General features: G+C 46.9%; 3 protein-coding genes and 1 long non-coding RNA gene across 6 annotated transcripts; 2 read left to right on the top strand and 2 right to left on the bottom strand.

Annotated features, from left to right (window-relative positions):
• The first annotated feature begins 9,587 nt into the window (after window positions 1-9,587).
• Window positions 9,588-11,497, top strand: LOC120683838 (coniferyl alcohol acyltransferase-like). Its single transcript, XM_039965933.1, has 3 exons — window positions 9,588-10,064; window positions 10,216-11,183; window positions 11,316-11,497. Exons 1-2 carry the CDS (start codon window positions 9,663-9,665, stop codon window positions 11,146-11,148), a joined length of 1,335 nt encoding a protein of 444 aa, XP_039821867.1. The 5' UTR covers window positions 9,588-9,662; the 3' UTR covers window positions 11,149-11,183; window positions 11,316-11,497.
• A 15,372-nt stretch (window positions 11,498-26,869) lies between these two features.
• Window positions 26,870-27,433, top strand: LOC120681314. Its single transcript, XM_039962822.1, has one exon. It carries the CDS (start codon window positions 26,870-26,872, stop codon window positions 27,431-27,433), a length of 564 nt encoding a protein of 187 aa, XP_039818756.1.
• An 11,660-nt stretch (window positions 27,434-39,093) lies between these two features.
• On the bottom strand, window positions 39,094-44,915 carry LOC120682587. Of its 3 annotated transcripts, XR_005678496.1 has the most exons (7): window positions 44,857-44,915; window positions 43,702-43,780; window positions 40,666-43,608; window positions 40,496-40,559; window positions 39,632-39,743; window positions 39,308-39,455; window positions 39,094-39,242 (listed from the first exon to the last, which is right to left on the bottom strand). It is a non-coding gene; the product is annotated as an uncharacterized LOC120682587 (long non-coding RNA). The 3 variants fall into 3 exon arrangements; XR_005678494.1 differs by lacking the exon at window positions 44,857-44,915 and having other exon boundaries at window positions 43,702-44,562; XR_005678495.1 differs by lacking the exons at window positions 39,094-39,242; window positions 39,308-39,455; window positions 44,857-44,915 and having other exon boundaries at window positions 39,516-39,743; window positions 43,702-44,562.
• Window positions 44,916-53,188: 8,273 nt separating this feature from the next.
• Window positions 53,189-54,753, bottom strand: LOC120682668 (basic proline-rich protein-like). Its single transcript, XM_039964646.1, has 3 exons — window positions 54,519-54,753; window positions 54,351-54,409; window positions 53,189-53,371 (listed from the first exon to the last, which is right to left on the bottom strand). The coding sequence occupies exons 1-3, from the start codon at window positions 54,742-54,744 to the stop codon at window positions 53,363-53,365; spliced, it is 294 nt and encodes a 97-aa protein (XP_039820580.1). The 5' UTR covers window positions 54,745-54,753; the 3' UTR covers window positions 53,189-53,362.
• Between the last annotated feature and the right edge of the window lie 355 nt (window positions 54,754-55,108).

Raw genomic sequence — 55,108 nt, forward strand, 5'->3', positions numbered from 1 at the left:
AGTGTCTAAACCACTACAAACCCGGAGTATCCGGACAAATGGCTGGACTGTCCGGACCCCCACCGGTCAGACCGGTTACCCGACCGATCGGACCGGCCGGCCAAAAATTAAACTCCCGTTAAGTCCTAAAACACTGGTATAGTTTTCTAATTTAATTAAACATGACTCTTCTTAATTGTAAACTATCCCTTAACTTCTAAATATACTAACACATGAAGAATTCACTAGCACCTCAACTATGTTTTCTAGGCTGGAAACTTGTATAGTGGAGTACACCTGCCTAAACTAAACCACTGCCTCGGTTTCATAGTTTTTGGACTAATCGATTTGCCGAAACTAATTAAATGAGTCTAAACACCATCTAATTCTTAACGGAGGCAAAAAGGGTCATTTCACAAGAATTAATATTTTTCCCATGGAGATTTAGATCCAAACATTCAAACAAAACTAATTTTGTATTTCTAGGATTTTTTCTTGAATTATTATGCAACCTATAAGTTTCGTCAAATGAATAAAAGGGAAACCACCGGTCGGAGACGGCGCAGGGCCATGGCCGGTGGCTCGGCGAGGGGCTCTCGTCGGCGGCGAGGTTGGCCAGTAGCATGGTAGGGCGGCGCGACGGCCGGGGCAGCAGGGCGAAGCTGGCGAGCACAGCACCGCGGTGCAAGGACGCGCGCATGCAGCTCACAACGAGCAACAGCATGACGACAGCGGCGACACCATGAATCAAGCGCGGAAACTCGCGGAACGCGCAAGAATGAGGAGAGCACGAGCATTAGGGCCTCACCTAGCTTCGATTTGAGCCGCTGGACGAAGAAAACAGTGGCCGGACGATGGAGTTCGACGTCGAGGTGGAGCTCGATGGCCATGGATGACCGGTGGCTAGAGGATCCGCGATTCCCGGCTATACGGCGGTCGGAGCTCAGTTCCAAGGGGCTGGGGAGGGAGCTAGGCAGGTGAGGGAGCTTCGGGTGCGAGTGATTTGAAGATGGTGGAGCGGAGGCCAGGAATTTGGCCGGCGGGACGCTAGTTGCTCGAGCTCGTTCGAGCTCTGCTCGAGGAAGAAGAAAGGGAGAGGAAGGAGAGGGCGCTGGGCAGGATAAGGCCGTGGGAGGTACATGACGAGGAGACGATGGCGTTGACGTCGGGGATGGCCGACGCGTGGCCACGACACTCACTCGTCGGCGGCGACGCCCGACGCGTGGCCGAGCCGAGCTACCGGTCTGACCGGCCGGTAATGCCGGTCAGACCGGTTCAGACCTGGGTGTTACAGTATCCTCCATCTAACATTTAGAGGATCTAATTTAGAGGCTATTGACTAGAAACTGGGGCGCGCCGTTGGTGCGCCAGCTTGAGCTGACCCAGTAGATGCCGTGTGATAGTATTAGTGCAAGCTATGTTTGGAGATGGACACGGTATACAATGGACGTGGAGAGGGGGATTAATTAATCGAGGTTGCGGTTTGTGAATTTTATAAATAGAATTTAGTTTGTAACTATTGAGAGTACAAGAGGTAGAAAGACTTTGCAAGATGTGGAGATCTTAGTTGTAGGTTTGCGATTTTTGTAAATTGTATTTTAAATGGAATTGAGGTTGCAACTGTAGAGAGGGAATATGTTGTATTGAATGAGGAGGTGGTATTTAAAGCAATGGTGAATATATCGCGTATGGTATATTGCTTTTGATTCAATTGGTATTGGTAACTGTTGTACATTTTATTTTTAGAAATAACTAAGGTAAACAAATTATAATAATTGATTGTTCATTTTTATTAAGGAATGAAGGTAGTGCAATTGTCAGGTTTTTAGGGTAATCTGTTTTTTCTATTATTTTATCTTAGATCTGTATAGAAGCGTCGCGAATTTAAAATTTTGATCAATAGAAATTTTGTATTTTTTTAAAAAATCTGAAGAACTCTTGTGTAGGACGGCTTTTGATTTGAACACGTTTTGGTCCTTGAATTATAGATGGAAAGAATATAAGTAACCCTTGTAATGGGCTGCATTGCGGTGGCTTGGATTTCGTTAAAATCTGAGGGTTATTTTAAAAGATTGCTTGAGAGGTGGGATGGACGGTGGGTTATATTTGGCTGAAATCTAAGGGGTTTTTTGCAAGTTCTCCGGCCTGAGAGGAGGGAGGGACGGCGGGCACGATTTCTACAAATTCGGAGGGGCTCTTTGCATATTTGCTGGCCACCAGCCCAATTTGGGTCGTTCGTCGCACGATCAATAGCTGAGAATTGCTGTCGGCGTGGCTCAATCTGGAGGCGAAAATTGCCCCCAATTAGGTCTTTTAATGATAAGTTACTCACGTGTTTTAGGCGCGCGCGACTAGCATGGATCAAAATAGCAGCTGGCTAGCAATGCAACTTCGCGACAAGGAGGGTGCCGTCGCGGCGTGCCGCCCGCGATCAAACGGTGGCCGAGCATGCCAGCTCGGCGGCAGATAGAGGACCCAGCGTCGGATCGTGCTCCGGACGGTCAGGGGCTACGGTGTGGGCGTGCGCGCGGTTCGCGGCGCACCATTTCTGGCTTCTGCAAGTTTGACACCAGGAGCAGCTCTCGCATCTGATCGTGGCCGTGATTTGATGTAGCGCGTGCGAACTTGGGAAGACCACACCCACTCCATCCCCCCCACCCCCCCCCCCCACCACCCACACATAAAAAAAAGAAAAAGGCGCAGTTCCTTTACTAACTCTCCAGGTCCTGTTTGGTTTCTTCTAGCGCAACGAGAGAATTTTGCGTGCATGAAGTATTATACGAAGTTTATTTGCAAAACCTCTTCACGAATGGGTGTAATTTTTCACGACGAATCTAATGTTGGTAATTAATTGATGATTGACTACATTAATGCTACAGTAACCAACCTCTAATCATGCGGTTAAAGGCAACATTAAATTCGTATCGCGAATTAGCGCAGAGTTGTGGAGTTAGTTTTGTAAATTAACTTTATTTAGTACCCCTAATTATTGATCAAAATTTGTACTATGATGTGCTAGGGAGACAACCAAACAGGGCCCCAATTTTCATGTGAAGCCAGGGGCAGATAGATATTATTTACTCTGGCTGGCTACCTCAGCTTGCTTGTCTGGACTCGAGACACTCGCGGCCTTGCAGGCCTCAACAAAAATTTCGAGGTCACATTGTCACATCCAAAACCATCCATTCCGTGTCATGGTCACTCGCGCAGCTACCTCTTACCTACTTGCTGTGGGCGCGCGCGCGCGCGACGGGCAACCAGCAGACGCGAGCGTGTCAGCACCGTACGTGTTCAGTTGGAGTGGTTGCTCGGTTCTGTTCAGCGGCCTCTCAACTCGGACTTTATCTGATGAGCATCGAACACTTGAGTTAATTTTAATTCCTCCCGTGCAATCCATTGGAGAGGTCGACGACTGGCGGATCATCGTATCCGTCGTCGCGACTAACTCCCTCTCCGAGATTCCCTCTCGGCTCTCGCATCTCTCCCTTTCTCACCCAACCGTTTTGACCATTACAGCGAACTTTGGACTTTGGAGTGCTAGGCTACGGACTTCGCAACTAAAGTATAACTAGTTTATATTACAGTCTTTTCGGTTGGAGCGGAGCTGGTAGCTAATTTGGTATCAAAAAAAAAAGAAATTTGCCCAAATGCTTGGGCGATCGTGAGTCTGTTTGTCAACTAGTTGGAATATAAATAAATCAATAAAATTCGGTGGATGCTATTGGAATTAGAACTAATGTTAAATGAAGTCCTGAATTTCAAAGTTGACCATTTCGACTAGTATGTCATGTATGCCAACCTGGTGGCAGCCTAAATTTCCGAAGACAGTAGTATGTCTTTAATTTGTAGTAGTAGGTGAACTGATGCATGAAATTCGATAGGAAAAAAATCCTCCCGTCTCCAAATTTTGCATTGGGTTACAGTTTGGGCGAGTGAGGTACATCTCCAACCCTTTTTAGTTCAAAGTTTTGTACTATTTTTCCAAAATAAAATCTTATTTTGAAGAAATAGTACAAAATTTTGAACTAAAGAGGGTTAAATATGCATCTGGGTGTATCTCCTACAGATTACTCATCCCTCTCCCCAATACTAAAAAAATTAATATTTTTGTGATAGAGGTGCTTTAGCAGATTACCAATCCAATCTCCATTACCTATACTATTTTTTGGTAGGTAATCACCAAAACACACCTCCCTCTCCCCTAAATGTAGAGGGTTTTCCCTCTACCCTATTCTTAGTGATTACATTTTAGTAGTATATTGTAGCAACTATTACCTAAAATACAAAATTAGTTATTAATTGAGAGAGAATATGTTTTGGATATGAGATATGAGTAATCTTACTAATCCCTCTCCCCAATACTAAAAGATTCTATGTTTTGGTGATGGAGGGGCTCCAGCAGATTACCAATCAAATCCCCATTACCTATAAGTTTTTGGTAATTACTAAAATACACCTCCCTCTCCCTTAGGGGGTTTTTCCTCTACCATATTCTTAGAGATTGTGTTTTGGTAGTCTGCTAGAGCAACTATTATCTAAAACACAAAAGTAATAATTGGCATTTGAGAGAGAATATGTTTTGAATATGGAATATGAGTAATATGTTGGAGATGCTCACCAATTAACACCCCTAGTTACAGTGTCCCTTTTATATTATCACCTTTGATTTAATCATGGAAGCTGATTCCTACCAAATTAATTATTCGCTCTCATAAAGAATGGCATCCATGTCCAAAACCCACAAGCCCAAAGTCAGGCCAACAGGCACAAAACCGAATCAATAGTGTATGCGTCGTCTTCAGGGTTTTTTTTCCCGACCAGCCCAGTGAAACCGCCGCCCTCCGGTAGCGGTTTATCGGACCGGTTTGACCGGTTACCGGTTGAATTCAAAACCAAATTCAAAATCGCATGTGTTACTGGTTCCGATCGGTTTACCGACCGGTTTGACCGATTTACCGGTCCGGTTTGACCGGTAACTGGTGTTTTAACCAAAAATTCCGACGGTTTAAAAATGGTTCCCTGGTGTGAAATAAAAGAAAATTTTGGCACGAGCTATGCACATATTAATATAAAAGACCACACCAAAGCAATAATTTATAATCATACATACAAATACAATTATAATAAGCATGCATACAAATACCGTAGTCATAAACGTGCATACACTTATACACATCAATAAAAGTTTAACGTAGGAATGGGAAGATCCCCATTTGGGACGCGGTTTGATATTCGGCGGTGGACATCACAGCGATACCTCGCACTCTAAGCAGCTCAGCCTTGTAGTGTTGCCAAGTTTGGCCCATCCACGCCGATGTTGTCTCCCATTCCTGAACTAACATAGTGTAAAAATGGGGGTCTTCCCATTCGTACACCCATCTCGTCGGTGGCTGCATGCTGATGTCAAGTATGGGGTAGTGGAAAGACTGCGAGGAATCACTGTAGGAGGAAGAAGAATACTGAGGAGTGTCGTAGTCCGTCGGTCCAACCATTCTCCTTTGTGATTGCGGTGCTCCATGGTCAGTGTCCTGAGTAGCATGTGTGAACTGAGTCTCCCCTGCAATCAACCATATATCATAATTAGTACTCAGAGTCAGAAACATGTGTGCATATGTAGGTGCAATATATACATGTGAAACGAACACGAGCACCACCATTACCACCAGCATCACCACCACCACCACTACTACCACCACCACCACCATCAGCAGCATCAGCACCGTCACTATCATCACCATCATCGGCCGAGCTGCTATCCTTGGACTCCTGATATGGTGGACTACGCTCACCTTCGCCATCATCAGTCTCGGTGTCGCTGCTCACTGGATTTGCTGTTGCTTTGCCTTTTCCTTTTTGACGCTTCGGGTCACCTTTCGTAGACCCTTTCTGGAGCTTCCTCTTCCCTAGGTGAGTGTCACCCACATTTTTACATGCCCAATCGCTGATGAAATCATCCCCCGTAGCCTCACGTAGATCTGAGAGGTTTATTTGATCTCTGACAATATGGGACGGGAGAGGGATGTCGCCGTCATCATCATCCTCGTCCAGAACTGCTGATGAAATCATCCCCCGTAGCCTCACGTAGATCTGAGAGGTTTATTTGATCTCTGACAATATGGGACGGGAGAGGGATGTCGCCGTCATCATCATCCTCGTCCAGAACTGGAGCCCAGTTAGATCACCATATTTCATCCATTCCCGCACCGGATTATTCTCATCATAGAAAGAAAGATGGGCTAGCTGGTCAATGAAATCACCTTCTTCACACATCGGTGGGCCGGAGACCTCCTCAAGTCGGAGATGAAGGTTGTAGTTGACATAGACAAGCTTGTTAAGTTTCTTGTGCGACAATCGATTGCGAACCTTTGTATGCAGCAAGGCAAAAGTACTCCAGTTCCGCTCGCATCCACTGGACGGACAACATTGTGAAACAAGCCGCATGGCAAGGTACTGCAGCTTTGGAGTACTTGATCCGAACATCATCCACCAGGACACTACATGTGCAATCGAGTATGTAAGCAATATTTTCGAAAAGAGCAAAAAACAATGTCGTACGGAATAACTCTTACATGGGGATGTCCTTGGGTCCATCGCCATTTTCATTGCCATTTCACCACCAAACTCGCCAACCTTCTGCCGAAACAGGTCAAGCATGAAATGTATCCTTGAGTCCACGAAACATTTCTTGAGTTGGATCCATCATATATGCATACCTCGGATTTAGGACAGCAGCTGCAAAATATAAATCACTTCAAATAAGCATAAGGTCAATAGAGATTACAAATAGATGACTCGTATAGTCTTACCTGGACCGATATACGTGGCTATGAACACGTCACCCAACCTCTCATCCACCACCTCAAGATATTCCTTCAGAGTGGAAACATTTGTTCCAAAGAAAGACCGCAGCTCCCGTTTCATAGTCTGGTAGGCCATCACGATTTCGCACATGTTGGGCCTCTTGTCCTGATCAGCAAAGCGAAGGAACTTGTATATTGGTTGAACTGTGTCGATGATATATTTCAATCCATCCCACCACTCCATACTTGATAACCTGCCATGAGTAAATCTACCATCTTCGGTATCTGCCCATTTGCTATGTAAAAATTCAGTAGATGCCATCCACTGCATGAAACGATCACGTTTCCGATAGATGCTGTCTAGGAACATGTAGTTGGTTCCAAATCGAGTGGCATTCCACTTGACTAACTCACCACCGATTGTGTTCCTCATCATTGTATTCAACTGACCATGATTGTGTAACCAATTTGAAATTCGCTTGTACTGCTTGATCGTAATAGCATGTTCAGGGCTTCGAGCTATATCCTTCAACATCAAATTGACGGTGTGTGCTAGACAAGGTGTCCAAGCAATGTGTTCATACACCTCTCTTAGTTCCTTGCATGGTTTCTTGTAGTTGGAGCCGTTGTCGGTGAGTACGTGCATGACATTCTCCGGTCCAATCTCCTCGACCACCTTTCGAATCTCCTGCAAACAAAGACAGATTCTTTAGTAACATGTCAAAACATACTCAATGTGAATGGAACATGTTTAGGGGCTACCTTGAGCAAATATGCGGCATCTTGAGTTCTTCCACTCGCATCAATAGACTTGTGGAATCACATGACCCCATTGCAATATATCAAAAAGTTGATGACACTCATCCTCGTCGGGCCAGTCCATGAATCACACATCAACGTGACGCCAAATAAGGGCCAGTCTTTTTGAAACTTTACGTACCTCATCTTCAAGTCTTGCTCATTCTGATCAAGGTACTTGCCATCAATATCCCGTCCAGTGGGTGATGCAATACCTTCACCTGCAACCATATGAAAATCATGATATACAGAAATGTAAGCTCATAGGTGTCATTCCAATGAAAGAAAATATACCCCACTTCTGTGTCTCCCTGACCGTGCTGGCAAAGTATGGACTGTCAGCCTGTCTTCCAGGTACTCCCGCAATATGGAAAAACTTTGACCAAGCTTTACCAATAGCTTCTTTTGCATTCCTACCCTTCTGCGTCCAGGAGCTTGTATCAATCCTTAGTTGCGTCATTCCTCTTCTCCCACCGGCTGCCAAGTTATAGTCCTCCACCGCAGAACTCTTCCTCTGCGAAGTTGCCCTTCAAAACATCCTCTGCATAGTATTTTCCCTCGTCGAACCACTACCCGCTTCATGCTTGTATGCACCTCCTCTCTGTTCCACCCCCCGTTGGTACTCTGCTTCCGCTCTCGATAGGTCCATGGCACGCTGCAGCTGAGACTCCTCATCTTCTTCATCACCGGGATAGTTTCCCTCCACTGCAGACTTCTCCCGTCTCAACCTCTCTCGAGCCCGGTCAGCAGTTGCCTTTTTGCCCTCTCAATGCCACGCTGAAAGAACTCCCGCACATCTGGTGGCACATTCCAGCAATGGACCACCTTCGCCTCGCGCCCAGCCAAATGTTGTTTGAATCTAGTCGCACCACCTCCTCCTTTCTGCGTACGACAATAGTCGCATCGCCATCCGGGATAAAGATTTTCACCATGTTCCCATCCAACATCTCTATCTCTGCCTACCATTATCTATCTGGATAAATGGACAACAAAAATATATCAATCACATAAATAAAATCATAAATCCTACACATAAATCTTACCTAAATCCTAAAATATATCAGTCATACATCTAAATATTATCTAAATCCTAAAACAAATCATCTAATATTCTAAATCATACACCTAACAAATCATTCTAATAAAAAATTGGAGTTCATACCTTGTTCTCCCGGTAGGACCGGCTTACCGGCGCTACCGGCCGGCTAGCCGCGCGTACCGGCCGGCTGGCCGGCTCTGCGCGCTGGTCGCGTGGAGGGGGGCACCAGATCCGCGACCGGTTATCCGCGCGCGGCGGGCGGCTTACCAGCGGCGAGAGCCGGTTGCTGCCTGGGGGCGGCAGACAGGTCGCGCGGAGGGGGGTTAGAGTTATGAGGTCGCGCCGGGGGGGGGGCTGCAATCTGGAGTGTCGCCGGCGCGGTGGGCCTTAATGGGCCGGCTAATTTTTTTCTTTTTTTATTTAACTTCAAATGCCCACAAACTATACTAAATAAACGATTTTTTGAGAAAATTTGACACCATTAGATTCGTCGCACCTTGAAGTATTTTTAGGAATTTTTTGGGAATTTTTTATTTTTTAAATTTAAATTTGAATTTTGAATTGGAGCTGATTTGATACCGGCCGAAACCAGAACCGGCCCGAACCGGTATGACCGGTTACCGGTCAAACCGGACTGGTTTCGGTTGGTTTTTTTTAACCCTGGTCGTCTTACGACCAACAAATGCAGATGCAGCTAGACAAGCTGCACGCGATTCCCTGATTCTTGCCTGTAGCAGAAGAATATAATGACCCACACAATATAATGACCCACCAAACCTGCAGTTTCAGATCAGCAGTAGCATTCAGCAAAATCTGGACGCACTGACTAAAACAAGACATTAAAAAAAGGTAATAAATTAGGGAATTAACTAGAGATTGGATACACAGTGCCCTGCTGCAGTGGTCTACTTACTTTACCTAACCCCGTCCCTTTAAATACTTGCATCATGGCACCTTAGGAACCTGAAGACTTGAGTCCTAAATGCCCTTCTTCCTCGACCCCTCAACCTCCAGGCGTCAGTAGGCAACACGCAGACGCAGGCAGCATGGTGAACGAAGCCAGCAAAGAGCACGGCGGCCACGAGGTGACCGTCACGGTGGCGCCGGCGCTGCCGATGCAGGGGTACCGCCTGGCGCTGTCCAACCTGGACCTCCTCCTGCCGCCGCTCGACGTCAGCCTCTTCTTCTGCTACCTCCACCCGGCGCCCGCCGCGGCCGCGCTCAAGGAGGCGCTGGCCAAGACGCTGGTGGCGTACTACCCGCTGGCCGGGGAGGTGGTGGCCAACGCCGACGGCGAGCCGGAGCTGCTGTGCAACGGCCGCGGCGTCGACTTCACGGTGGCGACCGCGGCCGGCGCCGAGCTGCGGGAGGTCCGGCTCGGCGCCGTGGACGAGGGCGTTGAGAAGCTGGTGCCCGCCAAGAAGGCCGGCAGCGTTGTGGCAGTTAAGGTATGATGCATGGGCGACGTACGTACGATGACGTACGAAGACTTCATTTAAAACGTAAAAGTAAAAGTAAAAACCTACTCTATTTAAAACGTAACGATGACCATCGATTAACGGCCGCCGTGCCACTGCCTTGCATGACACATGCACGCAGGTGACCAAGTTCGGGTGCGGCGGCGCCGTCGTCGGCTGCACCTTCGACCACCGCGTCTGCGACGCCTACTCCTTCAACATGTTCCTCGTCGCGTGGGCCGCGGCCGCCCGGGGCAGCCCCGCGCCACCGGCCCCGTCCTTCCGCCGCTCCCTCGTCGCCCCGCGCGACCCGCCGCCGCGCGCGCCGTCCACCGACGCCATCATCGACCGCCTGTTCTGCCCCCGCAGCGCCGCGCCGCCCCCACCTGCCGTCGTCGCGAGCTCCGTCAACCGGATCTACCGCGTGTCCGCCGCGGACATCGCCGCGCTGAAGGCGTCGGCGGGGCCGGGGCGCACGAAGCTGGAGGCGTTCACGGCGCACCTGTGGGGGCTCTGCTCCAGGGCGGCCTCCCCGCGCCAGAGCCAGTGCTGCATGGGCGTGGTCGTGGACGGGCGCGCCCGCATGTCCCCCGACGGCGCCATGAGGGGGTACTTCGGCAACGTGCTCACCATCCCCTACGGCGTCATCGGCTCGGAGGACCTCCGCCGCATGGCCCTCGCCGACGTGGCGGACGACGTGCACCGGTGGGTGGCGGAGGCCGCCACCGGCGAGCACTTCCGGGGCCTCGTGGACTGGGTGGAGGCGCTGCGGCCTAAGCCGGCGGCGGCGAGGGCGTACCTGGGAGGCACCGGCGGGAGCGAGGCGATGGCGTGCGTCGTGTCGTCCGGGATGAGCTTCCCGGTGGGCAAGGCGGACTTCGGGACGGGGCTCCCCGTGTTCGCGTCGTACCACTTCCCGTGGCCCGCCGGCGCGGGGTACGTGATGCCGATGCCGAGCGCGCGCGGGGACGGCGACTGGGTGGTGTACGTGCACGTGGCGCCGGAGCTGGCCAAGGTGATGGAGGAGGAGCCCACCGTGTTCCAGGCCCTGGAGAACAGCTACGTGTTCCAGTGACGTGGGTAAACGACCTGTGATGCTAATGTGTGCCATGGATACCTGGAAAGGGATCCGCTGCAGTTCGGCAGCCTGCAGTTGGGCCACTGACAGGTGGGCCTGCATGTGTGGGGCCCACGTGTCAGGGACACCACTGCAGGGCACTCAACTGCAGCGGATCTCGTTCCTGGATACCTGCCTCCATCAGAGTAATCTGTAGACTGCAGTGCGGTGCCGCGAATTTGTGCCGGTGGTAAGCAAGTATGCTTTTGAAAAATAATATTTGCTAAATTATGTCGGGAAATGAATGTAGAATACGTAATGGTGACAAACAGTATTATTAATATTCACATAAATTTTTGATTTGGTATGTCTCGTATCATCGACAGACGTGGATCTTAGTCCATCCTCTGTGAGTCGGACTAGCATTCTCCATCCATGACTCGATTACGTGGGTTTCCTACAAATTAACATACGAGCATGCATCTTTATGTATTCAATACTTCTACTAATTTTATCTATAGCAACACAAACAGACATAATTTCCTAGTATTAATATAATGGATTTGACTGTACCATTAAATGTGAGGTTTTCATGGGGTGGTCGTTGTTTCAGATACGGACCACGCCCCTGTTCCTAGTGCTCCCGGTCGGAATCGACGATCCAAATGCTCACCAAAATTTGCAACCGTGCTGCAAAGTCTCAACATGTGGATTCTGCAGAGCGAGCAAGCGAACGAGGGCCGAGGAGAAGTGTTTCACGGGGCTGTCGCCTGTCGGCGGTCGGCCTCACGCTGTACGGGCACAGCAGCCATGCGGAGCGGCCATGCTATTTCACGCAGGAACCACGACGGCGAGTACCTTCTTCCTTCTCTGTGCTCAAATCACCTCAGAAAAGTCAACGACGGCGAGCTCCTGGGCTTGGGCATCTCGCTGTTTTTTTTTTCGCGAATGTGACTGAGCACGTATTTCATTAAGAGGAAGAGAGTTATAATCGACGCAACTATGAGAGAACCCTCATAGCGCAAGGTTACACACCACAAGCAAGTGGCAAACGACCCAAAGCAAACTAAGCAAACAAGAGAGAAAAGAAAGGGCACCCACCCAGCCTAACAAACCTAGAACTTAGATAAACGACCAAGAACATCTATTCCTGTTGAAGAGAGACATCGTGACCACAATTGTCTAAACAAAGTGCTGACCGACCAAGGTGCAACCGTGGTGGCAAAGCATCAACCCAATATCAGCGACAATATGACGGCAAAGCATCCATCCTAGCTTGGCAGTCGGCAGCCAAGCATCTGCTGAAGAGGAGGCGACGGCGGCAAAAGCTTCCGCCCAGATGACAATGGCGGCAAAACTTCCGCCCAGACGACAACCGACAACACAACCGACAACGGCGGCAAAGCATCCGCCAGAGAAGCAGATAGCAGCGGCAAAGCATCCGCTTGGAGACAATACGCGCGTGTTTAACTCTGAAGCTGCTGCGGACGACGAGGGCTCGCCAGCGTCGTCGTGCCATGCGAGACCAGACGCCAACGCACGATCGGATCATGTGGCGTGGGCGTCCGCCCGTAGCGGTAAAGCCCCGCGGTGTGCGATAGGCCGACGGTTTGGATCGACCGGAAGGCAACGAGGATTAGACCCTGCCGCTTTCCCTCTCTGCAGACTCTCACGCTCAGCCACTTGCCGCTCCGCCTGGCTCCACGCTGGGCTGCGCTGCGCGACGCCGGTGTCGCGACGCAGGCGTGGGATCCTATCCTTGCCGATATGCACGAGTCTAATGCAGACCGCGGTCGGGTTGGGCAGGGGCACCACGACCGCTGCATCTATTCATCGCGTGCGTGGTGGCAGCCGAGGGGTCGGAGAAGCGCCCCTCGTCCCTATTCATCTCCTTCCCCAAGCCAGGAGAGGGGGCAGCGGCCGCCGACGAGCCATAGAAGGGGGAGGGGTGGTAGTTGGGCGGAGCGATCGCCGGCGATGTCATCGGCGGTCGGGATGGTGGTGGAGGTGGCGGAGCCTTAGGGTTCTGGGGTTTCATGACCAGCAATCCTAGAGAAGGGGGGTCGGGGGGGCCTGCAATGGTGGTGGGTCGTTGGCTGGCGGAAGGCGAGGCGGCATGGGGGCGCCACCGGCCGGGGCCGAATATCCAGTGGGCGATGGCCGGCGGTGGTGGATGGGCGACGCAATAGCGAGCTTGGTTAGCATTGGCAGTGGTGGACGGGCGGCGGTGGAGGTACCGGGGGCGACGCTGGAGCTGAGAAGCCTAGGGAATGTGGGGGAGCTGGGGAAGGTGGCGGTGGATGGGCTTTTACGAAAGCGACGGCGAAAATCGATGAAAGCGATGAATAGACGCCCTCCACCATGACGGGTCCCAGCTCCTACCATCCTACCTGGTGGGCACACCCCGTTCACTTTGGAGAAAAATCAGTGCGCCCCGAGCGTACACCGGTGTTGGTGCGCCCTGAAAGTGCATCTAGGCCCCTAATTAATTTTGGTGATTTTTGACAATCACAATTTGGGGATATGATGCTTTGAAGAAAGTGTGTGCAGGAAAAATATGAGAAATTCAAGAAGAAGATGAAAGGAAGATCCCTAATTTCAAAATTAGTATGGTGGATTCAATCGGGATTTAATTTTAATTTTTGGTTTGAATTTGAGTATAGGATTCACTGTACTATCAAGGGGGACGCATTCAGATAAATTTTTTGGTTATTTAAATGCTTCATTTGAGATGACATCCTTGAGAGAAAACACCCACGAAAATCAGCCCCAGCACAAAGTTTCTGCACTGGGTCGGATGATCCGGCCCAACAGTGGCAAATGTTTCGGAGTAAGTCCGGATGATCCGGCTCTGGGCCGGATGATCCGGACCTGGTGACTTGTGAGTGTCCAGAGCAGCCCAGGTCGGATGATCCGGCCCTGTACCGGATGATCCGGACCTGTGAATTTCAGTGTGTGTTTAGTTCATTTTGTCAACACCCCGGATGATCCGAGGGTACCCCGGATGATCCGGGTACCATCAGAAAACACACAACGGTCACTTTCGGAGGTGGGAGTATATATACCCCTTCACCCCCTTTCTTCTTTTCTCTCTCTCTCTCTCTTCTCGACCAACCTCGATTCCAAAGTACTAAATCCTCCACTTCTCTCCATCCTAGAGCTTGATTCTTGTAAGGAAACACCTAGGGATTGAGTGGAAGTGAGATTCGAGGTGTGTTTCGAGAGCACTCCGTGAGCTAGCACTTGTTCATCTCAAGAAGCATTTGAAGCAATCTCAATTCGTCGATTCGCATTTGTTACTCTTGAAGCTTTGCTCGTAGACGGTTAGAGGTGCCTGTGAGCTTCCATTTCTTTGTGGTTGAGCTGTCGGAAGTTTGTATTACCCGTCCTTTGTGGACTCTTGCTAGTGAGCACCTCAATCCTCCTAAGTGGTTGATTGAGTGAGGGAAAGGGTTAAAGAGCAACCCTGCTCTTTGTGAGCACCTCAACGGAGACGTAGCTCCTTTGTGGAGTGAACTTCGGGATAAATCTTGTGTCAATTTCATTTTTATTGTATTTATTATTCTTGAGCTAATCTTAACTTGATCTACTTGTTAGTTGCTTTCCGCTTGTGCTAAACTGTTTCACAGGCCTAGTTACTTCATTTGTCAACTTTGCATTTAAAGGGAATCGTCAAAAGCTAAGTAAATTTCAAATCTCATGTTAGATTCTCTCCTGCTGTCGGATCATCCGACCCATAGCCGGATCATCCGGACCTGAGAAGGACCGGATCATCAGACCAGGGGCCGGATCATCCGGACAAGATAGTTTTCTGCAAAGTTTTTCAGAGAATTTTTAAACAGGACTATTCAAACCCCCCTCTAGGCCTAGTGTCGATCCTTTCAATTGGTATCAGAGTCTAATCTCTTGATTAAAGCTTAACCGCTAAGGGAAAAGAGCTATGGCCGAAGAGACTTCCGCAAGTGGTGGTGGTGCTTCATCCGCATATGAAGTCAATGACAGTGAATTCGAAGTCAGCGATGTTGAAGGTGACATGATCGAGGAAAAAAGGGCAATCAAGCGAAAAGAAAAGATCAAGAAGAAGATGAGTGAAAGGGTTGAAAAAAGGGCTCTAGCTCTTTTCAATGAAAAGATGAGGAAGGAAAATGAGAAGAAGGATCAACAAGGTTATCACACTACATCTCATACATATGATAGCTCAAATTTTCAATCCAACAATCTTTCATTCTCCACCGTTCCAATGGGCAAACCTCCTCACTTTGATGGAACAGATTATGCACGTTGGAGTGATGACATGCAAGTGCATTTGTATGGACTCAACCCACACCTTTGGACCATTGTGTGTGTGGGTGTGCCTCAACTAAGAGAAGGAGAAGAGGTCACTCCGGAACATGAGAATGATTTATTTTGCAATGCCCAAGCCGTGAGAGTAATCAAGAGTTCTCTTTGCACAATGGAATACAATAAGGTTAGAGGAATGATTAGTGCTAAAGAGATTTGGGAAACTCTCAAAATGTCACATGAAGGCAATGATGAAGTCAAAGAAAGAAAGATGGATCTTCTTCAAGTAGAGTTGGAATCATTTGTCATGAAAAAGGATGAAACCCTACAACAAATGCATGATAGGCTCACTCTCCTAGTTATCGAGATTAGAACTCTTGATAGCAAAGATTGGGATGATTTCAAAGTCACTAAGAAGATGCTTAGAGCATATGCACCCAAGAATCCAATGTTGGCAACCATCATTAGAGGCAAAGAATCATATAGAAAGATGAAGCCAATCAATTTGTTGAATGATTTGCAATTCCATGAGATGAATGATCTAGATGTTGCCAAGTCAATTAGTAAAGACGAAGTCAAGACTATTGCTCTCAAGGCCGAGCCTAGCAAGACGGTTGAGGCAAGTGAGAAGCCGTCAAAGCAAAAGAAGAAAGTTGAGTCAAGTGATGGATATAGCACCGATGAAGAAACGACCATGATGGTGAGAAACTTCAAGAGAGGGACAAAGCAAAGAACATGCTACAAGTGTGGTGCAAAAGATCACTTCATAGCGGATTGTCCTCAAAATGACAATGATGAAAGTGAAGACAAGAAGCACAAGGGTAAGAACAAGGACAAGAGTTATGACAAGGAGAAGAGGTACAAAGAGAAGAGCCAAGAGTACAAAAAGAAGCATGGCAAGACTCATGTTGGTGAAGAATGGGAGTCTAGTGACGACTCCGACAATGAGGGCACGACATCTCTTGCCTTGCTCTCTACATCATCAACTCCAAAGCTCTTCAACAACCTCTCCGATGATGAAGATGAAGGTCCTATGTGCCTTATGGCCAAAGGCACCAAGGTTACAAACTATGCCAATCCTACATCCTCTCCTACCTCCACATCTAGTGAAGTAGAAAATGACTTAGAGGAAGAGGAAGTCCAACTCAAAGAAAACATGATAAAGGAGTTTGGCAAACTAGGTTATAAACAAATTAAGAAACTTATGGAGAAATTAGAGAAAAAGAAAGAGATTCTTAGAGAGCAAGAAGAATTGCTAATCCTTGAGAATGAGAGAAACCTTGCTCTAGAAGAATCTTTAGCCAAGGAAAAGGATAAGGTTGAGAAATTGGCAATGGACTTGTCTCTTGCCAATGACTCAAATTTGAGGATGTCAAAGGATCAAGCTTTGGCAAATGATTCACTAGCTGGCCTAAAGAATTCCAATAGTGAACTTCAAGAGAGGCATTCATGCCTTGAAGATATTTACAAAAATCTTGAAGTGAACTATAGTAATCTTTGGGAGAAAACCAAGTCTAATTCCAAAGCTACTCTTGACTCTTATGCCTCCACAAGTAAAGGGTGCTTGAAATGTCATAACCATAATATAAATGCTTGTGTTACTAACCTTGCAAAGCTAGAAGAAGCAATCAAGGCCAAAAATGCTCAAATTCACAAGTGGAACATGCTAGTTGGAAAGGGAAACCTTAAGCCAAAGAGTGATTTTGAATCACACCCGGCGTATAGCATGGCTCAAAGGTTTCCAAGCATTCATGATGGACTTGGCTACACAAGAGGAAACAATGCAAATGGTTCTAAGATTGTGAATGGCAAGTCCATCCCTCTTTGAAAGAAAGGAGCAAATCTTGGTGACTTGATGAACATAGCTCATCGTGGCTCAAAGATGAGTGTTGATCAAAGCAAGAACAAGGTTGAGAACACAACGAAGGTCAACCCAAGCAACAAGAATGTGTCATCTCCCATATCACGCAACTACTCCATTGACTACACCGTGGTGATTCAAAATGGAAAGATGGTGGTCAAGTACATTGGGGCTCACACTAGGAAGTTGAGGAGTGTGTGGGTGTCCAAGATGGCTTATGCTAACTTTCAAGGACCCAAACAAGTTTGGGTACCTAAAACTTGAGCCTTAATTTGTTTTGTAGGCATACTCCTCCGGTGGAAGCGCATGGTTGATTGATAGTGGTTGTTCAAATCATATGACCGGGCAGAAGGACTTGTTCACTTCCTTGGAAACGGATGACATACCCAAAGAAACTATTGTCTTTGGAGATAATAGCAAAGGAGAAGTGATCGGTTTAGGTAAAATCGCTCTTGGTCATAATAATTCAATTAATGATGTTTATTGGGTTGAAAAGTTAGGGTACAATTTGTTGACCGTCTCACAACTTTGTTTGATGGGCTATAATTGTCTCTTTACTAACGAGGGTGTGACCGTCACAAGAAGGGAGGATTCCTCTATTGCTTTTACGGGTCTTCTAAAGGGTAAAGTTTATCTTGTTGATTTCTCCAAGGAGAAAATTGAGCCCAAGACTTGTTTAGTGGCAAAATCCGACTTGGGTTGGCTTTGGCATCGCCGTCTAGCCCATGTTGGCATGAGGAACTTGGCCAAACTTCAAAAGGGCGAGCACATCTTAGGACTAACCAATGTTGTGTTTGAGAAAAATAAATTGCGTAGTGCATGTCAAGCCGGAAAACAAGTTGGTGCTCCACATCCTCCCAAGAACATCTTGACGTCATCAAGACCATTGAAGCTTCTACACATGGATCTCTTCGGGCCAATCACCTACATTAGCATTGGCGGTAACAAATATGGTCTTGTTATTGTTGATGATTTTTCTCGTTTCACTTGGGTATTCTTTGTGCATGACAAAAGCAAAGTACAAGGAATTGTCAAGAAATTCATTAGAAGAGCTCAAAATGAATTTGAATTGAAGATCAAGAATGTTAGAAGTGACAATGGGTCGGAATTCCGTAACACAAATGTTGAGGAATATCTTGATGAAGAGGGAATCAAGCATCAATTCTCCGCTCCATATACACCTCAACAAAATGAAATTGTGGAAAGGAAGAATAGGACATTGATTGAAGCCGCAAGAACCATGCTTGATGAGTACAAGACCCCGGATATCTTTTGGGCCGAAGCAATCAACACGGCGTGTCATGCCATCAATCGTCTCTACATCCACAAGTATTTGGGCAAGGCACCCTACGAAATAATTACCGGTAACAAGCCTAAGGTGCACTACTTTAGAGTTTTTGGTTGGAAATATTACATTCTTAACAAGAAAGTCAAAAGCTCAAAGTTTGCACCAAAGATTGATGAAGGTTTTCTACTTAGTTATGGTACTAATGAACACGCCTATCGTGTTTTCAACAAAACCACTGGTGTTGTTGAAACCACGGTAGATGTGAAGTTTGATGAATCCAACGGCTCTCAAGTAGAGCAAGTTGATATGAACCTTGTAGATGATGAAGAACCTCCAAATCTAGCAATCACGAGAATGGGCTTTGGTGAAATAAAGCCACAAGAAGAAAAGAACAATGCTACGGTTGAAGCAAGAAATGATGACACATCATCATCCACTAGAGTTGAGCCGTCAAGTTCTCAAGTCCCTCAAGATCAAAGTCATGACCATGGTGACGATCATGATCATGGCATGGATCAAGGGGGAGCACAAGGTGAAGAAACTCAAGTGGAAGCACCTCAAGTTGAAAATGATGATGATGGTGAACCTATTCAACCATAACGTCAAATGTCTCATCCAAGAGTGAATCAAAGCATTCAACGGGATCATCCCGTTGACAACATCCTTGGGAGTATCCGAAGAGGGGTAACTACTCGCTCTTGTTTAGCAAGTTTTTGTGAACATTACTTGCTTGTTTCCTTTTTGGAACCTCTTAAGGTAGATGATGCACTTGGTGATTCGGATTGGGTAATGGTTATGCAAGAAGAGTTGAACAACTTCACAAAAAATGAAGTTTGGGAATTAGTGCCAAGACCCAAGCAAAATATCATTGGAATCAAGTGGGTTTTCCGAAACAAGAAAGATGAATATGGGATTGTGACAAGAAACAAGGCTAGAATGGTTGCTCAAGGTTTCACTCAAATTGAAGGCTTAGATTTTGGTGAAACATATGCTCCGATGGCTAGGCTTGAATCAATTCGGATATTGCTAGCCTATGCCGCTCATCATGATTTCAAGTTATATCAAATAGATGTCAAGAGTGCATTCTTGAATGGACCACTCTCCAAGCTAGTCTATGTAGAGCAACCCCCGGACTTTGAAGACCCCAAGCATCCTGACTATGTGTTCAAGCTCCATAAGACGCTCTATGGGCTTAAGCAAGCTCCTAGAGCATGGTATGAATGCCTTAGGGAATTTCTTCTCAAGAACAGTTTTGTAATGGGCAAAGCCGATTCTACTCTCTTTACTCAAAAAAATAGATAAAGATCTCTTTGTGTGTCAAATTTATGTTGATGATATTATCTTTGGTTCTACTAATGAAAAATTTTATGAAGAATTTAGTAGGATCATGAACAACAGATTCGAGATGTCCATGATGGGTGAATTGAAGTTCTTCCTTGGTTTTCAAATCAAGCAAATGAAGGAAAGGACTTTCATATGTCAAACCAAATATACACATGATATACTCAAGAAGTTTGACATGGCCGATGCTAAACCTATCAAGACTCCCATGGCCGTGAATGGACATTTTGATCTAAATAAAGATGGAAAATCCGTGGATCAAAAGGTATATCGCTCCATGATTGGTTCCTTACTTTATCTTTGTGCATCTAGGCCGAATATTATGCTTAGTATGTGCATGTGTGCAAGATTTCAAGCTAATCCTAAGGAATACCATTTTGTAGCTGTTAAAAGAATCTTAAGATATTTAGTTTTAACTCCAAACCTTGGCTTGTGGTATCCTAAGGACTCCACTTTCGATTTACTTGGCTATTCCGATTCGGATTATGCCGGTTGCAAAGTTGATCGAAAGAGTACAACGGGGACTTGCCAATTTCTTGGTCGGTCCTTGGTGTCTTGGAGCTCTAAGAAACAAAATTCCGTTGCGCTATCCACCACCGAGGCCGAGTATGTTGCAGTCGGTGCTTGTTGTGCTCAACTACTTTGGATGAGGCAAACCTTGAGTTACTTTGGCTGTGAGTACAAAAAGATACCTCTCTTGTGTGACAATGAGAGTGTCATCAAACTAGCCAACAACCCTATCCAACACTCAAGAACCAAGCACATTGACATAAGACATCACTTCCTAAAAGACCACGAAACCAAAGGAGATATCGCTTTAAGTCATGTGAGTACCGATAAACAACTAGCCGATATCTTCACAAAGCCCCTCGATGGGCAAAAGTTTTGTTTTCTTAGGAGTGAGCTAAATATCTTGGATTCTCGTAACTTGGCTTGACTTGTTGCACATATCTTGTATTGATGCCTAGACTAGAGAAAAACATGTTATTTGTGTGAGTTTTTCTAAAAAAATTGACGTTGTGATCGTTGGATCACTCCTTGACTCAAATGATCATTGTTATGTATTGTTGATTGTGCCTGATCATTTTGAGTTAAGGCTCTTATATGTCCATACATTATTCTCTAAATCATCGGATCAAAAAACTATAATCAAATCTATCTTTTTGGGCAAAACTTTCTGGGAAAATCCGGATGATCCGGACCTGTGTCGGATCATCCGGTCCAAACCTTCTACGCAAGTCCGGATGATCCGGCCCTGTCCCGGATCATCCGGCCAAGACGCCCGGACCCCTCTGGTCATCTCTGGATGATCCGGACCCTGCCCGGATCATCCGGCCCTGGCAGTTTCAGTATAAATAGGGGCACCCGCGGGGTAACCCTAACTTCTCTTTCTTTTCCTCCGCCGCCCCCACTTTGCTCCTCAAAACTTCGAGGAGCGATCTCAAAATTGGACCAAGGATTTGTCGAGCTACATTGTGCCTTTGATTCTCCATGTCTCGGAAGATTCGGACTCCTCCGGAACTCTTCGATTCACACAGGAACTTCAAAGGTATTTTCATTCAAAATCCTCTCGCCCCGATCTTTTAATGTAGGAAGTTCTAGGGGATTTCCTTTGGTGAATCATCTTATTTATCTATCTAGAGGTCATGCCTAGAGTTTCATTAGATTTCATTGGTCAAATCCTCGGATTCATGGTAGTGGTGTTCATCCCGAGCGCAGCCCGGATGATCCGGCCTATGCCCGGATCATCCGGACCTGATGATCCGGTGCATACCCGGATGGTCCGTCTATGCTCAGGGATGACCTATTACTTCCTTGAATCTTTCAATTCCTTTTCATCATATCTTTATTCTTGGCTACTATTCTTGTATTCTAGATGGTGAAAACCAAGATAAGCAAGAAGAAGGGCCGTTCCCCCACCGACTCCGACAGTGATGATTCTTATAGGGGGGAGCTCTGAAGAGGATGTTCAAGCTAGGCCACAAAGCACCAAGAAGGGTGCTTCCAAGAGAAATGTCCGATGCCGTGGCTCAGGTAATCCACCAAGCCGAGGCAGAGGTACTTCCAGAGGGCAATCTAGCTCTGCTCTTGCTGATCCCTTGCCAGACATTGATATTTCACATCTTGAGAATATTTTGGCTACTGTTCAATGCCCCAATCATCACCGTCTTGATCCTCCAATGGTCAATTACAAGAAGGGTGGCAATTCTATTGAGCATTTGAGATACAGTGAGAATCCAGCTGAAGTTGAGCGTAGTTTTCGTGGTGATTCATGCTTTTGGTATCCTCATCAAGCTGATTGGTACGAGTCTGTTATCATGACCATGAAGCGTGTCACCACTGAAATGAAGTGGATTGACTGGAATTATCTGAAGGGGCTAGCTTCACCTCTTAGGGAAGTTGTTAATGCTGTGTACAACCGGTATCAGGAGATGGATCTAACTGAGATCATGAGCTTCACTTGCAACTGGAATGAACAAGTGGTGGCCCAATTCTATGCCACACTTCATATTAGTGATGATAGTAGGAACTTTCAGTTTCTTATTGGAGGGAAACGGTTCACATATACCATGGCTCAGTTCAGTTGGTTGTTTGGACACGGTGGAGATCGAGTTTTCTATGGTGGCAGCTGGGTTGTGAATCGTGATTCATCGAAGGTGAACCTGCATGAAGGTAATGAACTTGATGCCTCCAGAATGCACTCCATGTATGATAGAGCCTATGGTGATATTGTGCTTGGGCAAGTCAAGGGCCTCACTCCTTTCTATAGATTGCTCAACACCCTATTTCGTTTCACTCTCACTCCTAGAGGGGATGACTCTGATAACATATCACATAGGGCTAAGAATCTGCTAGTACAGATGGCTCCTGGGAAGCCTAAATTTGCTGTTATGGAGTTTATTTGGAATGAGATTGTCACTTGTGCTTCAGATCCTTCTAGTCCCTGTCACTATACTCCATACATATTCCATATGATCAAGACTGAGACCAAGCTCAACATATTGCACAGCACTATCTATTTGTCATATCACTCAAACAAGGGCAAAATTGAGCAGTCTCTCCACATTGGCAAGCATAGCACTGGTATTGATCCTCTTGGACCTTTTCCTGGTGCTTATTCATCTACTTTCACTTTTGGTGCATCATCTTTTGGAGCGGCTCCTCCACCTTCTAGTGGAGCTCCTTCATCCTCCCAGGCAGCACCTGCAGCACCTACAGGACCTTCCACCTCACGTGGGCGACGGGCTCCCGAGAGTAAGAAAGGCAAGATGGAGTACATTGCTCAAGGTATATTTGCTTGCTTCAACATGTGTCTCCAGAACTCCCAGGAGATCCGTGAGCATAGGAGGTTTATGGATGAGGAGCTTCTGAAATTTGAGAGGAGACAGAAGGAAATCATGGCTAAGGTTGATCTTCCACATTCTCCAGTTCGTGAACCTAGGGATTTTCCCACTCCTCTTAGAGTCTACAACCCTTGGGATGACTATGTGTCACAAGAGAATCCAGATGAGGACGTTGAGCTTGACTATGGCGGTCAAGAGATGCCGGGCCAAGCTCATGATGATGAGGAGGAAGAGGCCGGAGATGATGAGGAGACTGAATCTGGCGGAGATGGAGATGGCGATGATGATGACGACGACGATGAGTAGCTTCCTTTTTTGGCGCTTGATGCCAAAGGGGGAGTGAATTTGGCGCTTGGAGGCCCCTCAATCGCTCTTCATCTTTTTATCTATCTTATTTATGTATCGGACATGTAAGAACTCTATTTGTGATGGTGTGATGTGTGGTGTGTGCCACAGTAACAATTTCTATTTGTAAGACTTAATTTGCTAGTGTGATGTTGAACCTCTTATTTATCTATGGTGTGATGCTTATGGATGTTGTAATGTTATTTCTCACTTTATTGTTATGATGATCTTGTCATATGCATCACGGATTTCGTATCACACAAAAGCACATAAATGCAATGTTGTAGGAGGAGCTCACTTTAATATGTGTGTTGGCATTTGAGGCCACTTTGAAATATTTATGCACATATTTAGGGGGAGCTCTCCTATCTCTTGTTTAAATTTCTTGAATTTTATTCTCCCTTTTTTAGCCCAAATTGGTATTGTCATCAATCACCAAAAAAAAGGGAGATTGAAAGTGCATCTAGGCCCCTAATTGATTTTGGTGATTTTTGACAATCACGATTTGGGGATATGATGCTTTGAAGAAAGTGTGTGCAGGAAAAATATCAGAAATTCAAGAAGATGATGAAAGGAAGATCCCCAATTTCAAAATTAGTATGGTGGATTCAATCGAGATTTAATTTTAATTTTCGGTTTGAATTTGAGTATAGGATTCACCGTACTATCAAGGGGGATGCATTCGGATAAATTTTTTGGTTATTTAAATGCTTCATTTGAGATGACATCCTTGAGAGAAAACACTCACGAAAATCAGCCCCAGCACAAAGTTTCTGCACTAGGTCGGATGATCCGGCCCAACAGTGGCAAATGTTTCGGAGTAAGTCCGGATGATCAGGCCCTGGGTCAGATGATTCGGACCTGGTGACTTGTGAGTGTCCAGAGCAGCCCAGGTCGGATGATCCGGCCCTGTACCGGATGATCCGGACCTGGGAATTTCAGTGTGTGTTTAGTTCAATCTGTCAACACCCCGGATGATCCGAGGATATCCCGGATGATCCGGGTACCACCAAAAAACACACAACGGTCACTTTCGGGTGTGGGAGTATATATACCCCTTCACCTCCTTTCGGGGGCGGAGGAGAGGCTAGGGCAACAAGGGCCATGGCCCTAGTCTGCAGCCCATTTTCTCCACACTGCAGTGTACTACTATAGCATGGAGGCCCAATCCAGGTTGCACCGTCGGCCCATGGAGTGGCCCTGGGCCTTGAGTTGGCCCAGCTCCGCCCCTGTCGGCGCCCATGCGGCCAGCTCGGCTCCCGTACAGGTGCAGCGTCCGCTCGGCTCGCGGCTCCGTTCAGCTCGACTCCAGCGTAGGATTCACCGTCGGATCAAGGGCATACGCTCGATTCACGGGGGTGCACCGGCGCTGACGTGCGCTCCGGGCGCACAGAATTTTTTTTCCGTCCACTTGCTTCTGCTCCTACCGTTCCCCGTTTTGAGCACCGGCGATGTGACCCTACCCGAGGCACTGCCCAAGAATGTAGCAGCCGCAGGCCGTCAGAATTTCTTGCCCTCTGTCCTGCGCGCCGCTGCCGCCGCACCAGGTAGTCGAAGTTGCAAGCTCATTATGACACTAATTAGCCAATGGAGCATACGCCAGACAGAGCTCGATCGGCGGCGTGTGCCAGCGAACGTCCATCTCGCTTCCAAGAACAAGGCTCGGCCCGTGTCCATGGGCCATGGCACACAGCACACCGACGAGCGTGTGGTCGGCCGAGCTCTCGGGGAGGTCGCGTTTGAGGCGATGGGGCTACTTGTTTCTCGTCGACGACCTCGGTGAGGTCGACGGTGACGAGAAATGCCCGAGCACGACTGCAGAGGTGGACGGTAAATGAAATACCGTCCACCCCTAAGCCCCTCGCTCGTAGCCATTGGATTGGACTTCTACAGCCTAGATCGCCTGCAACCTTACAGAGGTCCTGCCGCATTCCTCACGGGCTCGTGACGCTCGTCCGCTTGCCGCTCCCTCTGGCTCAACGACGGTCCATGTGGCCGGGGACGTTTGCGCGGCTGACTAACACCGCCGAGGATCCGAACCGTACCGCACAAGACCACGACGCCGCACTGCTACATGGTGTGGACATCCTGCTCCCCAAGGAAGCAGAAGGAGCTCGACGTGTGGGAGCGGCAAATTGGTATTTTAATCTTGCATGGTTTGCGGGCATCAAATCGGCGGGGCCGGGGCGCACGAAGCTGGAGGTGTTCACGGCACACCCGTGACCCGTGTTCCCGGGCGGAGTCCTACTTCGGCAACGTGCTGACCATCCCCTATGGCGTCAATTCGTCATGGGCTCCGATGACTTGCAACGCATGGACCCCGCCGGCGTGGCCGACGTCGTGCACCGCACCGGTGGGTGGAGGAGGCCACCACGGGCGAGCACTTCCTGGGTGTCGTGGACTGGGTGGTGGCGCTGTGCGCCAAGCCGGCGGCGGTGAGGGCGTACCTAGCTAGGAGGCACCCGCGGGAGCCAGGCGACGGCGTGCATCGTGCCGTCCGGGATGAGCTTCCCGGTGGCCGGTGGGAAAGGCGGCGGACTTCGGGACGGGGCTCCTCTTGCCGCCGCACGCGACACTATGTTGTGTTCGCTTGACTGTGACCGGTGGTTGGTGGCTGGTGCTGATTTGTTATGAGAGAACAGTACTATTGACTGGCTAGTAGCTGGTGGTTGGTTCTGATTTAATATGAGAGAAGTACTGCTGGCTGGTTGGCTGACAAGCCAAATAAATAGTATATCCCCACCCGGAGCCCACCGTATCCGAGCTCAACTAGGCTTTATTTGGACTCATAAATGCAGCTGGCTTAACATGTTATGCAACCCTTAAAAAACAACTGGTTAGAGCAAGGCTAATTAGTTATTTTTTCAACTGCATTTAATGCTCCATGCATGTGCTGGAAGATTCAATGTGACGGATACTGTACAAAAAATTTTAGAAACTAAACAGGGCCTAACTGCTTAGCAGCCGTTGGATAGAGAATGGATGACATCCAGAAGGAGAACATCACATTAGAGAATCCGTGCTGCCCTGCCCTGTCCTACCGGCCCCACCCCACCACCCACTCTCCTCTCTCTCCAGTCTCCCCCTCGATCACACACGCGCTCGTCCGGCGCCGAAAACCCCAATCGTCTTCGTCGCTGGTGGTCTCCGATCCGCGCTGAGGTGAGTGGCTAGCCCGCTTCCGCCGCCCACCGCCTCGTTTCTGGCCCGCTTCGGTTCGACTGATTCGGTTCGGTCTCCTGTGCTTGCAGGGTGATCGCGGGTGTGTGATTATTGGGGATGAGCTTCTACTTGGACAGGCTCGAGGCCGCGGGAGGGGCCCCGGCGCCCCCACCCCCGCGCGCGCGGGCGTGGCCTTGTGGTTACCAGGACCACCAGCACGCCGCCGCTATTCTTCCTCGCCAGCCGTGTCCTCGGGCGGCCAGTTCGGTTACGGCGGCGCCGGCAAGGGAGGAGGCGGGAGGCGGAGGCGGCGGGGAGATGCGGAAGAAGAGGTTCTGGGAGCCGCAGACGCCGCACGCGGGCTGCCCGCCACCCAAGCGGAGGGCCGTTGCGCCCGCTCGGCGCCGGTTCCCGCCCGGCTGCGGGAGGGACGCGAGGACGCCGCACGCGCGCTGCCCGCCGCCCAAGCGGAGGGCCGTTGTGCCCACTCTGCGCCGTTACCCATCCGGCTGCGGGAGGGACGCCGGGGCGCCGCTGTTCCACGTCCACGACGCCGGTGACGACGGTTCGCGGTTTGTACCCGCGCGGCGCGGCGGCGGCCCGGGCGCACCCCTGCATGAGTCGGCTCCTATCTCGTCCTACTACTACTCTCGCGGGCGGTGTCACAGCCCCAAATTTTAGAGCCGGTGAGATCGCCATGGTGTGCATCGCGGCGTGCCGCGTGTCAGCCTCGCCACCGGCCATCCTCGTGCCACGCGCCGCACTGCCCTGCATCGACGAGCGAGCCACGGCAAGCTGCGCCCATCCCGCGACCGTGTACAGGTCCGTCAACGCCATGCGCCGGCCGTCCAGGGGCGTTCCACCACTTCCCCGGCCTTCCACGGCGTTCCTGCTGCCCCGTCCTTTCCGCATCGGATGCCCGCTCCCCTCCCCTCTAACTCCAGCGCCCGGCCGGCTTCCTTGCCCCAAACCCTAGCCTCCTTGTTCCCCAATCCGCCATTGCCGCCACCAGGAGCTCCGCTGCCAGCCGCGATTCGCCGCCCTCGGTGAGTGCCACGCCAATTTCTCGTGGGGGGAGCTTCTCCTACCTCCTCTCGACCGATTTCGCCCCTCACCCGGCCTCCTCGTTCGTTGCGTAGGGCCGCCGGCGAGCCCCTCCGCCCGCGGCCGCCCAACGCCGCCGCGCCGCCCGTCCGCCGCCGTTCCCCGCTGTCCAACCCACCGGTGAGGCTCGCCGCCACCTCCGCATCGCCGTGCGCGCCGCCCCCGGGCCTGCTCCGGCCCCGCCTCGTCGTGCCGCCTCGCGCCGCCGCCGATCGCCGTCGCCATGGCCGCGCGTGCGCGCGCACCGCGCGACGCGCGACGTCGTTGCCGCGCCCACACCGCGGTCATGGCCGGCATTGCCTTGACCTGGCCTGGGTGGGCCGCTGGCCCGTGGACCCCGCCTGTCGGCCTCTGGGCCGGCTCTGCGGGGTGCACCTAGCGTTTTAGGGTTTTGTGTTTGAGCAGCAATTTTGCAAAATTCGTAGAAATTTGTGTATAACTCCGAAAAATACGAAACTTGTTTTGATGGGTTCGTATCGCTGAGGTCTCCTTAGAAAAAATGTTGTTTTGTATGTTTCACTACTATTTGTTAGGGTTTTAGTGTGTTTTCATTTGCTCTGTCCGAAAATGGTTTAATGTAGAACTTTTTGCTGGAAAGTGATAAAAGGGTGAAACTAGTTTTGTTAGCTTTGTCTTCATGCATAGTATCTATGATAATTTTGTTGGATTTGTTTAGTTAAGTTTGCATGCTTTTTCTGATTTATCCTTTTTTGAATAGCTGAAAATTGATCTATTTATGATTAATTATAGGAAAATGCTTTTGCTGCTAAACTAATTTTCTTAAGTCCCTTGCAATGTCCTCTGCATGCTCAAATTATTTCATGATTTATTCTTACTGTATAAGTTTATTTCTTAATTCTTGCATCGCATTCATGCATTATAGTGACCGAACCGTCGGAGGTCAAACCCGTGGAGCCCACCGAGCCCGTTGAGCCTGAACCCGGAGTCCAGTTTGTGGCTGAGCCCGAAACTATCCGAGGCAAGCAGCTAAGCATGAATCCTTGCTCCTATTTAACCTGATTTAATTAGTTATCTCACCGGGTAATGTTGGGGTATATATAGTATGTATGTATTGCATTTTTGTACCTGCTTTCATGCATTATCCTTCCTTGAATTGTTATCCATGTCCTTGTCACATGTTAGTCAGTTAATTACTTAACTTGACTAGATACTTAGTCTTGCTTAGAATACTTATATTGCTCGCTAGACAGGAATAGTTTGGAGGATCACATTTACCGGTTACCCTTGATCGCACTGGTTCGATTTGGTTGTTAAGGGTTTGGTAGTATCGAGATTCGAGCGGAATGGTAGGGCCTAGAGAATGAAGTTACATGGGCATAGTCCGCTTGGATCGTTTAAGGACCGTCCGTGGATAATGTCGGCTTTGAGCACCTTTCCGTGCTACCACATATCCAAATAATGGTACGGATGAGCCAATTACCTCCTTTGACTTGATCATTGAGGCCCGGTCCCAGATGCGTGGGCAACGGGCTATGCAGGGAGGCTTAGGGGTGTCCCCGGGAAGACTGGAGCTATGTGTAAAAAAGTTTAGAGGTGTCCCCGGTGGACCTAAGTTACTGCATGCGCAAGCTGGGCGTACCCTCAACGGTTGAGCCTCGTTGGGAACGGTTGACGCGAGTACCCCCTCATCCAATTTAGTTGGTTGGGTGAGTTGCATGGTCCTTACGTTGTGTGGGTAAAGTAGTACACCCTTGCAAGATTTAAATCAATTCGAATTGCCGCGCTCTCGGTTATAAGCAAGCTCTTTGTCCGTTGAACTCTTCGTAGAAAGTTCGGTTCAGTTGGAAATGGTTCATGTCGCTTCTAGAATCAATTGTATTTCATATTATGCTCTTAATCAACTAAAACTTTTGGGGTTTAGGCAAGAATAATTAATCTTGCTAGGTGATAGTTTAGAGAGCTCTGGCTGTGCAATATTTACTTAACCCTAAAGCTTTCATTTGAGCCTTTGCATAATCCTTGCTTATTTAATCGCGTAAGTCTTGCGAGTACCTTCTGTACTCAGGTTGCTTTCTAAACCTAGTTGCAGGTGAGCCGGAAGTGGTGTATGGCCACTTCTACCCGCTGATCCCAATACGGGGGAGGAGTAGGTCGTTGCGACTGTGGTGATGTCCTTGAGCAAGGCATCATTATCTTCGTAGGTCTTTATCGTAGTCGAGCTCCGTGAGAGCATGTAAATTCAATAAACTTTAAGTTTCTGTTTAATTTAGATTTCGTGAGCCCAAGGCTTGTGCTGGAAGTTAGTTTGAACCCATCTATATCGAACTTGTAATATTAAGTGTGTAAAACTGCTTTTTGTGGTTCTGTGGCGATGTATCTGATTGTAAACGGTATGTGCATATGCTGGATCCTGGGTGTATGTTGGAGCACATACCGGGACTACCGGATTTGATGTTATTTTGGACGGATGACGTGTCGGTTATTCGTGTTTCTAGATGTGGGATAACACGTGGCACGCTCTCCAGCCAGCACGTGTTAACTTTTATCTAGGTGATAATGACCGGCGATTCATTTAAAATAGTATCAAATTAGGCAGTTCTCACAACGGGTATCAGAGCCGAGGTTCCATAAAGTGAACCTAAAATTTGCTTAGTGGGTTGAGAGTAAAATAAAAATTTGACCACTTGCACTAAGATATACTTTCGTTAAAAATTTGAACTTAAGGTAAAATGCTACCTTTCTTCCTTCATCTTAGAGCTAATTCTTCCTTATGACGCACATAGTTAATCAAATGGGTAATGCCGGCAATCGTGGTCCAAGAGCCGAGCCTCAAGTGAACAGGTTCGGGGAATTCTTCCGTACCAACCCTCCCATCTTTTGTGGCTCCAAAGATCCTCTTGATGCGGATTTCTGGCTCAATATCATTGAAGAGAAGCTTGGTCTTATTGAATGTGAGCCACAGGAGAAGGTCCTCTTTGCTGCTCATCAACTTCATGATGCCCCTGGGGCTTGGTGGCGAAATTTCAAGGCATCTCACCCTGCTGATCGCCGCTTCACATGGGAGGAGTTCCACACAGCTTTTCGCTCCTTCCATATTCCCAAGGGTATCATGGACATTAAGAAGAAGGAATTTCTGAATCTTACTCAAGGAAATCGGGATGTGATGACCTATGTCAATGCCTTTAATACCCTCTGTCAATATGCACCTGAAGAAGTGGCCACTGATGCCAAGAAGCAAGAACGCCTGTATGATGGGCTTTCTGAAGAATTGCAAGACAAGCTCTCCAATACCAAGTTTGAAGACTTCAATGACTTGGTGAATATCGCTATTAGAGCTGAGCACAAGATGAAGAATCTTGAGGCAAAGAACAAACGTCACGCTCCTACCTCGGCAGGCGGTAGCTCCTCACGTTCACGTCTGGGGCCTCCTCCTCCGCTTCCACCTCGAGCGCCGGGTGCTCAATCTCCACGTCCTATGTGGATTGTGCGCCACCCTCAACCTCCTCAAGGACAAGCTCCTAGGCCGGCCAATGCCTATTGGAACAACCCAGGTGTTGCCGCAAAGGGTCCGTGCTTCAATTGTGGTGGCGTAGGCCACATCTCCAAGAATTGCCCCTTTCCGAGACGTGGCGGTGCCTTCAATGCACCTAGGCCCAATAATCATCTACCTCAAGCACCACGTCAGGAAGTCAAGCCACAACAAGCTCCTAAGCGTGGTCGTCTCAACTACACCACCGCTGAAGAAGTTCCGGAGGATGCTGAAGTACTCATGGGTACGCTCCTAATCAATTCCTACCCTGCAGTTGTTCTTTTTTATTCTGGGACAACTCTTTTATTCATCAGCAAGAAATTTATGCTGCATAGTAAACTTAAGATGCAAACCCTACAAGTGTCATACCATATAGAATCACCGGGTGGAGAGATCATCTCTAGAAACTTTGTGGATAGGGTTCCAATTCTTATTGAGGGAGCTACTTTTCATGCTAATCTTCTCATCCTTGATAAGATGGGGTTAGATGTGATTCTTGGGATGAATTGGTTGGGTAAGCATGATGGAGTCATCAAATGTGGGCCCCGCATCATCGATCTTTTGCACCCCTCTGGGAGTAGAGTTCTCCTCTCTCTTTCCAAAATGGAATCTCATCTGTATGCTTTGACAAGTACCAAAGCCACTGCGTTGGAAGATATTTCTGTGGTGTGTGAGTATCCAGATGTCTTTCCAGAAGAACTACCAGGTATGCCCCTGATCGTGAGGTTGAATTTGTCATAGAGCTCAAGCCTGGAACAACTCCTATCTCTAACGGCCTTATCGAATGCCTCCTAATGAGCTAAGGGAGTTGAAGGAACAACTCAAGGTCTTGTTGGACAAAGGTTTTATTCGTCCGAGCTCCTCTCCTTGGGGATGCCCGGCTCTCTTTGTAAAGAAGAAAGATGATAGTTTGCGGATGTGTGTTGATTACCGTCCGTTAAACGAAGTCACCGTCAAGAACAAATATCCTCTTCCTCGAATTGATATCTTATTTGATCAACTCTCGGGAGCTCGTTATTTCTCCAAGATTGATCTAAGGTTAGGTTATAATCAAATCAAGATCCAGAAAGAAGATATTCCAAAAACGGCTTTCTCTAGAAGATATGGTCTCTATGAGTTCACTGTTATGTCCTTCGGCCTCACCAATGCGCCGGCTTATTTCATGTATCTGATGAATAACATCTTCATGGAAGAACTTGATGTCTTTGTGATCATCTTTATTGATGATATTCTCATTTATTCCAAGACCCAAGAAGATCATGCTCGTCACATCCATATTGTCCTTCAAAAACTTAGAGAACATCGTCTTTATGTCAAATTCAGCAAATGTGAGTTTTGGCTTGAAGAAGTAACTTTTCTTGGTCATATTCTCTCCAAGGATGGTATTGCTGTAGATCCTAGTAAGGTGCAAGATGTTCTTGATTGGAAGCAACCTCAGAATGTCCATGAGATCCGGAGTTTTCTTGGACTTGCGAGATATTACCGCCGGTTCATAGAGAACTTTTCTAAAATTGCGAAGCCTATGACCGAGTTATTGAAAAATGAGGTCAAGTTTGAATGGTCCCCAGCCTATGAAGAAGCCTTTCAAACCCTTAAGGATCGTCTCACTACAGCTCACGTTCTTGCTCAGCCAAATATTTCCAAGAGTTTCGATGTCTACTGCAATGCTTCTCACATCGGTCTTGGTTGTGTTCTTATGCAAGAAGGCCGAGTAGTGGCCTATGCTTCTCGTCAACTCAAGCAACATGAAGAAAATTATCCTACCCATGATTTAGAGCTTGCGGCCGTTGTCCATGCTCTAAAGATATGGCGTCACTATCTGCTTGGCAATCGTTGCAATATCTATACTGATCACAAGAGCCTCAAGTACATTTTCACTCAATCTGATCTCAACATGAGGCAATGTCAATGGCTTGAACTGATTAAGGATTATGATATTGAAGTGCACTATCATTCTGGTAAGGCAAATGTCGTCGCTGATGCACTAAGCCGGAAGGCTCAATGCAATTGCTTGGCTATAGCTCCTCCTATGCATACTCTTTGTGATGATCTCCGGAAACTTGGAATTTCCATAGTCAAAGAAGGCTATCTTGCTACTCTCACGGTTAAATCCAACCTTTATGATCAAATTAAGGATGCTCAAAAGAAAAACAAAGGTATGGCTCGAATTCGGGAATTAATGAAGGAGGGCAAAGCCCGATGCTTCTCTACTGATAATGAAGGAGTTCTATTCTTTGGGAAGCGTATCGTGGTGCCTAAGGATCATAACCTCAGGAGAATTATCCTTGATGAAGCCCATTGTTCTCAATTCTCCATTCATCCGGGTAGTACCAAAATGTATCAAGATCTCAAGCAAAGGTTTTGGTGGATTTGCATGAAGCGAGAAATCGCGCGATATATCGTCGAGTGCGATGTTTGCCAAAGAGTTAAAGCTGAGCATCTTATACCAGCTGGTACCCTTCAGCCCTTACCTATTCCATCATGGAAGTGGGAAGAAATTGGAATGGATTTTATCACTGGATTACCCAGGTCTTCTCAAGGATATGATTCTATATGGGTTATCGTGGATCGTTTGACAAAGTCGGCTCATTTCCTTCCAGTTAAGACCACTTATCAAATTAAGCAATATGCGGAGTTGTATCTCACTCGTATTGTATGTCTTCATGGTGTTTCTAAGAAAATTGTCTCTGATCGTGGTCCTCAATTTGTCGCTCACTTTTGGAGAAGTCTTCATGAAGCCATGGGAACTGATCTCACCTATAGTACTGCTTATCATACTCAAACCGACGTCAAGCTGAGAGGGTCAATCAAATCTTAGAAGACATGCTACGAGCTTGTGCTCTTATATATTAGAAGAAATGGGTTACTTGCTTGCCATTCGCGGAGTTTTCTTACAACAATAGTTATCAAGCAAGTATCAAAATGTCTCCATTTGAAGCTCTCTATGGAAGACGGTGTAGAACTCCGATCAATTGGTCCGAATCTAGAGAAAGACCTTTCTTTGGTCCGGATTTGGTAAAAGATGCTGAGGATCAAGTCAGAATTATCTGTGAGAATCTTTGCATTGCTCAATCTCGTCAAAAGATTTATGCCGATCGTCGTCGCCGAGAACTTCACCTCAAGATTGGCAATTATGTCTATCTCAAGGTTTCTCCATTCAAGGGCACTCGTCATTTCCAAGTAAGAGGAAAGCTAGCGCCATGCTATGTGGGACCCTTTCGGATTATCAAGAAAGTTGGCACAGTGGCTTATCAATTGGAACTTCCTCAATCACTCTCCGCAGTGCACAATGTTTTTCATATTTCTCAATTGAAGAAGTGTCTTCGTGTTCCAACCGACGCCATCGACCTCGAGTCGCTTGAACTTCAACCTGGCCTTACCTACGAAGAACACCCAATTGCCATTATTGATCATGATGAAAGAAGAGTGAAGCGTAGCATGGTGAAGTTTGTCAAGGTTCAATGGAGCAATCACTCCGAAGATGAAGCTACTTGGGAGCGTGAAGATCGATCATGTCAAGAATACCCCGATTTCTTTTCCGATGAGTAAGTTCTCTCTACCGCACTCCACTTTCTTGATGAAGTTTGTTTTCCTAGATATGGTTATATGTGGACACAATCACCATCAAGAAAACTCTAAGAGTGTCTCATCACATCACATCATCCCTGTCTTTGTGCATCATCTCTTGGATATTTACTCTGTCCAGGTGAATATGGCCTGAACCTAGTCTGAGTTTTATCCTTCCCCTCTTATCTACCTAAATCTCGGGACGAGATTTTCTTAAGGGGGGAGAGTTGTCACAGCCCCAAATTTTTGAGCCGGTGAGCTCGCCGCGGCGTGCATCGCGGCGTGCCGCCTGTCAACCTCGCCACCGGCCATCCTCGTGCCACGCGCCGCCCTGCCCTGCATCGACGAGCGAGCCACGGCACGCTGCGCCCATCCCGCGACCGCGTACAGGTCCATCAACGCCACGCGCCGGCCGTCCAGGGGCGTTCCACCACTTCCCCGGCCTTCCACGGCGTTCGTGCCACCCCATCCTTATCCGCATCGGCCGCCCGCTCCCCTCCCATCTAACTCCAGTGCCCGGCCGGCTTCTTTGCCCCAAACCCTAGCCTCCTTGTTCCCCAATCCGCCATTGCCGCCGCTGCCTGGAGCTCCACTACCGGCTGCGATTCGCCGCCCTCAGTGACTATCGCGCCAATTCCTCGCAGGGGGAGCTTCTCCTACCTCCTCTCGACCGATTTCGCCCTTCACCCGGCCTCCTCGTTCGTTGCGCAGGGCCGCCGGCGAGCCCCTCCACCCACGGCCGCCCAACACCGCCGCGCCGCCCGTCCGCCGCCGTTCCCCGCCGTCCAACCCGCCGGTGAGGCTCGCCGCCACCTCCGTATCGCCGTGCGCGCCTCCCAGGCCTGCTCCGGCCCCGCCTCGCTGTGCCGCCTCGCGCCGCCGCCGCTCGTCGTCGCCGTGGCCGCGCGCGCGCCGCGCGACGCACGACGTCGTGGCCGCTCCCACACCGCGGTCAAGGCCGGCGTTGCCTTGACCCGGCCTGGGTGGGCCGCTGGCCCATGGGTCCCGCCTGTCGGCCTATGGGCCGGCTCTGCGGGGTGCACCTAGCGTTTTAGGGTTTTGTGTTTGAGCAGCAATCTTGCAAAATTCGTAGAAATTTGTGTATAGCTCCGAAAAATTCGAAACTTATTTTGTTGGGTTCGTATTGCTGAGATCTACTTAGAAAAAATGTTGTTTTGTATGTTTCACTACTGTTTGTTTGGGTTTTAGTGTGTTTTCGTTTGCTCTGTCCGAAAATGGTTTAATGTAGAACTTTTTTGCTGGAAAGTGATAAAAGGGTGAAACCAGTTTTGTTAGCTTAGTTTTGATGCATAGTATTTATGATAATTTTCTTGGATTTGTTTAGTTAAGTTTGCATGCCTTTTCTGAATTATCTTTTTTTGAATAGCTGAAAATTGATCTATTTATGATTAATTATAGGAGAATGTTTTTTGTTGGGGTATATATAGTATGTATGTATTGCATTTTTGTACCTGCTTTCATGCATTATCCTTTATTGAATTGTTATCCATGTCCTTGTCACTTGTTAGTCAGTTAATTACTTAACTTAACTAGATGCTTAGCCCTGCTTAGAATACTTATATTGCTCGCTAGACAGGAATAATTTGGAGGATCACATTTACCGGTTACCCTTGATCGCAATGGTTTGATTTGGTTGTTAAGGGTTTGGTAGTATCGGGATTCGAGCGAAATGGTAGGGCATAGAGAATGAAGTCACATGGGCATAATCCGCTTGGATCGTTTAAGGACCGTCCGTGGATGACGTCGGATTTGAGCACCTTTCCGTGCTGCCACATATCCAAATAATGGTACAGATGAGCCAATTACCTCCTTTGACTTGATCATTGAGGCCCGGTCCCAGATGCGTGGCCAACGGGCTATGCAGGGAGGCTTAGGGGTGTCACCGGGTGGACTGGAGCTATATGTAGGAAAGTTTAGAGGTGTCCCCGGTGGACCTAAATTACTCCACGCGCAAACTGGGCGTACCCTCAACGGTTAAGCCTCGTTGGGAACAGTTGACGCGAGTACCCCCTCATCCAATTTAGCTGGTTGGGTGAGTCGCATGGTCCTTGCGTCGTGTGGGTAAAGTAGTACACCCTTGCAAGATTTAAATCAATTCGAATTGCCGCGCTCTCAGTTATGAGCAAGCTCTTTGTCCGTTGAACTCTTCGTAGAAAGTTCAGTTCAGTTGGAAATGGTTCATGTCGCTTCTAGAATCAATTGTATTTCATATTATGCTCTTAATCAACTAAAACTTTTGGGGTTTGGGCAAGAATAATTAATCTTGCTAGGTGATAGTTTAGATAGCTCTGGCTGTGCAATATTTACTTAACCCTAAAGCTTTCATTTGAGCCTTTGCATAATCTTTGCTTATTTAATCGCGTAAGTCTTGCGAGTACCTTTTGTACTCAGGTTGCTTTCTAAACCTAGTTGCAGGTGAGCCGAAAGTGGTGTACGGCCACTTCTACCCCGCTGATCCCAATGCGAGGGAGGAGTAGGTTGTTGCGACTGTGGTGATGTCATTGAGCAAGGAATTATTATCTTAGTAGGTCTTTATCGTAGTCGAGCTCCGTGAGAGCATGTAAATTCAATAAATTTTAAGTTTCTGTTTAATTTAGATTTCGTGAGCCCAAGACTTATGCTGGAAGTTTGTTTGAACCCACCTATATCGAACTTGTAATATTAAGTGTGTAAAACTGCTCTTTGTGGTTCTGTGACGATGTATCTGATTGTAAACGGTATGTGCATATGCTGGATCCTGGGTGTATGTTGGAGCACATACCGGGACTACCGGATTTGATGTTATTTTGGACGGATGACGTGTCGGTTATTCGTGTCTCTAGATGTGGGATAACACGTGGCACGCTCTCCGGCCAGCACGTGTTAATTTTCATCTAGGTGATAATAACCGGTGATTGATTTAAAATAATATAAAATTGGGCGGTTCTCACATGCGGCAATGACGACGTCCTGTTCGAAGGGACGGCGCTTCCAGGTGCTGCTACTGCTGGTGATTCGAGTGCGCTGAACGAGGTCTCTGCTGAGGACGGTGCCGCCGCCGGCGCAACGATGGATGGCGCTCGCCGCCGGCCAGGGGCGGCGCTGGTGAAACCATCAGAGGCTCCGGGCAAGAACTCTGTTGCTGTCGCCGCCGATGGTTTGCGGAAGCGGAACGACACCGCTTCACAAGGTGTTGCAGAGCCAAGGAGGGGTGATCGATTGTTGAAGACTCCAAACAATCCAGCTATGTTGGATCCCATGTCTCCAAACAAGAGCCCCTGGATAAAGGGAATGGAGGCCACCACAGTTAGGGACGACTTCGGTCCCAAGAAGAAGGTGAATGTAAAAGGTCAAGCTCTTCTTCCGGCCAAGGTTGCCGCTGCGTGCGCATTGGGTACCATGGAGAAACCTGATGCTAACAAGGAGGACTCCATCTTGGAAGCCATTTCCAACACGCTAGCTGCTCATGAAGGAAACTTTGAACATGAACCCCAAAATGCTGACGCTAGGAGCAAAGGCTTTGTTTGGTTACCACCCCCATTCTAGAATTTCTAGAACGCACGCTTCCCAAAATAAAGAATCTCGCATGCATATAGTGCTAAATGAAGTCTATTTTTAAAATCTTTCTAGAGATGAGTATAATTTTTCGCGATGAATCTAATGACGGTAATTAATCGATGATTGGCTACAGTGATGTTACGGTAACTATCCTCTAATCACGCGGTCAAAGACCTCATTAAATTCTTCAGAGTTCCTAACGCAGGGATTCTGGAGTTGATTTTGTAAACTGGCTTTATTTGACACTGTAATTAATGGTCAAACTTCGTTCTAGAATCTCTAGAACACAACCAAACAAGACCAGTCAAGATGATCTGCAGCAGGTTGGAGGGTGTGTTTAGATCCCTCAAAAAACCCCCCAAAATCCAAACTTTCCATCACATCTCCATCACATCGAAACATTAAATATAACAAATGACTCATGCATGGAATACTAAATATAGGTAAATAAAAAAACTAATTGCATAGTTTTGATGTACGTTGCGAGACGAATCTTTTGATCCTAGTTAGGTCATGGTAGGACAATATTTACCACAAACAAACGAAAATTGCTACAATATACTACAGTATCCGATGTGACTTTTCACATCCCTTTTCCCTCCATCTAAACACAGCCCGAGTCTACCTGAGTGTGGTTTTTGCAGCGGTGCCGGCCCAGCAGGTAACTTTTGGACCGTAAATGGTGAGAGAAAATGCGTGCAGCTTGATGGGAGGGAATCTGAGTTGGTCCCAGCACGTTACTCGATGGACCCACTTCTTGCCTGCACAAGCCTTCGTTGCGAGGCACAAATCAGCCTCCGGAGAAAACCAGGCAGATATGTGAGGCAAAGTGGTACCTTGGCCCACTTGACATCAGATTCTCTTCACCCCATTCCCCAACGCCTCCTCCCTTCCAGTTTGGCAACCAGCAGCTCCCTCCGTCGCCATAGATCCTCCTTGTTTCTCTCCTCACTAGTGATTTGTGCACGCCCATGCGCGCGTTGCCTTTCCTTAGCAGGGACAGAACCTTTAGTTAGCGTCCTGGATTTCTTAGATAATGTCTACTGAACAGAATTTTTCGGTTGATCAAATAATGCATATACATTCATATGAAATGGCTGCTCAATAGCATTGTTGTTATTGTTATTTTATCAATAATGTAACGGTATAACTCGATACACCTTTTGTTATGTTGCTACAGTTTATTGCACGAATTTGTTGACGTCGCCTTCGTCTGCCAGGTTCACAACCACAAAAGCTGCCATCTTTTTTCTTGGTTCTGCATCCATCTCTCTGTGAAATTAGAAATATAATGATTATGAACTAAAGGTAATCAGCCCCTTTAAATCAGCACAAATTAATGTGCATATGACCAAAATCTATGAAATCGTAACAGAAGATTACACTTATATCCTTTTTAGATTATCTGAATGTTGGGATGATGATATGCATTAATCTAAACCTTGTAGCTCCCTCTAATTGTGCATATTAGTGTAACACCATAACATATTGAGGCAAACACTCTATTTGATTACTCCAAATCAAGAAAGCGACAGTGAACTCCTAAAAACATACCAAATGTTGTCACACGGTTATTGGTAGAACGGAGGGCCTTTTTAGATTGACCAGTTTTATTCTTGTGCCCTTTTTAGATTGTCTCTCCCATGGAAAGTACCCACCTTGTGATTTGCAAATGTAATTATTAAAATTTAAAATAACATCTAAAGTTTCATTCTTGTCTATTCAATTTATTCATTTATACCACTGAATTAGATCAGAAAGCAAGGTACTTGCAACAATTATTGTACATGACTTGAAATAATTAAATTAAGATGAAGAGTAATACGATTCTAATATCATTATATTGCACAGAACAGTAAATATGATTACTATATTTGAAATCATAAATAATTTACAAGGCCTATGACTTTTCCCAACAATTAGAAATAGGGAAAACTGAGAATTTCCAGTTGCCCTGAACTGAATAAAAAGTCAAAATAAGAGTAATTATTAAGGTCTCCACGAATGTAGACCACACTGCATACCTCAAACTGTCCTGTAAGCAATTGAACTTGATTGCACTTCCACTGTCCTGTCTGAAGAAATCTCCTGGAACCAATGACATTAAAAAGTAAACAAACAAACGAAGGGAGAGAGAGAAAGAGAGATAAATTATTATTTGGCAACACATCACAAGAAAAATTACAGTGCATACCTCAAACTCTGCCTCAAGTAACTGAACTCGATTGCACTTCGAGCCTCCTTATCTAGAAACCTGCAGAAAACAGTAGTATAAAAAAATGAAATACAAAGAAACCACAACAAAATATCAATGCCCGAACTAAGCAAAACACACAACGAAATCAGCAGCAGTGAGAGGAAAATTGATCACGAACCAAACAAACAGAGGTGGAGTACAGGCATTGGAAAAGTAATAAACAAAGCCAGCCAGAGAAAGCGAAACAGAGAGACAAATCTGTTTAACAAAAAAAACGAAGCAGAAACGCTGCTGCAACCCAATTCCCTTTCTCTCAGGCAGTGGTGAGCTAGCGTTGCTGGTAGCAGCAGCACGCAAGTCGGCGGCGGGTAACGGCTGGCGGACCGCACGCGAAACCCAGGACTGCGGAGGCGGCTTCAACCCCGGCGCCCGAGCAGAGGGCCGGCGGCCAGATAGCGCCAGCTGCGCCCTCAACTCCGGAGGCAGCTGCGGCCCCGGCGCACAGGCGCGCCCGCATCTCGCCGCCTACACGCGATACCGCCCTGCGGCCGCACGCGAGGCGCTGTCCCGTTGCGCACCGGTGGCCTGCCGCAGCACAAAGCGTCGTACTGCATCTCGCCGCTGCCGCGCGATGTTGCCCTGCAGCCGCATGCGAGGAGCCGCCCCGCCGCAGCACGAAGCGCTGCCCCTTGTCTCGCAAAGGAGAAGAGGAGGGGGATGACGAGATGAGGCGGCGCCAGGCAGGCAGCTGCGTAGCCGGCCGGCCGCATGCGACGGCGATGGGGGGCGGCGTCTCCTTCACCAACTCCAGCAGCTGCAGATCCATGATGGTTGAACATGGAATCACCCAATCTGGGACATGATGGCTCTATATAAGGTTTGATTTGGGTCATGGTGGTGCCAAGCATGATGATTTGGGGGCATATACGAGCCAGCGGTTTCAATAGTTGACGAGGAGAGACCTGGCTGTGATTAACCTGGCAACAACTTGGTGTATTTCTTGCAGGTTCTGCATCTTCGATGTCTGTGTTCTCTTCCATTGCCTACATGTTCAGCAATATACATCGGAGAGTTTTTTTTCTTTTGTATTGGTTGTAGTGTTTCTTGATTGTTCTGATGCAGAGAGGAAATCTAGGTTTGGTGCAAGTCTTGGGCACGATTCCCTTTTATCCAGGAAGATGCATCTTTTTTAACTAGGGGAAGATAGTTATATTTTAGATGGTTCTTGATCTGTGATCCATTTATCTTTTTCAAACGCATGGATGACACCTCTCCTTTTGAGAGGAAAATATATTAATCTTAGTTTTTTTCCCTTTTCCCTTGGCCAAGCGGCTACCTAGTATAGCTTTATAAACTTGAAATCTCTTTGGCAACTTACTGAACTATCAATACTTCTATCTAAATCATCAGTAATTACTTTGTACTTGACACCGCACATGAAAGAATTAAAAGCATATTGGTAGAAAATTCAGAATCTACCAATATGCCTTTGTTAGAATATTTTTTATCTACCAATTTTCCTTTGTACTTCTATCTAAATATATCCAAAATTCAGAATATTTGAATTGCAATTGTCAGAAAATCATCCATGTTGTTACTACCGCAGTATCAAGACATACCTTGCATAGTATGAGGTTAAAAGCATTTTTTTCCCAATCCTAAATATACATCAACCATCATAGAATCTAAATTGCAAGGCAAGATCCAACGAGATAAAAGCTTGTTATGATATTATAATAAACCTGTAGTTACCAATACCTTACATCGACAATTGCACATATTCTACATGCATTCGATGGTTGTGGGTTCAGTAGTAAGTGTAGTGAAATATCAGCTGAGACTGAACATATCAACTGCTGAAAGGGAACATTAAATTTCTACAGATTGTAATATGAATCACTTTTTTGAACTATGGTTTATGGTTACCATTCTATAATGGCCACCACATGGTATCTATTGCCTTGACTATTGTTATTACCATATTATAACACTCCTTAATATGTTTGCTTGTTCGAACAAAACCTATTAGACATTTGAAGAAAGCTGGTGTATACGACTCTGCTATTTATATTGCTCGATGTTTCATTTATAGTATTTGATGGAACAAAAACTCTGTTGTGTCATTTTGATCAATATTGTGCTTCTATTTCACATTGGAAGAAGGCTGATATTCTTGACTTTGTTATTTATCTTGTTTATGTGCTCATTCTATTTGACATCTGAAAAATGCTGAAACCAATGGAATGCATGTAGAAAAGAGGAGTTCATTATTAGGAGGCATCCAGTTCTTGCCAACATATGATTCCTTACCATTAGCTTCAGATAAGAAGCGAATTGATTGCAAAAACTCAGTTTTCATCAAGGTCATGCAAAATACAACAAACAGAAGAACTGGTGCCCTTATTGCAGTTAAGATATAAGCCACATGGTGAAGGAGCTGCCAGTAGTCAAATTAATATTCATCTCATTGCTCAAAGTCTTTTGGTTCCATATTCCAATAAGAGTAGGTGTACACAGGATGACAGGAGTCAAGCAGCAGGAACTAGTTACAAAAGTCTTTGCTGTTGTGAACCAAACTTAAGAAGACCACAGATACATATAGTAGGACCTGTGTTAGAACCAGATGTGTTAGGGTCCAACTAAGGACAGAGCATCAATATAATCATGTTGCAATATTCTGTTGTCATAACTCGTCATTTTCAGTTACAAAAGTATGCAATTCAACTAATAGTTGTAGCTCCATGTCTTGGGTCCGGCGTGCAGCTGTTGAAACACAAACATATCAGTATGTGCTGCTATGAGTTAATGGTACAGATGAGAAGCATAGAGGTGATAATGTGTTATATTTCAGAAGAATAGCATCATCGATCTCAGTTGTTATTGCTTCCACGTCGACATTTGCTTCTTCATGTAGTGTGTTCCCAAGGCATTGTTCATAATCTGTACCAATATATGAGCACACTATTAGCAGCAGAAGCTTTTTTCTAACAAGAAAATTAATGTGCTGCCAAATGAAAGTGAGTAATAGCTAACCTTTTAGCTGGCCGGGCTGCAGTATAGGTAATGGCATTGGCAAGACCTATATAATATTAATACTGACCGGGCTGCAGATCTATAAATAGGACCAAATAAATTAGTACTAAACAATATAGCTAATAAATAGGACCAAGTTCGGATATTGGCTAGACAGGTTGGGAGCACAATAGATAGTCCCATATATTGACGATTTTTATTACTTTTGCAGAAGGCACATTCCATCAGATTGAGTTTTTTTAGTTTGCAAAATTAATATTGTGCAGTTCATACTATTTGAAGAACTATCTACAGTAAATCTAAAAGCATAAGTGATACCTACCCATACTGAATATAATGTTGTTTCCTACTTTATTATACCAACAACTGAAGAGATCAAAGCAGTAAAACCTAGCAGTCCAACATACAAACACACCAGGGTAAGTGGTTGGTACAAATAAGTGTGGTCGACAGAACTTGTACTGGTAACTAAGCTGGCATTGAGATGTTATAGTTGAGACATTACAGTAACATACAAGGACTAATGAAATGTTAACACAGATAGAAAATTATCATGAATTGACCTTTTTTTCGTCATTCAACTTTATAGTATTTACATTTGGGGATACACATGATGATGGTCATAATTCAAGTAAAAGGAAATGCCGCAGTCTCACTGTTCAAAACGAGAATATACAATTTAGGGTCAACCAAATCACAAGTGTTAATCAAGTTAAACCAGAGAAACAAAACAGGATGATTGGTACATCCTGCATTCCACCTGTTACATATTTAGCTATATTCTGCAATCTAGAATAAGTCAACCCTTGAAGCAAGACAGTGGTGTTAAGTAGGAGAGAGAGAGAGAGAGCACTTTTTTCTATATTGAATCAATGATACAAAGTAGATACTAATTCGGCCAACGGGTAGGACGAACTGCAAGCGGGGGGGGGGGGATCACAATCTCAAAACCCAAGCAACTTTACACGTGCTCATCAATCTCAAGAAAATCTCATGCTCCAACTGTAAATCGCATCTGCTGCAATTGAACCGGATCCACGAAAAAGTTGTGGCTGGAGTTATTCCACATGCAAATCACCTAAACATCCCAGACCTTCCAAGCATAATCGCAGCGATCCGAACTCATTAGATACATCATGATGAGAAGGGCCTCACCGGACGAGGACGCCTCGGACTCCTCGCCATTGCCCTCGCCGCTACTGGAGCCATCGTTCTGTTGACCACCAAAATTGGCACTGGTCGAACATACCGGTCTGACCGGTGCTTGAGAGCGGTCTGACCGGTCAGGACCATGTAGCCGGTCTGGCAACAACGACCGGTCTGACCGATCTACCTGGAATCCGAGTACAACTAGAACTCTTTATAGATTTAGATCTGTAATAGGATTTCTTGCGGGATAATTCCACCCCACCCTATAAATATAAAGGGTCACGGTCGATTAGGGTATCCAATCGATCAAACACAAACCTTTTTATCTTTTTTACCTTTTCTTTTCCAATCTCAATATGCTGTTCTTCTCTCGTCTCCATGGCGTTTGAGGACGCCCTAGCTGGCCTGCCGAGTCTAGGGCAACCCTACGCGCGCTTGCCCCGACGGGGTCCCTCCCGGGCGAGGTTCGTCGGATCGTCGCTATTGTGCACGGCGACCGGTCTGACCAGTCCCTCTGACCGGTCTGACCGCTCCACGCAGGAGGTGCTGCAAGGAGCTCCTCCTCACATCGCGCGACCTAGCGTGATCGTGTGTTGGCCCGTAAAAGGCGTCAACATATTTTGACGACTCTGCTGGGGAAGAAAATCAGGTTATCCTGGCCGATTTGTCAAACCTTAGCAATATGGCGGTACGTGAACAAGGAGTCAAAGTGATAAAGGTGCGGCAAATACCATCCCCCATTGACATATTGATGAAGATGCAATCTTCAGGTAATTTATCTGATTTTGTATCCGGTATTGTTAAAGATTTTATTTAAGCTCCTATTGTTCAAAAGTCGGTTATTGAAAAGCCGACTAATAATCATTGCAAAGATTTGCCTATTTGTGATGTTGTTGGTCAAGATACAGTTCGGCCATCTCAAGCCGAAATTGTAGAACCAAATTCCCCTTGTAAGTACACAAAAATTAATTCTAGTACTTCTACGCTGGGGGGCAACAAAATAAATGCAAAGGCGTCGGTTGCACCACAACCGGTCAAACCGACTCTTCTAGGGTTTCGCCAAATAATTCAAAACCTAAGATGGTTAAATCCAAAAAACCTGAGATTGGTGTTTGGAAAACAGTTGAAGCCAAAGGCCGTAAAAAGCATCAAAAGGAAAAGCCGAAACTTATTCATGGAGGGCTTCCGGCTAAAACCAAAAGGCAAATTAATGTCAATGATGCTAGTCGGTCTAAAAATTTCAAGCAACCAAAATTTGCTCCAAAACAGAAATTCTGTAAACAGAATCGGCAATGGAGCAATCCACACATATCAATACCGTTTTCATCTTATGGAGCACCTCTACATGTACCATGGGAGTTCTATTTTAATATGCATTATCCTTATCCTCCATGGTCTTATAATTCGTATATGCCATTTCCCCCTATATATTTTTGTTCAGATTATATTACATATAAAGAATCGGTAATTAAAAAGTCACCACTTGCCAACAATGACTGTTTTATTCATAAAAATCGGTCTGTGCAGAAGAAGAAACATAACGTGACTAAACAAGTCTATCGTGTCAAAAAAGATGGCCGATTAACTAAAAATTCAGATTTGACATTAGAAAAAGAAAAACCGATTATTGAAGAAACGTCGGCTAGTTCTATTGATCAAATTGCCTCTGATGTTGAACATGCTTCAAATGATATAGCTGAACAACAATTAAGTTCTGCTGGGGGGCAAGAACAGAAGGACGCCAGATCTGCTCAGACCGGTCCGACCGGTCCATCTGGGATTTCTATAAAAAATTCCAGAAACAACAAAAAGGAGAGGCCGAGTTTCAAGCAACTCTTGCCCAAGTATGAGGAGAAAGGAGCTACTCAGAAACAGAAGAAACGACCAGATCAAGCTAAAGATACAAATCCATCATCGGAGCATCATGAGCAATCGGCTTCTCATGTGCAACAAGTTAATAATGTTTTTGCGCCATATTTATTTGGTGGGCCGATTGCTCCATGGTTCTGGTCGTATCCTTACTATTGCACACCTATGGATTATAGTAGAATGTATATGCATCCATATTTTATTCAATATTCTTCTATATATCCAAGTTATGGTGCCTCTTAAAGACCGATTGTTGCTAGCAATAATCTGGTCAAAAGCAAACCTGATTGCAGCAAGGAGGGTGAGAAAGACATAAAGCAAGACAACAAGTATTTACAGCCGAGGTGGTGCCCTTCAGGCTTGTCTCATACCCAAAAGAGAAGGCTGCAGCGGATGTGCAAGGAGTCTATGGAATAGCAAGCGGAGGTTGTACCAGCAAGGTCGGCGACCATGAAGCAGGTATGGAGGTCTAAGCAAGTTGTTTCGTCATCAAGTTGAAAAAGAAGCAAGATATGGCTGATAGAATTTATCGCCCTTAGAACAAAATATGGCCGATGCATATTTATCATCGTCCTAAGACAATTTTGGTTCAGAGGCTTGTTTTTTGACATGCTAGCATCACCAAAAAATAGGGGGCATATGTTGACGACCAAAATTGGCACTGGTCGAACAGACCGGTCTGACCGGTGCTTGAGAGCAGTCTAACCGGTCTGGACCATGTAGCCGGTCTGGCAACACCGACCGGTCTGGCAACACCGACCGGTCTGACCGGTGGGTCTGACCGGTCAGACCGGTCTATCTGGAATCCGAGTACAACTAGAATTCTTTGTAGATTTAGATCTGTAATATGATTTCTTGCGGGATAAGTCCATCCCACCCTATAAATATAAAGGGTCACGGCCGATTAGGGTATCCAATTGATCAAACACAAACCTTTTTATCTGTTTTACCTTTTCTTTTCCAATCTCAATATGTTGTTCTTCTCTCGTCTCCATGGCATTTGAGGACGCCCTAACTGGCCTGTCGAGCCTAGGGCAACCCTAGGCGCGCTTGCCCCGACGGGGTCCCTCCCGGGCGAGCGTTCGTCGGATCGTCGCCGTTGTGCACTGCGACCGGTCTGATCTGACCAGTCTCTCTAACCGATCTGACCGCTCCACGTAGGAGGTGCTGCAAGGAGCTCCTCCTTGTGTCACGCGAACTAGCGTGATCGTGTGTTGGCCCGTAAAAATAGTCAACACCTTCCTCGCGTCCACGATGCGCGCGCCACCACCAGCGGCACCCCGCGCGTCGCGCCCCCAGCCTCTGCCCCGTTATCGTTGTTCAACTACACCTCAGCGGCGGCAAGCTTGAGGAGCATCCCTGGACCCGCCTACTACGGTGATGCTTCCACTTTGCCAGTGAGAAAATCAAAATTTCAGTTCGGGGATCCATGTTTTGGGAGGAGGGGATTAGGATGATTGGAAGAGAAAAACAGGTAAGAGGATCGGAGAGCAGCATGGCGAGCCAGAGGGGAACGGAGATGAAAGGCCAAGAGAGAGAGTGTGTGTGGCAGGGGAAGGGGACGACGAGAAAGATAAACCTGACATGTGGGCTCGTGCGTGACTGTGAGGGATTTTTGCCTGGTGCACGGCCTGAGCCGTGAGGCAGAACTGCCTCGATGCAAGCGAGCGAGGCATCAGGCGGAGGCAAAGGCACTGCAGTCGGGCAAGCAGGTATTAAAATATAATTCATCTGACCGCTGCACACATCTCGAGATTTCACATGAACTGCCGTGTTTGGTAAAAATTCCCGCAAAAAATGAACGCACGAAATGGAGTACTGAACGAATGCGAATTTTTTTTATGGATGGGTGTAATTTTTCGAGACGAATCTAATAAGTCAAGTTTCATTATAATTAGCTACAGTGATACTACAATAACCACCCCAAATCAACTTCTAATCATGCGATCAAAGACCTTATGAGCTACAGCACATGCATGCTATAATACTATGATTATGAAGATTATTTCATAATTAGACTTCATCTAATACCTCTAATTAATAGTTAAAAGGATAAAAAGTTTTTATAACAATTTTCTCGTGCCCCAACCAAACACGACCAACGGTGTAAAATTTCACTGCCCGGGCCGGTACCGCCGGGAAACATTCACCCGAGTCTACCAGCAGGTCCATAGTGCAAACCGTGGAGCAGCGTTCGCTGATGGTCAGGAGTATCGACCTCGCAGCCGACAAACTGATCAGGAAGCTGCCGGGATTCACCAAGCTCGGCTGCTCGGGCCCATCGTCGGAGACGTCCCTGGAGTTGAGGTCGGCGACGAATTTCTGTACAGGGTTGAGCTGGCGCTCGTCGGCCTCCACCGCCCGTACCAGGGAGGCATCGACACCACCAGGGATGAAACCGGCGTGCTGATGGCGTGGTTGCCTCCAGAGGATACCCTGATGAGCTGTCTTGCCCAGGTGAGCTTATCTACACAGGCTCCGGCAAGGATGGTGGAGACCAGAAACTTGGGCATGGGAACCTTGCCTTGAAGAACTGCATCGAGAGGAAGACCCCTGTCCGGGTGATCCATGGCTTCAAGGGTCAGAACAGAGAGGGAGGTAGCCATTCAAGGGCTAAGGAGATCTCGACATTCACATACGATGGGCTGTATCATGTGGAGGACTGCTGGAGACACTACTAGAAAACAAGCCAAAAGTCCATGCCAAAAGTACCAGTTCATATTGTAACCGGTACTAATACTAGACATTGGTACCGGTTGCAACAACAGCCGGTACTCTTGGCCTGTGCCAAGCGCCGGAAAATTACGCCGCGTCAAAAATCGGTACCAATTGAATATCAAAGACACCGGTTAAAACCATAAACCGGTTCCGATTGGCCCATGCATTAATGGCACCGGGTAATGACACGACCCGGTACCTTTGGAGCAGACATCAGCACCGGGTTATACCACAACCCGGGGCCAATGAAGGTGACAGGCCTTAGGTACCGGTTCAAACAACCACCCGGGCACCCAAGCAGGCTCCGGCGCTTGATCTGTAAAAGCCCCCCCCCCCCCGGCCGCACCGCAGCAGCCAGCATCAGACTCCCATCCCATCCTTATCCTCTTCCTCCCTTCCTCCTCGGGTCCACCCACCACAACACTTCGTCTCGAGTCCCGGCGGCGGATGCGCCCCCGTGCCTGCCTGCCCCTGGCGCTCGCTAGCTAGCCATAGCCAGCCAGCAAGCCCCCGTAGCCTCCATGTGGGCGTGTCCCGCCGCCGCCGCCGCGCGGCCCCTTAGCGCCGACGCCGACGGAGGAGGGCAGAAGGCCCCTGAGTGCGCGGTGTGCATCGTAGAGATGCGCGACGGCGACTCCGCCTACCGCCTCCCGCGGTACGAGCATGCAGGGGTGCGGAGGCACGGTGCCGCGGCGGCGAGGAGAGCGGGCATGTGGCTGCGTGGCGGGCGCGGCTGCGCTAGCCGAATGGCGGCAGCTCGGCACGCGGGCCCGACGGCTGCAGCTCGGCGCGCGGGCCGGTGGCGGCAGCTTGGCCCACCTGCACGTCGACGCCGCGGAGCCAAGGCTCGGCGCGCGGGGAGCAGCAGTTGCGCGTCGTCGTCGAGATCATCGTGAGTTTCCCGATCCGTCCCCGGACACTCCCACTTGCCCCTCCCATCCCTCCCTCTTTTTTTCATGTGATTTTTTATTCACGAGCTATACTCAATTTTTTGGCAAACTTTTTTTGGATCTGTTAATCTTTAAGGTTACGCATTTGTAGCTCGAGTTTCGGTTCGAATTGTTGTGATTTGAGGAAGTAATTTGGATTTGAAGTTTCGTGGCTCCTCTCATTTTTCCCTTTTCTTCCTTCGGTTCTTGCGCAGGGAAGAGACAGACGAGCGAGCAGGAGCACACGTGGCCCGAGGCAAAGCACGAGCGGCGCGTCGGCCAGCAGCTCGCGCGGTAGTGCACGGGACGCCGGCCAACTTCCGCAAGCTGCTGGATGGGCAGCTCAAGAAGCTCGTGGCCGCGGGGAAGCTGACCCACGTGAAGAACTCGTTCAAGCTGGCCGCCGCCGGACGGGAGCTGGCCGTGGGTGAATTTTTTCTCTTTTTTTCTTATTTTTCAGAAATAGATATGCATGTGAGATTGTATAGATTGGATCTATCTTGTAAACAATTTTTTGGATGATTTGTGGAACGATTTTTTGGAGCATGTGGTTGATTGGGTGATTGGAGTATTTTGTATCAATGGATTTAATATTTTGTGAACGATTCTTTTTGAAACGGGAAATGATATTAGGAATGCCATGAACTCATTGGTACCGGTTGGAAAAATCAACCGGTACCAAAAGGACTGCCAGCTTGCGTCAGCGTGGCAGTCTCTTTGGTACCGGTTGGTCTTTCCAACCGGTACCAATGGAAGCCTAAGGCACCGGTTGAAAAATTCAGTGTCTTAAGGCAAGGCCATTGGTCATGGTTGCGGGGCACCGGTTGGGAAACCGGTTCTTTTGGGCCTTCTCAACCGGTGTTGTAGGCATGTTTTCTAGTAGTGAGAGAAGGCCGGCCAGGTTCGAAGGTGTTTAAGTACAAGCTGCGAAGGATTCCTGGGCAACCAGCACTTAGATTCGTGAGGAAGAACAAATTTTGAAAGTTCATGTGTGTCTTGATATTTCAGACAGAAAATTGGTTGAGGGGCTGCATGGATGTTGACGCCTACTAACAGGAAAATGGTTACCAGTGGGCTTTTGTTTTCTTTTGGTGTATTTCTCGTCCAGTCCAAGAAGGGTGAAACTTACAGTTTGCATAAGATAACATCAGAATAATGCTTATGTAGTATATAAGATATTGAGAGAACTTGAAGGTTGAACCAAATACATTCTGACTTTGAGTTCAAAAGGAAAGGATCTGTTCTATTTATTTGTGGCCAGATTTCATGGAGGAAATTTGCTGAATTTCGCACCTTATGATAATTTGGGAACGAGATTTGTATATATTTTATATATCAGATGAACTAATAAGTGCTATCTTTGTATGTCCTTTTTTTGTTTATGTATCTATAAGTTTTTTATTTTTCTTGGGCAAAAAGACGGGCTGCCATTTGGGACAAATGCTATCGTTGCGTCAGCGGCGCATCAAATTCCTGTCCATGTGGCGCCACCACTGTGACAGAACCGCCAAGTTAAACGGCTTAATTAAGCATAATGACCATCATTTGAAAGCATCAGGCGCATTAGCTTAATTAAGTGTAACCTGACAGCCTGTTTCCAACCCACAGACCGATCGAAACACACCGAAGTCTCGCGCGACGGCGAGCATAGACGGTACCAGCATAATATAATTTCACAAAAATAGATAATAACATAAATATTTACAAAACAGCTTTAAATTTAGAATTTACATAAAATAAATGACAGCAGTGGAAGAGAATATGACCTGAGAGAAGGAAATTTGATTGAGAACCAATAAAACAAAACAATAACTATGAACACGTGAGGACGTCACATCGAGCCCACTGATGTGAATCCTGATTAGCTTCTATACCTGAAACAGGGTAAACAACAAACCTTGAGTATACTAATACTCAGCAAGACTTACCCGACTTTTGGGTATACTTAGCCCACATATCTAGACATGCAAAGCTTTCTGGCTAGTGGATTTATTTGCAGAAAAGCATCTAAGGGTAGATCCTTAATTTCAAAATTTTAGCTCCACGTTATAGTTATAAAGTTGCTACACATCTATGATTTGCAGATCCATAACAATCAATGTGAAAACATAATTGATTAAATAACATCAACATGTATCATATTATTTCGTTTCATTTCCTTACTACGATGTGACTCGAAGATCAAGGTGCTCATGTCCGAGAGCGACTGACGGCGAATCGATCCGATTTAACCTTGCAAGGTGGACCTAACCAACACGGCACGTATTTGCCCCGTCGGACAATACGAACCAACCATTCACCTCCCCGCCTCGAACTACAGGACCGCCCCACCAGCGTATAGTCAGCCGAGCTCAACGAGAGACCACCAAAAGTAAATACATGCATCCCAATTCTCCGCGACTACTCGACTCGCCCTAAGGGGTGGGAAGGAGTCCTGTACTTTCGAAGTAAGTCACTCGGCTTACCGGTTTCGACTACCCCCTACTCCCGGTATGCGGTCAGTATAATTCAAACATGATCAGCAGGGCCGACAACGGTACGGTCCTTAATCGACACAGACGGGGCTAGACAATTCCCGCCGGTCTCCAATTTCTTTCCTTTCCTCCATATTCCAATATTCCATAATCAAATCATAAAGACATCTTATATCTCGCGAGTAACAGGAAAATTACTCGACTTCTACCGAATCCTATTTTTAGCATGGCAAGGATAACGATATACACATACTAGTATTCCGACCAATGGAACCTAGGAATCATGCAACTAGGGTTTCATCCAACGCCTAGAAACTTAATGCATAATCAAGTAAATATATATATAACTTTTCATAAGTTAAAATAATAGGTTATGCTCCGGGGCTTGCCTGGGATTAACACTAAGTCAGTGTTAGTTAGATGATACTCGCTTGGCGAGCATCTTCCTTCGGTCATGCACATCGGGTTCCATCCATTCGTCTTCGGGTTCGGCTCCAGTAGCACGTCCTTCATATGGTTCATCTATCGTACCTAAATGAGATGCGACAATGCATATGTATGAATGCATGGAAGTGCAACACGCAAGGCATTCATAAAAGTACAACATACTAACATAAGCACCTAGAGCTATTTAACTTAACCATCACTCAAGCATCTCATAGAAGATAACAAGCACATCAAGCATGCCACACAAATTAACTTAAATTAAACCACTGCAAGCATCCACCATTCAGGAAATTAGCCAAACCTTCTAGCCAACAAAATTTAACATGATTCACCCAAAAAATGACATACTTGATGTATCAAACCATGCAGAAAAGAATGGCTTAGCAATACTTTTGGAAAGTAAAAGATATAACTAGAAACTAAACAAATGCAAAAACTTAACTTGAGAACATGATCTAGCAACCAAAATTTACCAGCATGATGAGCTATTGATAAAGTATGCAACAATATTTTTCCAACATTTATTGAAAACAGAAAATATTTAATTTAGCCCTAATAAAACAAACAGAACAAAAATAGATTTACAAACATGCACATAGCTTCTGGTTCTGAAATTTTTACAGTGAACTAAACATGAAAATATTAAGCTACTGCATAAATTTCATAATTTTTGAACATCCAAAACTGCAAATATTAAATATACAAGCGTAAACAAGCATTAACCATGATTAAATCAATACATCATGAAAACATTAAACAAACAGTAGGTTAAATATTTTTCCTAAGTTCTACATGCCAAATAAAAGCTAATCCAACTGGTTTTACATTTTACATTTTTACCATTTTTCTAATATTTACTATGCATTTTCAAAGCTTGCAACCACTTAAACTATCATTTAAACTAGAGCAAAAACTATTTAGAAAATGAAGATCAACATGTAAGGAAAGTTGTACATATTAGGACAAGGAATCCAACAAATTTTATTTTGCATTTTTCTGATTTTTCTATGATTTACTATGATCAGCCAATTATTGCAAAACAACCCTTCGCAGCACTATTCACCTGAGTCATGGACTTCGCAGAAAACACCCTGGGGTTCTTTCTATTGCTGTCTGGAGTCCCTGGTCGCGAAAACAGGGGAGGGGTGAAAGGGGAACGGCGATTCCGGCCATGGGAGGGCTTGCCGGCAGCGAGGAAGGGGTGGAGGAGCGAGAGGAGATCGGCGCGGACCTGTAGGTGGCCTTGGAGCATGAGGAGGTGGTCCGTGGCGGCGGTTCCACGGCGGGTGCGCGGCCGGCAGTGGTACTGTGCCGCTGCGGCGGCGTTCTGGCGTGGCTGGGCAAGCGGGGTTGGGCCGTGGAGAATCAGTGGGAGGTGGAGAAGCTATTTCGGTGGCCGGCTTGGGTGGAGGAAGGCCGGAGGTGGGAGCGCGGCGTGCAAGGCCGGCGGCAGCCATGGTGGGCGGCGAGGCTCGTGTCACACCCGGTTTTAAGGACAAAACCGAATGCATAACTATATGTATGCCAGGATCAAGTTTCATACATATAGAGACATCATAAGTGAATAATCAGTACAGTATCACGAAAAAAAAAGAAATACAACAAATAAAAGACTATCAGAGTTTACAGCTTATCCTGGAAACGGAGACTCCAAACTTCACAGGCAATCGACTGGGGGTTGCGTACGCCTAGAACTCAGCAACAACTTCAGAAATCTTTATACACCTTCTCCTTCTGAGCAGCAGTAAGCAAGGGTGAGTACACTTATGGTTGGTACTCAGCAAGGCCACAAGAAATAACCAGAAAAATGATTTAAATCCA

Source organism: Panicum virgatum, chromosome 7N (genome assembly GCF_016808335.1).
Source record: "Panicum virgatum strain AP13 chromosome 7N, P.virgatum_v5, whole genome shotgun sequence".
NCBI lineage: Eukaryota > Viridiplantae > Streptophyta > Magnoliopsida > Poales > Poaceae > Panicum > Panicum virgatum.

Coding starts and splice junctions, on each gene's coding strand:
- LOC120681314 (XM_039962822.1), top strand. CDS start 26,870: ATGAGCTTCTACTTGGACAGGCTCGAGGCCGCGGGAGGGGCCCCGGCG.
- LOC120682668 (XM_039964646.1), bottom strand. CDS start 54,744: ATGGCTGCCGCCGGCCTTGCACGCCGCGCTCCCACCTCCGGCCTTCCT. Junction 54,410..54,518: donor TGCTCCAAGGCCACCTACAG/GTCCGCGCCGAT, acceptor TTTCGCGACCAG/GGACTCCAGACAGCAATAGA.
- LOC120683838 (XM_039965933.1), top strand. CDS start 9,663: ATGGTGAACGAAGCCAGCAAAGAGCACGGCGGCCACGAGGTGACCGTC. Junction 10,065..10,215: donor GCAGCGTTGTGGCAGTTAAG/GTATGATGCATG, acceptor ACATGCACGCAG/GTGACCAAGTTCGGGTGCGG.